General features: G+C 37.2%; 1 protein-coding gene across 1 annotated transcript; it reads right to left on the bottom strand.

Annotated features, from left to right (window-relative positions):
- Positions 1 to 23,394: 23,394 nt before the first annotated feature.
- LOC106879933 (uncharacterized) lies at positions 23,395 to 66,945 on the bottom strand. Its single transcript, XM_089358420.1, has 9 exons — positions 66,927 to 66,945; positions 42,693 to 42,801; positions 39,946 to 40,546; positions 36,521 to 36,645; positions 34,626 to 34,902; positions 31,676 to 32,225; positions 28,869 to 29,074; positions 27,070 to 27,233; positions 23,395 to 23,758 (listed from the first exon to the last, which is right to left on the bottom strand). The coding sequence occupies exons 2-9, from the start codon at positions 42,789 to 42,791 to the stop codon at positions 23,678 to 23,680; spliced, it is 2,103 nt and encodes a 700-aa protein (XP_089214546.1). The 5' UTR covers positions 42,792 to 42,801; positions 66,927 to 66,945; the 3' UTR covers positions 23,395 to 23,677.
- Positions 66,946 to 72,089: the final 5,144 nt, after the last annotated feature.

The raw sequence follows: 72,089 nt of genomic DNA, 5'->3' as shown, positions 1-72,089 counted from the left end.
TAGTGCCTTGTAAAAAAAAGACTTAGATTTTATTACAACATTTAATGCTGATATTTACAAAGAGGCTCGATTTTTAACTTCAATGTTGTTGAGTAATGAGAAAATTCAACAGCTGCTGATGAATAAGCCGAGAAAGATGCGAGATCGTAAATTTCGACAATAAAAGAAAACGATATTTGCCGCAATATTTTTTTCGTGTGAAATTAAACCGGAAAATGTTTTCGTGCATTTTTCTGCATTATAAGGTTTACATGCAATATAAATCCCCCACCCACAATTCTTCATTAATTTAATTATGATGTTGCTCATGGACTAAGCTGGAAAATTTCACTTTTAATCGGATAATGTGACGGCCTTCTCCCGATAGCAGTGGTTGGTGCTAATGTCTGAAGCAATTCTTACTTTGTAAACAGCTCACGTGACAAAAAGCGTCGAAACATCTGTTTTGGAAGACAAACAGGAGAAATTTTAAATATTTACTGGAAATTCTTGCAGTTTTTTTGAGGAATTTTTTCTTGAATCATGTCAGATAAGTTCTTTCTACAGTGGCACCAAAATAAATGTCAACCATCTTGAAATGGGTGGGATGATCGTTAAGACTAATTCTACTGAAATCATTAGGTTTCAGAGTTCTTCGCTTGATGAAATTACCAAGAATCCCTTTAGTAAGAAAATTCCTTAACTGAGGAATTTAAACGTTTCTGCTTGAAATTCCAGCTTGGGCTGAGTAATGCCTGATACGCGTGCTCTAATGGTTAGGATATTCGACTTACAATCATAATGTCGAGGATTCAATACCCGAACCGAGTGGCGTGTTACGCGTTGTGTTCTTCATTCAGTCTCCTCTCCTAAAAAATAAGCACCAGTCGAGTATGGGTACATCTCTCTCTCTCTCTCTCCAGCTATCACAACCTGGATGTGTAGCTGGGACAAAACAAAATGAAGGGAGCCGAATGGGTGTCTCTTTCTGCTAGCGATTACACAGGTACCTTAAAAGAATGTGAATATTTTCTATTGCACTCGCCTCGCGATGAACTTTCGGAATAGCTATCAATACCCCCATGGAGAAGGGAAAGTGCAAGGAATGGAGTGGTTGTTTTTTTCTGTGAAAGAAATTTTTGTCCGAAAAATATAATTTTAAGCATTTTTGCCCCGCAATTCTGTGCCCTTTATGCTTTACATCCGTCTCACGAATCAGATGTAATAGTACAAATTTACAAAAAAAAAAAGAAAGAAAAATAGCAAAAGTATGGTACACTGTGTTACCAATGTTAAGTAGAATGCAAGTGAAGAAAGTAAAATACAATTTTGTACTCACATTTTTCGTAATGTCTCTCTCTGCAGTTCTCGAAGCAATAGAAATATCGTCTTGGAAGGCAGCAGATGTAGAGGGCAGCGAAAGCGTCTGCAGGTCATCGTTCTAAAATTATTTTCACCGTTTGCTCATGGGAAGGTCATTTTATGGAGCTAATACAGAGAATTTTGCTTTGTTGAAGATTGGTATTTGTACATTTTTGAAATTCTTTGTATTAATTCAAGCATTTAGAACTATTGCCTAAGTATGTAGAAATGTATCTGGTTAACCCTTGTTAATAACATGGTACTTCAGTGCAGGCGGAGAAGAACACAAATGCAATAAATGACAAACAAGACTGTGTGAAGATTTGAAGACTTTTCTGCTACAAGAGATATTGAATTCTTGCTTTGATTTCAATCATAGAATTAACATTATCACTGGCAAATATTAAAAGGTTTTTAATGTGATTCCATTATTGTTTTTTAAAACGGTCTCTATACAATTGTAAATTCCAAACTCAGTTTCTTTAACAACTAAAAGATGGCAGATATTTTCTCCACTGTTATTTTTAATATTGGTTTCAAATTTTGGCACAAGGCCAGCAACTTCGGGGGACGGGAGAAGTCGCTTACAACGACTCCAGTAATCAACTAGTATTTATTTTATCGGCGCCGAAACGATGAAAGGCAAAGTCGACCTCAGCGGAATTTGAACTCGGAACGTAAAAACGGACGTAATATTGTTACGCATTTTGCCCAGCATGCTAACGATTCTGCCAGCTCGCTGCCTTATCATTGTTTTAAATAATATTATCGTAATATCTAGATCCAAGAAAAAAAGTTGTCTGGGAGTAGAAATATATGTTATCTCAACAATAGATGGTTCTTGATTTAAGCACAAGGCTAGCAACTTTTTGGGAAGCGAAGAGAACTCAATGTCATCGATCCCAGTACTTGACAGGTACTTTATTTTATCGGTTCTGGATGTTACTTGTGTAAGGGAACTAAAATTGCTCGAATCAGGAACTGAAACCAGCTTGCTAAATTAAGCCAGGTCACTGGATCAGTAAATTAAATAAATCCCAGTTTATTTACATGTCTTACTGACTCCAGTGAAGTAAAAGGCACTGTCCACCTGGGAGTATATAAAACTCAGGACACAAGATCGTTCCTCAAATATTATTTGAATAAAATACTGTCATTTTACATAAGATAAAAAAAAGGATATCAGATTTGTTGAGAATTTTTCCTTTTCTCAAGGACATCAGCAGCGTAAGTGAAGTGACTTAGTTTAACTGGGATTCGAAACCACTTCACAGATTCGGTGAACTGAAAACTTCATAGTCCGTAACTCAGTTATTCAGTCCATTAGGTGTGACAGAATGATATCTTCCTGTTGTTTCTCAGTATGTGGAGATGAAGATGTGTTTATACCTCTCTCTCTCTCTCTATCTATCTATCTCTCTATTTCTCTCTCTCTCTCTCTCTCTCTCTCTCTCTCTCTCTCTCTCTCTCTCTCTCTCTCTTTCAAGCTACACCCCACCATCCCTCAAATCTCTACATAACTATCAAATGCCTGTGTGTTTTACGGACTCCCTAATGAAAATTTATTTAAAACCTCTACCCCTCGGGCTCTCTCTCTACCCTTCTCAAGTTATGGTATCTAAGTCTACACAGCGCCCGTTTTTTAACATTTACGTACAAATACCCATATTTTAAGGATTCCCTAATGAAAATTTGTCTCATACCTCTCTCCCTCGGTCTCTCGCCTCCCTTTCAAGCTATGGCATCTGTCTATCAACAGCGCCCAGCCCCACTTCGTACATACACAGAATTCCCCGTGTGTTATGAAGGTCTTACTAATGAACTATCGTCTGACACCTCTGCTCCATTGACAGGCTAATCTGATCAGTCCATCTGTCTAATAAAATATTTATTCCTTCTCAACTCCCGGAAGACTCAACTCCAGCAATGGGGCCTACACCTGCCCTTTTTCTACATCTATCAACAGGAGAAAGTATGTGCGTATGTACGTGACATATGAACACATATGTGTATGTGCACATACATATATCTTTCCGTATTTTGGGGTGTCAATCAAATGTGTGTGCATATACCAACACACACACGTGTGTATTTATTTCTCCCCCATCTTTCTTTGTGTGTGTGTGTGTGTGTGTGTCTGCACGCATTATGTGTGACTATGTGTTGTCAGATATTAATAACAATTTCATTGACAGTGACTTCGAAGTTTCTCTCACCTCCACAATTGTACATCGTCAGACACTATGAATCGTAATCAAACGGCTGTACATATACATATATACGTGTGTGTGTGTATTTATACGCGCACGCACACGCATTTATTATTATTATTATTATTATTATTATTATTATTATCGGTTTACCAGCTGATAACTGGAAACGGGCGAGTCTGAGTACTGGAAATCGAAGCCTTTCAGTGATAATGCATTAAGGAATACTCTACAGTTGTATTCAGTCCTGAAATTGATCACTTCTGGTAAATCAACAGATACACACACACACATGTTCAAGCACATACAGGCGGATATGTATGTATGTATGTATGTATGTATGTATGAATGTATGTATGTATGTATGTATGTATGAATGTATGTATAAGTGTTATATTAGTGACGTGCAGGGCCGCAGGGAAATTTTTTACAAGGCGTGAGGAGGTTATTTTCCGACCCTGTTCCTGAGAAAAGGCGTAGGGATCTTCCACTGTCAGAAATTTGCAGGATGCCTTATGTCTCCTGGCGTCTTTTTGGATCTCCTAACCCTTGGGTCGATGAACCAGCTGATCCCGTCGACATCTCATAGACCCTGGTGAGATGTATATACACTTATGATTGTGTGTGTGTGTGTGTGTGTGTGCGCGTGTGTGTGTGTGCGTGTGTGTGTGTGTGTGTAAGAAAGAGAGAGATTGAGAAATGTGTCAGTATGTTTGTGTGTGTGTGTGTCAGTACATTCAAAAGTATGTGGATCTGTGTGTGTGTGTGTGTATGTGTCGTCATTGCTTTTACAGTATGTATAAATACACACACATATCTAAATGTATGTATGCATCAGCTATTGTGGGTGTATATACATATATATATATATATATATACCCACAATTTATATATACATGCATATTTACATACATATATATATATATATAGATGTATATCCATATGTATATAAATATGTGTGTATATATATAAATATATACATGTATGTATATATAAATATATGTATGTTTACATATATAAATATATATATAAACACATGAATATATATGTCTGTGTGTGTGTGTGTGTGTGTGTGTGTGTGTGTGTGTGTATGTATGTATTATACATATATAATGTATACATACACATATATACATATAAATATACGTATATATAAATATATGTATGTATACATATATAAATATATATATAAACACATAAATATATATATATATATAAATATATATGTCTGTGTGTGTGTGTGTGTGTGTGTGTGTGTGTATGTATGTATTATACATATATAATGTATACATACACATATATACATATAAATATACGTATATATAAATATATGTATGTATGCATATATAAATATATATATAAACACGAATATATATATATATATATATAAATATATATGTCTGTGTGTGTGTGTGTGTGTGTGTGTGTGTGTGTGTGTATGTATTATACATATATAATGTATACATACACATATATACATATAAATATACGTATATATATTCATATATACTCATATAAGCAAATATGTACACACACATATACATGTAAGAACCCCATAAACCTTATATAAATAAATATATATATATATATATGTGTGTGTGTATACACACACATATAATCAGTGTATGGTCAATGTCCTACGCACACAAGTTACATCAATCGAACAGACTCAATCAAGTCAATCAGTCGGTCACCTTCCATTCCTATATAAATATATACAGCCCCTTTTCTTCTCCACACCCTGTTGCAGCTAGCTGCAGTGCATTGTGCGATGCATTAGTCACACTCTCTGATGCATCATTGCTGTCTGTTTAAGCCTCAGCTACACCGATCACTCGTGCCTGCTTCCTGCTTTTTCATTTGCTTTTAGTATTTTTAACCAAAGCCCTAAATACCGTTATTGTTGTTGTTGTTGCTGCAGCTGCTGCTGCTGCTGATGTTATCCAGCCCCTTTCCCCCATATGCTGTATCTAAGCATTACATTGTTATTCAATGTTCTATTCCCTTTCTTTCTGTTTTTTTTTTATTTCTATTTCTTAAGAAGGTAGGGTTATGATTAGAGGATATTTAGCTGCTATTTCTAGCAGGCCGCATGGCCAGGTACGACTTGCAGCAGGAAGTAGTAGAGGCATATAGTGGAGGTGGTAGTGTTGGTGGTGGTGGTTGTGTTGGTGGTGGTGTTGATTATGGTTGTGGTGGGGATTGTGTTGGTGGTTGTGGTTGTGGTGGTGGCAATGGTAGTGGTGGTGGTGACGGTGTACCAGTTGATTATTGGGTCCATTTGGTTGTGTTGTTGTTGTTGTTGTTGATGGTGGTGGTAGTGGTGGTGGTGGTGGTGGTGGTGGTGGTGGCTGGTGTAATCATGGTGATGGTCATAGCGGTAGTGAGAGCGGTACATCAGACAATAGAACTGGGATGGGATGTTGATGGTGGTGGTGATGGCGGTGGTGGGTGGTGTTGGCAGAAGCGTAGGCGGTAGTAGTGGTGATAGTGGTAGCACTGGTTGTTGTTGTTGTTGCTGGTGATGGTGGTGGTGGTGGTGGTAGTGGTGGTTTTGGTGGTAGTTACTGTTGTTGGTGGTGGTGGTAGTGATGGTGGTAGTGGTGGCGGTGGTAGTGGTTACTGTTGTTGTTGGTGGTGGTGGTGGTAGTTACTGCTGTTGTTGTTGTTGTTGGTGGTGGTGGTGGTAGTTGTTGTTCGTGGTGGTGATGGTCGTGGTCGTGGTGATGATGGTGGTAGTGGTGGTAGTTACTGTTGTTGTTGTTGTTGTTGGTGGTGGTGGTGGTATTTAACTGTGATAGTACTATTGATGTTAACGGTGAACGCTTGCCGTAGTAACAATGGTGGGTTTTGTTGTTGGTGATTAGTCAAGGTCAGCCCCCGTTCTAGCAAACCCAGTGAAGCGTTTAAAGACCAGAACATTGATGAAGTGAATGGCTCAGTTGATGTTAGTACTTTCTACAGGTATCCAGCTGCAACAGCAATCTGTCGAAGCAGGGATAGAGAAAAGAGATGACGACCCCGCCTACAACAACCATTCGAACTAATGACGCTAAAAAAAAAAGACAACGGCAGCTACCAGATATACTATGAGAGTCATGGAGCAGTTGCGCAGGTACAGGTGAAATTCGAAGGAGTGTTTTGTAAGAACAGCTTTTTTCGACATCATCGAGCGGGAAACATCACAGCACTTTCAAAACATATTTCCAAATCTTGCTATTAATACACACACACACACACACACACACACAAATATCTATGTATGTCTGCGCGCACACATCATGCTCACACGCATACGCATTATATCACACGTGTGCAGACAACTAATCGAAGTATCACTTGCTCGAATCAGCAGTTAATCGAATTATATCAAATATTAAAATAATTTTATTTTAAAACGGTTATACTGTCGCGTTTTATTATTTTTTAAAAAACATTTATTACATTATAAAAAAATACGGAATTGTTGTGTATGTGCGTGTTGCCCATAAAATGAGATTCTGACAACTATAAAGGGACATTCGAATAGCCTCCAGGTTTTAAATAAAGAATGACACGTATAAGATTTTGATTATGTACATACACACACACACACAGACATACACACAGGGCGACCACCCTGTGGTCTGGATACATGGATACGGGGGGGAAATGGTTGAAAACCACTGGACAAAAAGTTCTTCAAGGCGGTACCCCATCATGGCCGCAGTCACATGACTGAAGCAAGTAAAGGTAATATATATATAACATTTCAGTCATTTGACTGCGGCCATGCTGGAGCACTGCCTTGAAGAATTCTTAGGGATCTTTTTTAAAACGGGGGCCACATTTTTCATTTATGTTTTACGTAGTGTTTTTGGTACCGAAAGACTTTCAAACTTCGTATACTTATCTATTTTGTGTTATAGAACAGAAAAATATTTTTGTATTCGAATTTATTTCATGTAAAAAATTGTCATATTTCGATAATTTCAACCAATCACTGACAAGTATTCAGTTGTTTACATTTACTCCTTGGCTGATTAAGCGATGTAAAGCGTATTTAATCTCCATACCTTCGTTTTATTTGCTTTTTTCATTTTAAATTTGCTTTAACCCTAACCCTAACCCTAAGGTTAGGGTTCGGGTTAGAGTTAGGGTTAGGGTTAGGGTTAATTGTTTCAGAATCGTTTGTTTATGTAGTCGGCACTTAATGTATATCGGCTGAATGGACGTCAGTGATTGGTTGAAATTACAGAAATACGACAACTTTAACATGGAATAATTTATGGATTTCTTTTTTTTTTTAAGAAGACTAAGAGAAAAAGATGTTTTATATGACACATTCTACCAGTGTTCCAAGTTTCAAAGTGTTTCGTTAATGAAAAATATGGCCCCCGTTTTAAAAAAGATCCATTCTTAGTTGACTGAATCGACCCTAGTGCTTTTTTAAAGCTTGATACTTATTCTATCGGCTTCTTTTGCCGAACCTCTAAGTCATGGGGACTTAAATATACCAGCACCAGCTGTCAAGCGGTGGTGGAGACAAACACAAAGACGCACACACGCACGTTGATATATACGACGGGCTTCTTTCAGTTTCCGTCTACCAAATCCAATCACAAGGCCTTGGTCAACCCAAGGATTTAGCAGAAGACACTTGCCCAAGGTGCCGACAGAACCCGGAACCATATAGTTGGGAAGCAAACTGCATACCATACAGCCACGCCTGCACCTATGTATATTCAGAACCACTATAAGCTTTTTCACAACACTTTCCCGTGTTTCAATATTTGCTAAACTGAGTTGATTCGAGCAGCTGTTTGCGATAAATTCTATGTCAGTCGGAATTTTTCGATAGCAAACCACACACACACACACCCACACACAAACACACACACACACACACACCCACACACAAACACACACACACACACACAAAGACAAACAGACAGATAGAGTTGTGTGTGTGTATGTGTGTGTGTGTGTGTGTGTGTGTGTGTACCAGCATGGGGTGATCAAAATCCCGCATATTCATATTCTATTTTAGGAGATCAATGAAATAAATACCAGACGAAGTACTGGTCGATATTATTGACTGACAATCCCTGAAAGCAGTACTCCAGCTTGGCCGCAGGCCAATAACAAAGACAACTAATAAAATAAATTACATACACATACATCCATCCATCCATACATACATATATATATATATATATATATACACGCACACAAAGAGAAAGAAAGAAAGTGTGTGTGTGTGTGTGATATTTGTGGTGATGGTGAGTTACTGGTCAAGGTAGATATTGACAATGTCGGTAAATATTGATTCCCAGTGAGTAAGAATATTACAAGTGTCCAGTCATGTCTTTTATTCCATCATCGCAAATATAACAAACACAAAAAAAGAAACAGATACAGGATATAATTCGTTTGGTCTAATTCCTGTTGACAAGATAGTTGTGGTGGTGGTGGTGGTGTTGACGCTTGGCATTTATCCCCAAGTCAGCCGCTCGGCGATGATGACTAAGCTTGTAGGTGGCGGGGTGGGGGGGCATTCCGTTATCATTACTGAAAGTGTTAATGTTAATGTAGTTGAGGTATGGTCAACCTTTTACCAGAAGCGGGCCGCATGAGACATGGTTCATCATCAGGCGGACCGCGTCACTAATAAAATTGAAGGTAATTTTTGTAAGACGGTTGACTGAATTAAGAGCAATTTGCCAGGTACATCTTTCTTTCTTTTCACGCGTCTCTCAGTGTGCGCGCGCGGCTTGTGTATATGGGTATGAATGTATGTGTGTACATACATATATATATAAATATGCATGTATACTTTTATGTATACACACACACACATATGGTCTGACGAAGCTGACCAAGCTGAAACTTCAAAGTCACTATCTTATAAAAGTCTAATAAATACGTATTCTACAAAAAAAGTATTGAGTAATCCTTTAGTTTAATGTTAAAATGTTTTCATACATAATTTGACATAAAAGACAAACAATCGAGTGCACGCATACAATCTTACATTGATAGTTACATACTTGTAACTATTGTAGCAAGTCATATAAGGCAGCAATATGACGTAATTGTCGTTTGCCCGAACAAGCATAATTGTTGGTATCCCATTGGTTAAAATTACTGCCCATATACGAATTCTAAACTTTCGTCTTAAGAAATGTTTCACGAAATACGGTTCTTAGAATTCAGATATGAGCAGTTATAAAAACCCTGATTTTTGGGAAATTACTCAGTGTTCGTAGGATTGTTACTAAACTCCACGACACTCAATCATTGAGATATTGGCTATTTTTTATGTCATGTCTATGATGAAAATCCAACAAGACTTATTTGAATTGTTGTGAACTCTAGTAGTTAGTATGAAAGATTAGCTAGTGTGAATTTTAAGTCGCAATTCTCTACGACAAAATGACTTTACTTTCCAATTGTACTATAAATGCTAAATGTACATAAATAAAATAATGTAGTAATTATTTTCTCTTTCTTCACGTTCTTCAACTTGTTAATGAAATTTATTCCTGCAATTCTGAAACTGTGTATTTTTTATAGCGGTTAAAAGAACACGAATTTGTTTCTCAACATACATACACGCATAAAATGTCCGTTAGCGTTTCCGAGTATATATTGCTCGCTATGGCGTTTATGTAGCTGGAGTCAGGATTTACGTATAATGATAACACTTATAAGTAAGTTATAAGTGACTGGTTTATCAATATATATTCCTACTTCAAAAGTAAAATATATTTATTATCTAATTCCAAATAGGAAACATATAAAAGTAGTGTTACACAAACGGTAACAAAACGCGGCTATAAGCAGTAACCAAACCGGTTATAGAAAATGGTGACCGGCTATAAAACTATCATCAAATATTTTGTCATTTGGAGAACCAAATTTTTGCAAAATTTTTGCCGTACCAGCCGTCTGCTTTTAGCTTAACTACATAATTAAAGTGAGTTTCCACGGATTTGAACTTTCAACATTTTGGTTTAAAGTTAAATCCCTTTGCTATTAGCAAGTAGAATTAATATTACCATATTTAATGACGTTGACCAGAGCCAGTTACGCTGTATCCTTGAACTTTATGAAAGCCCCAGCTGACATTTTTCCAATCAATCATTTTTTAAGGCAGATTTGACAGACGTTGACAAGCAAAAGAGAAAGTTTCAATTTTCGCCACCACCACCACCACCGTCGTCGTCGTCGTCGTCGTTTTAACGTCTGCTTTTCCAAGCTTGCTCAAGTTAGACGTGCTTAAGTTGGGACAAAGTTTTCCAAGGCCTGAACTTTTTCCTGACGTCGATTCTTATCTGTTTCCAAGCAAAGTAATAAGTTCCCTCAGTTTATCAAGCAAGAAACAGTCCAGACATAATTATGTGAAGAACTGGAAACAAACGATACCGTCTATATCAGAGGTTCTCATCAACCGGGGTCTGTATGACCCTTGGGGTCCACGTAAGGTTTTGCTGTTAAAATTTATCTGCAATAAATTGGTCATACTTCTACTACACACAAAATATCTTAATGTTATATACAATTCCTGTTAATGTTTAATTATAAAAAATATCATAAGATTTTTAATACAGCGAATGGCTACAAGGGTCCATTGGAGTAAAATAGGAACCAAAGACGTCCATGGGTCAAAAAGAACTGGTTGAGAACCAGTGGTCTATACGAACAATGAGGCTTTTGTCTACAATCAGCGAGCACAGATGAAGTTGAGATGAAATACGCACGCACACGCACACACACACACACACACACACACATATATATATATATATATATATATATATATATATATATATATATATATAGATATAGATATATACGACTGGCTTCTTTCAGTTTCCGTCTACCAAATCCACTCACAAGGCTTTGGTCGGCCCGAAGCTATAGTAGAAGACTTTTAGCCAAGTTGCCACGCAGTGGGACCGAACCCGGAACCATGTGGTAGGTAATCAAGCTACTTACCACACATCCACTCCTGCGCTATAAAACAATTTAACATTAAACTGAAGGATTACTCAATACTTTTAAGGGTAGATGTGTGTGTGTGTGTGTGTAAGAAATATTTTGCAGTATATCTGTGTGGTTCAGACGTTTGCGTCGGAACCACGTGGTTAGGAGTTCGGTCCCTCCTCGTAGATGATGTTGGCTGGTGTACAGTACCTTTCTAGTAAAATAGTGGACAAAAACTGAGAGGCCTCTCGCTAGAGAGGCCTTTAGCCAACAGGTTTTGGGATCTGATGATACGCCATAAAGCTAAGCCCTTTATAGATATTAAGCCTAAGATAATCCCATAAACCGGCCTTATTTAACTTTAATATGTATGTATGTATAGAGTGTTTGAAGTGATGTACAGATATTGTATATTAAGAAAAAGGAGGCTGTTGTATTTCCCTCGGGAGACTCGCAGAGATAGCACAACGAGTTGTACAATTTAATTATTACATTTATTATTCAATTACATACAAAGAACGCACTCACCCAAAGTTCGTTATGAATAAACAAGAATCATGTCCGCCATATATCTATCAATGACATTTTACTACGACAGTCACACAAGACAACAACAACAATGATACAATGAACTCAGACGAACCACAGTGACACACGGAACGTCAGACGAATAACATATCCAACAGTCCATATAACAGAGGCAGTCAGAATTTTGGATAATCGTTTATTAGCGCTTTCGTCCTTTCAAGGGGACTCTTCAGAATTCCCATGAACGGGTATGGACTCGTACGAAGTTTGAATTGTTTCCAAAGGAATTTTTGTCCATTCTTCAGCTAAAACAGTCTCCAGTTCTTGTAGTGATGATTGTGTTGGATACCGACTTCTTACTTGTTTTTCTAAAATGCACCATAAATGTTCAATAATATAGAGATGTGGGGACTGTGGTGGCCAGATAAGATGTTCAACTTCACTTAATCAACGCCATGATTAATCGCTGACCAAACGCCATTCAATTTTTTTTCTCCGTGTTTTTCTCCTTGTTTTCTCCGTATTCTTTCTGTTGAAGAGCGTAGCTCGAAACGTTAAAGACTTTCTGTATTCCCGAACGTCAAATTAATACATCCTTTTGTTGTTTACACCACCTGTCCTCGTCTGTTGTTTTTTTCGTACATTCTCCCATATATATATATATATATATATATATATAGCAAGACCAATTTTATAATTGGATGTTTAGACTTAAGTACTCGGAAACCGGCCCCACGTATAAGTCTCTATTGATTGATCATGCAATCAGTCATATGACACTGAAATACTTTGTCGAGTCAGGCATTTAGATGGGTCTAGTTTTATGCGGAATACGAAGTGCGTATCCAATCGCGTTGCGCAATAGACCACTGGATGTTGCAAACGGAAAATGTTGGTTTGAACCAGTTTTTTTTTAATAAATAGCAGGAAGTTTTCCATTTTCACCAGTGATATGAGAGAGAACATAGAGAGGGGAAAGTTTGTTTTTGAAGTATATGTGTCCAAGTTCGACCGAGATAGAAAAGCTAATAATGAATGATTTGCTACAGTTCACATTTTCTTCGTGGTGTATTAACCTGGTTCGTTGTGTAATTTTATTTAGCTGAAGAATAAAGCGTCGCAGTTAATCGAAAGCGCGTGTTTTCTTTCTTTTTTTTCTTTTCTTTTGTTTTTCTTTTGGTATTATTTCCATCGTCTTATATGCGACTCATGAGAAGCAGGAATTTGTATTAAAAGGGCCAGAGCTTCTTGCTTTCCAGCTAAATATAGATAGATAGATGGCGGACAATGGAATTGACGACATTTCTTTATTTAAAATCACATTTGTTTCGAGACGTTTTTATGTCTTTAGTATATTGGTGAGATGTTGTGTTATCCGCGTTACCATTATCATGCATCCAAGTTGTAAAATGCGTAGACGAGCTATTCTACAAGATTTTTATCCCGAATCTTACTTAACTAAACAGTTAAGTAACACACACACACACACACACACACAAACACACACAGTTTATATTTTTATTGAAACCGAGAATTTGTCACGCCACAGCGGGAGACTTGCTGCGAAGTATGCTCACGTATATTTCCTTCGTATCGTGTATCAGAAGTAAACTCCTTCCCTCTATTCTAATCACATTATATACTCAATGTGATAAACCCAAATATTTCATCATTTATAAGAACAGTCGTAACAGTTCTAGACTTAGGTGGAAGACTAATTAAAAACCAATAAATGTTAGTCTGTTACTTTACCATCGAGGCTGAGGAAGTGATACTCTGTACCAAAGTGTTGGTTGCTTTTTCTATAAATAGTGTGTGTGTGTGTGTGTGTGTGTGTGTGTGTGTGTGTGTGTGTAGGCGTGTGGCTTAGTGGTTTGAGTTTGACTTGCAGCAGCGCGTTGTGTATATGTGCAAGGTACTCTGTTTCACATTGCTTCAGTGCACTCAACTGGCAAAAATGAGTTGCACCTGTTTTTCAAAGGGCCAGCCGTGTCACATTCTGTGTCATGCTGAACCTCCCTGAGAACTACGTTAAGGATACGGCGTGTCTTAATTTCACGAGCAGGCTGTTCCTTTGATTGGATTAACTGGTACCCTTGTCGTCGTAACCGACGGAGTGCCAGTGTATGTTTGTGCGTGTGTTTCAGTGTTCTATAGTAATGTCTTGGCTTTAGGTATGTTTTGTGTGTGTGTGTGTGTGTGTGTGTGTGTGCGTGATTCCTCTGCTCGTTGCGTTATTTTCTGGGCCTTAATTTTCCAACACTGGCGACATATTTGTTTTTAACATGTTAATATAATAAGAAACATTTTTTTCTGTTTTGAGACTTCTAGAGTCCAGAAATGCCAGAAATTATTCCATGCAAAAGAGCTTCTGTATAGCAGTGTGATCGTCGCATTGACCTTGACTGAGAAAGATGAGCAGAAAATCTGCATCAAATTATGCCAAAAGCTTGGCGATACCTGCTTAGAGGCTTACACAAAGTTTTCAAAAGTTTTCATCGTTCTCGACACAATCAAGGAGACCAGTGTCTTTTTGGCGATCTTTTTGGTTTGACGGGCAACCCTTTTTTGTTAACGAAACACTTTCAAACTTGGGATACTGGTAGAATGTGTCATACAAAAATTTTTTTTCTTTTAGCCTTCTTAACAAAAATTAGTTCTTAATAAGTTATTTCATGTTGAAGTTGTCGTATTTGTGTAATTTCAACCAATCACTGACGTCTATTCAGCTGAATACAGTTACTGCCGTAAGAATATAAACAACATATTCTAACGGACCTGAGTTTCTGGGTAGTGACCCGTCATCAGCATGTGACAATCACCGGTTGTCGATGTGAAGTGGTTCCCAATGCAAATATATCTATATATCCTTTTTCCAGTGACAAAAAGTCACTGATATAAAACAGGCAACAGCCACACTATCGAATATTGTTGTACATCACTGGACACAATGTGCTTCCACACATTGTTGTAGCTTTCAAATGATGTCTACTGGTTAAGAGGGGCAGGCCAACATTCCCCTTGAATGGAATGCCAGTCTGTCACAAGGTTACACACTTACAGCTAAGTGGACTGGAGCAAAGTGAAATGAAGTGTTTTGCTCAAGAACACAATACTCAGTCAGTCTGGGAATTGAAACCACAATCTTGCCATCATGAGTGCAATACTCTAACCATTAGGCCCCACACATGCATACATACACATAGTATGTATATTTATATATATATATATGTGTGTACAATGATATATATATATATATATATATATATATATATATATATAAAAGATAATAAGAGTGAAAAAACTACAGAAAGCTTGTGTTACATGGTTAAAGTATATATTTAAATTATGTCAGAAAAATGTTAGAAAAATGTTATAAAATCTTTATAACATTTATATATATATATATATACACATATGAGACAGGTTTCTTTCAGGAGGAGGGGGAAGAGGGAAGAGGAAAGCAGATGTATTTAGAGAATTTTAGCAGCTGTTGTACTCCTGTGCTGCCAGCCAGTTCCACAAGAAGAAAGTGACGTTTGTTACTGAATAATATGAATAATAATAATGGTTCCTTTGTTCATTGAAAATGATATAGGTATAGGGGAAAGAAGCATGGAGGCTACACAGAGAGAGGGAAAGAGGGAGAGGGGTGCTGTGTTTAGATAGACTGATTCTTACAAGTATCGAAGAAATAACAAAGTACAACAAGACAAAAATAATAACAGACTAACTTTCTGACAATTCTATAAAAAAAATTTGGAAGATAACATTCCAAAATATCATATCACAATTGTAGATTATTTAAAGACTAGCAGAACTGTGTCATAAAAAAACAATTCCAACTATTTTTGATCGTATTCTTTAGAAAGAATTTTTTAATATTTCTTTCTAGTTATGAAATTTCAGTTTTCTCAAATCATATTCTTGGTTTGGAATGTTTGATTCAGTGTTTTCCTTGCATCAATTTTTAGAAGAATTGTCAAAGTTATAGGGAAAAAATAATATTAAATTCAATGATTTTTACTTGTAAAATATTTATTTTCTAACAATAATGTTTCTTAACGTATAAGTTCAGCAAAATTCAAAAGTTTTGTTGTTGTCGTCATCATCATCATCATCATCATCATCATCATCACCACCACCACCACCACCACCACCACCACCACCACTACCAAAAACCATAATTTTACATAATTTCCTGTTCCTTTGTCATTTATTCAATTTCTTGCAAGTACTTCGTGACTGTGTCAGTGCAGGGGTCACTTAGAAGCACCCAGTCCACACTGTTAAGTGGTTGGTGTTCAAAAGGGCATCCAGCTGTAAAAACCTTGTCAAAACTGACCTCACCTATGCTTGTGCCACATAAAAAGCACTAAGTCTACTGAATGGTTGCTATTAGGAAGGGCAGCCAGCTGTAAAAATCCTGCTAAAACAGTCACAGAAGTCTGGTGCAAGCTTCTGCCTGGCTGGTTCTTGTGAAACCATCCCACCCATGCTAGCATGGAAAGCAGACATTAAACGACAATGATGATGGTGATGATAATGATGATGTAATTGGAGAATAGAGTGGAGTGAACGATGTGATTGTAGAATACTAGAAGCACAAGTTCTAGTGGACTGGACATGTCACAGGGTTCACAGACAACAGACGGATCTGTGCAGTTGCTGAATGGTATCCAAGGGACAGAAAAGGCCACTTGGAAGGCTTCCACAATGATGTGAAGACAATTTAGTTCAGCACTTTTGGTCAAGATGGAAAAGAATGACACAATCAAGACAGCACAGTGTGACCAGTGGCATGTGACAGTATCCAATGGTCGCATTGATAATGTGATTATATATCCAACTTGATGGACTTCTATCTATGGATTCTTAATGATGCTGAGCATGTTGTAGATACTTCAGAGGGACAGGCCTGCAAACCAAGGAAAGTCTGAGTTTTGTTTCCAGGCAAAGTACCATAACAATGAACATGTTTCAGTCTATTAGACCTCACCAGTATAACTCTACTCACAACAGTTTGTTTACAGTAACAAAAATTTTCACAGATTAGAGGAGAGTTATAAATCATTTTTGACCAGTATAGGCGGAGGTATGACCGTTTGGTTCACAAGTTGGCTTTGCAACCACATGGTTACAGGTTCAAACTCCAGTGGCAGCACTTTGGGCAAGTATCTTCTGCTATAATCCCAAACCAACCAATGCCTTGTGGGTGCATCAGCTTGACAGAAACCAGGTAGATCCTTATAGGATGTATATTGTACACTCACTCACTCACACACACACACACACACACACACACACACACACACACACACACACACACACACATATTTGCATGTATGTAAATATGTATGTATGTGTCTGTTTCAGTCTTTCTTTTATGCTGCTTGACAATCAGTATTGACTTACTTACACCACCATGTTTGACCAAAAGGACCTGATACAATAAGTAAAAAAAAAAAGTAACTACTGGACTGATCTTTTCAAAACAGTCCTCCAGCATGGCCACAGTCCAATGACTGAAACCAGGAAAAGAGTAAAAGAATAAAGATTATAATCTGCATAATCAAAAATGTAATCAACCCATCGAAATATTCAAAATTAGCTAATGAATTTAAAGGATAGAATATAGTGACTGCCATACATGTGCACACACATGGATGCATGCACACATGCATGCACACACACTCTCTCTCTCTCTCACACACACACACACACAAAATTCTTAATAAATTGAAATTTCCTTCTGAGATGGGGAAAAAAAACCTGGCAGCAATTGTTCATAGTTCTCTCAAAGAGAAGTGAAGATTAATTTCAAGAATTTAGGAATTTAATTTACATGTTTTACTGGAAGGAGGGGAAAAAAAATTGATTCTTTGCAGACAATCAACAGCTATGGATATGTTTTGGTCTATTAGATTTCATTAGCACAGTAAATCCTCCTCATCATCATCATCGCCACCAACTATCTCACAATGTCAAAACAACATACACACACACACACACACACACACACACAATCACACACACACACTCACTCACTCACTAACTCACTCATTCACTAACTCACTCACTCATTCACACTCACACACACACACACATAGACACACACACACACACTCACTCACATACACACACACACTCATTCACTCACACACACATTCACTCACTCACACACACACACATACAAAGTGCCATGCCATTGGACTAAACCCTCAACCACGTAGTTGGGGAGCAAACTTCTTAACCATACAGCCATGCCCACCCCTATTAAGTAATATCTAGTCAAACCTGGTTCATTCAGTTGACAAAGAATTTTACACAGAGATGTATGTGTGGCTGTATGCTTAAGAAGTTTGCCTCCCAACCACATGGTTTCAGGTTCAGTCATCTGGTGGAAGTGTTATCTACTATAGCCCCAGGCTGACTAAGGCCTCATGAATGGATTTGGTAGACAGAAACTAAAAGAAGCATGTCATGTGTGTGTGTGTGTGTGTGTGCGCTGCATGATAGCTGTAAATGAGTGTTACTGTTATACAAGCAGTGTCATTCATTTCCAATATTCTGTGACATGACTGGTCATGGGGAAATATTACCATGCTTGGAAACAGGAGAGGGTTGGTGACATCCAGCCATAGAAAATCTGCCTCAATAAAGCCTGGAAAAGTAGACATTAGAATGATGATGATGATGATGATGATGATGGTGGTGGTGGTGGTGGTGATGATGATGATGATGATGATGACGATGACGATGGTAATGATGATGATCCTATATTGGATGTGATTATCCCTGGATCTACTGTCTAGCATTGGATCTGGCTAATTACATCTCTGGATTGGCATAGTAATTAGCTAGTAATGAATGTTATGGGCTCAGGATCGACTGACTGATATTAAAAGAGAGATTGGATATCAAAGTTCCTGATAGAACAACCTGAAATAACGACAGGGTGGTCATGTCTGGAATGTTTGATCATAAGTTTGGTGATTCAGCGGCAGGAACAAGATTCTGCTGTCAGTAATGGTTGACTGGAGTTACTTAAGAATAGCACCATTGTTATGTCACTAACAAAAGTAACAACAACAACAACAGCACCAACAAAACGAACACCACCTCTGCTGTAACACCATCACCAACATCACCACCACCACAACTAATACCACCGAACATCACCATCAATACCACACTATCACCACCACCAACACCAACAACACCATCACCACCACTACAAATAACACCAACATTATCAACACTACAACCACCACCACCACCACCACCACCAACACCATACAACAACAACAACAAAAGAAGCTGATTACCATAAAAGCAGCTTTTGAAACATATTCTTGTCTATCTTCGCTGTACTGCTACCTCACTATCACACAATACCAACACTATAGAACCACTACCACCACACTACACTACACCACAATCATCAATCATTACTCACCACCATACCACAAAACCGCCACCACTACCACATCATTATTAAACCACAAATACTGCAGCTACCACCACCACTACCACATGTCACTACCACATGATTATTACCCATCAGGCCCACCACCAATACTGTTATTGTCAGTGCTTACACGATTACACTACTACCATCGCCACAACATCCCTACCCCCATTCACTATTGTACAATCAACACTATTGCCTTAACTCTACTACATCTGATACCCAAACCACCAACACCACTGTTAGTACTACCACCTGCACTACCATCACAGCAACACCACTATACCAAGGCTACTACCACCAATACCACCACACTACCACCACCACCATCATCACAAATACCACCATCATCATCACCACCACTACTGCTATCTCCAACACTACCATCATCATTGCTATTAAGAGCACCAGCAGCATCAACACCATCACTACTAGATCACTACCACCACCGCCACCATCACCACTATTACCACCACCGCTGCATTTCAAATACCACCCCACCCCCACCACTACCAACAACACAATGAAATAAACAATAAAACAAAAGAACATCAGACCAACAATATATTACCCAGAATCCTTTGAGTTAATTTAGTTTTAATCTGTGCCATCAGGAATTGAAAGCCAGTGACTCACACACAATGTGTGTGTATGTGTGTGTGTGTGTGGCCATGTATATCTGTGCAAGCATGCATGTCTACATGTTTTGTGTCTATCTATCTATCTATCTATCCATGTGTGTGTGTGTATATGTATATGTATATATATATATATATATATATATATATATATCTGCATCTATGTATGTACATCCATGCATATGTGTGTGTGTGTATGTGTGTGTATCTGCATGCATTTTTCGATGTTGTTTAACCCCAGCCCAGCTCAGGTAGAGTTGACCCATGATCAAAAGTATTTTATACATGACCAACATGTTTTATTTATCTATGCCTTTCTTTCTTCAGCTTATATCCAAGACTATAGTGGCTAATGTGTGCTATTTCTAGCAGGTCGAGTCATGACATGGACACGCTCTCTCTCTCTCTCTCTCTCTCTTATCAGTTTGTGTGAGTGTGTTTGTGTGTGTATCTGTCTGTGTATATGTTATGACGTATGTACATTATGTAAATATGTGTGAGTGAAAGTAAGTTTGTGTGTATCTTTCTGTGTATGTGTTTCTCAGAATGTAAAGTGACTAGTGTGTGTGTGTGTGTGTGTGTGTGTGTGTGTGTGTGTGCGTGTGTGTGTGTGTGCATGCGTTTATTCATTTATAAATCTGTATCTGCATATATATACTAGGTTTAGATACATGGATCAGTGTTTTCACAATTATATATCATCATCATCTTCATCATCATCGTCATCTTCATCATCACCATCATCATTACCATCATTGTCAACATCATCACAGTTGTTGTCGTCGTTATCATCATCATCATCATCATCAACATTGTTATCGTTGTCATCATCATCATCATCATCACCATCATCATTGCCATCATCATATTACTGTCGAGTTCTCATTGCTTGCATGAGTCGGGTGGATTTTGTAAACAGCTTGATAGCCTTCCTGTTGTTAACCCTCACCTGATTCCAAGCTGATTTCAAGCAAGGTGATATTTTTCCCCTTGGCCACATGATGATAATTATATACATACATACATACATATATATATATATATATATATATATATATATATATATATGCGAGTAAAAATAAATACAAAAAAGGTGGTTTTTTTGTATGATTGTGTATAGAGGAATATATTATTTTGTTTAAAAGAGTTCCAACATTGTCTGTTTTTTATGTTTTATTTATATTCCTGCAGAACTAATGTGGGGTATAGAATATGGAATATACAATATATAATATAATATAAAATAAAATAAAATAAAAATGGATGGCACCATGAAAGAAAGTATTGAATGTAGATGAAATATTGAGTGTTCAATATAAAGGATCAAATATATAAATATAAATATATAAAGGCGACTCGAGTTTCAGGGCTATTTCCCTTCGTCATGGCCGGTATGACAGACTTTAACAGTCTGTTAAAGTCTGTCATACCGGCCATGACAAAGGGAAATAGCCCTGAAACTCGAGTCGCCTTTATATATTTATATTTATATATTTGATCCTTTATATTGAACACTCAATATTTCATCTACATTCAATACTTTCTTTCATGGTGCCATCCATTTTTATTTTATTTTATATTATATTATATATTGTATATTATATTATATATTGTATATTCCATATTCTATACCCCACATTGGTTCTGCAGGAATATAAATAAAACATAAAAAACAGACAGTGTTGGAACTCTTTTAAACAAAATAATATATATATATATATATATATATATATATATATATATATATATATATATATATATATATATATGCATGTATGTATGTATGTATGTATGTAGGTATGTATGTATGCATGTATGAATATACATGTATGTGTGTGTGTGTGAATATATATATATATATATATATATATATAATATTTGAAGAAAAGAAGGGTAAAGATACCACTTGCTAAAAATCCAAGCAAAAACTTCAAAAAACCACCAATTCTACAATAGATACATACATGAGCAATGTAATGAATATTTTTAAAAACAGGCCTACCTTCAGGATGGAATTTGAAGGCAGTTAATACATATCCCAATATCAATTGATTTCATGCTGTGCTTGAGAAACATGCTTTGCAATCCTCAGTTGGAAATAATATTTGACATCTATTTCTAAAATATTCATTACATCAAATTGATCGTGTGTGTACTTATCGTAGAATTGGTGGTTTTTTGAAGCTTTCGCTTTGATTTTTAGCAAGCGGTATCTTTACCCTTCTTTTCTTCAAATATTTTATATTATACCTGTTTAGGTAGAAGTCTTGCTAGCCACCTCATTATTACTGTTTTTAACAGGAGTAATACTTCACACATTTACTTATTTATTGTTTACAACAGTTTTTCTCTTTAAATGGAGCGGAACATTTAAAGTTAGAAATGCACACAAGTTGACACAATGAATATTTTAGAAATAGATGTCTATAGTGGCTAATGTGTGCTATTCTGATTCTTTCATCCAAGAAATTTGGAATTGTGTAAACGTATGAATTTTAAACATATACACACACACACAGAAAATCTGCCTTTTATAGATAAGATATTCTCCTCTCAGATTCACATACTTATTGCAGTGGTCCTTCAGTTTTTCTAAGCCTTGTAAAAGAACTCAGAATGTTGAGCCTACAACCAGGCCTTTCACAATACCCTTAAAGCCAGGACCTTTCAGCACCCTCTCATGTGTGTGAGTGTGTGTGTGTAGGTGTGGCTGTGTGGTCAACAAGCTTGCTTCCATATCATGTTGTCTTGGATCCAGTCACACTTGCAGCACCTTGAGTAAGTTTCTTTTTCTATAGCCCTGGGCCGACAAAAGCCTTGTAAGTGGGTTTGTATCATCTGGCACTTCTTTACCCAACAGTTATCCTTTATCACAACATAAATACCAGCAGTCTTCTCTTATGGTTGGTTCTTGTAATACCCGTTTTCTTTTTAGCTCAGTTTTGCTGTATCCTTCTCAGATTGTCAGTTCTTTGGAACAAGACCAACTTTCTAGCAAAAATCTCCCTTTTTTTTCAATTTTCAACTTTTAGATGTTGAAGCTGAGCTTCAAACATATTGATCTCTCATGATTCTTAGAGAGATGGCAAAGGCCATGGCTATGGTTCCTTCTACTTCTAAGCCATTACAAAAGTTATTAAACAGTTTCCCTCTCACTTGCCAACATGAAGAACCAAAGTAATCTTTACTGCAATGAACTCAATCGTTTTTTTTTTAATTAAAAAAAAATCGAAGAAAATTTTGAAAAATGACAAGGGGAATTTTTTTTCTTTATTATTAAAAAAATAAACAAAACTGAATGAAATGAGATGAAAGGAATGTAATTTCTTAAATTTTTCTTTCCTTCTTTTCTTTTATTCTTTTTCATTCACAACCATGTCGTGTCTTTGAAATAAAAATCCTGAGAACAACAATGATAACAGCAACAGTAACTGCAAAGAGGACAGAGGCTGAGCCAAAGTGGACACTGGTGATAGTGGACGGATAAACTGCGTACTGACCAGTAACATGGACATACTTAATCACTGAAGCTGTGCTTCTAATTCAACCAGTTTCAAGGCTTTTTTCAAAGTTAGCTTTGGTTTCCGATGTTTTCTGATGTACTGGAGGGAGAAGAAGAGAAAGATTAGAAATATTACAAAAATCTATGATAATGGTGATATAACGATTAGTAGCTTCAAGAGTTTTAATGAAGAGGGACATAACTGACATAACAGTTATTTATTCAAACCAACGAGGGAACCTCTACACATTAAGTGAAACTGCAGGAGGTAGAAAACCTGGAAAGTTTTTCAGAACAAGAGTCCACTTAATCAGCTGAAAAAAGGGATAAAGACCCTTCACAAGTCATATAGACTCACAGGACTAGTTATCTGGTTTATATGGCACATAAGTGACCGAGATCACAAAATTCTCCCCCAAAAGGGATGCCAGTCCATCACAAGATCATTCCTTTTTGTCAACTGAGTGGACTGAAGCAACATAAAATGAAGTACTTTATTCAAGAACACAACACATCGCTTGGTCCAGGAATTGAAACCACAATCTTATGATCATGAGTCCAACATCCCAACCAATAAACCATGCACTTCCACTTAATCAGAGCTGGTGTGGAACTAAGTAACTACAAACTATTAACTTTCTTTTAACATATTCTATTGAAATAGACTGACTAAGCTTCAATTAATTTGGAAAATAAAGAATTTAGTAAAATGATTTTATTGTTTTTAACTCTTTTGATACCATCCCGCCTTAGACTGTGCCTGGTTCTGATACAAATTTCTTGTTTTAAAATGATTTACAATCTAACTTTCCATCAAAATTTTCATGTTAATTTATGTTCCAAACACCTTCAAAAGTTAATCAAACCAAAGGCAGTGTATGTCAACAGAAATATGGTGGGAAAAGGATTAAGCTAGTGTTTGAAACAAAAATGAACTTGAAATTTTGATGGAAAGTTTGAAGTGAGATCAGTTTTTAAAACAGTGAAATTTTATGATAGGACCAGGAACAGTTTCAGACAGGTTGATATCAAAATGGTTAAGTTATATTATTAAACCTGAAATGATGAAAACTGAAATCTCTTTTGGTGGAAGTTTAACTGAGAACATAAAGTAACACAAGCAAAACTAAATATCTGATCTGGCATTCTGTCATTTCTGCTACCTTGTTACTGTTGACTTTATTACGATTTGAATACAAAACATCAAGTGCCACAACTAAATATTCCTTTCTACTATATGCAGAAGACCCGAAATTTTGAGGAAGGGAGCTAGTCAATTACATTGCTCAAATGGTACTTATTTTATTGACCCCGAAAGGATGAAAGGCAAAGTCAGCCTCAGCAGAATTTGAACTCAGAATGTAAAGACAGACGAAATGCCACAAAGCATTTTGCCTGGCATGCCAATGGTTCTGCCAGCTTTCCACTGCACTCTAGGAATGGTTGGTGTTAGGAAGGGCATCCAGCTGTAGAAACATTGCCAAATCAGATTGGAACCTGGTGCAGCCACTGGCTCTCCAGACCTTAGTCAAACCACCCAACCCATGCCAGCATAGAAAACGGACGTTAAATGATGACGAGGATGGTTAAACGATGATGATGATTCCTGACCTTTATAAGTTTAAGCTAAATATTAACATTATTAACTTCACTCAACTCCAACTGACTTAATTCGTTATTCGAAGAGGATCTGAAAATCTGTAGACACTGCACTCTCCTACAACCTCAGATTACAAACAACACTTAATTAGACACATAAACACACACCCACACACACAAACAAACATACAGATATACAGATATGTGGACACATGCACACACACATACACATAGATATATACATACAGGTATGGACACAGATACACAAACAGAAACATGAAGGTACAAACACTCACACATACATCTGCACACACACACACACAGATATACACATACAGACATGGAGACATGCACACACACACACAGAAGTGCTTAAGAAGTCCCCTTCACAATCACATGATCGTCTTTGGCAAGTGTCTTTAACCTTGGCCACAGACTGATAAAAACTTTGCAAGTGAGATCAGTGCACAAGAAACTGTACTAGGTCATCGGATAGGGTGTACTTTGTTTTCAAATCACAGAATTTCCCAATTTTACACCAGCAGCAGCACCAACACCACCACCACCACCATCAGGCCATTGGGTGCATTTTAGTGGAATCCACTGTGTTACAGCTATTTGAATCAAGTCATCATTATCATCATTTAATGTCAGTTTTTCATGCTGGCATGGGTTGGACGGTTTAACAGGAGCTAGCAAGCCAGGGAGCACAATCAGACTCCAATTGTCTGTTTTAGTATGGTCTCTATGGCCGTATGCCCTTCCTAACACCAACCACTTTACAAAGTGTACTGGTGCTTTTTAGATGGCACCAACACCAGTGCTTTTTACCCCTCCAGTCTCCATAGGACCTAGCAAAAGGTCATAGATGATACCCTTCTTCCTTTCACTAAGCCACCACCACCACCACCACCATCACAGTCCCATACTTGTCATCATTAATGTTGCCCCTATCATCATCATCATCATCATCATTCAACATCCACTTGTCATGTTGATATGGTTTCGATGGTTAAACAGGACCCCAAACATCTGAAGGAGTGCACTAAGTCTCAATCCTGGTATAGGTTCTACAGCTGGATACCCTTCTTAGGAGGCGCAATGGCCCAGTGGTTAGGGCAGCAGACTCGCAGTCATAGGATTGCGGTTTTGATTCCCAGACCAGGCGTTGTGAAGGTTTATTGAGCAAAAACACCTAAAGCTCCACGATGCTCCGGCAGGGGAGATGGTGGCGAACCCTGCTGTATTCTTTCACCACAACTTTCTCTCACTCTTACTTCCTGTTTCTGTTGTGCCTGTAATTCAAAGGGTCAGCCTTGTCACACTGTGTCACACTGAATATCCCTGAGAACTACGTTAAGGGTACACGTGTCTGTGGAATGCTCAACCACTTGCATGTTAATTTCACGAGCAGGCTGTTCCGTTGATCGGATCAACTCGAACCCTCAACATTGTAAGCGACGGAGTGCCAACAACAAACCCTTCTTGATGCCAATCACTATACAGAATGAACTGGATGCAATTCTTTGCATATCACAGCACTAATAAAGACACTGTGCAGCTTTCAAACTAAATGGCCCCCTTGTTGGAGAGAAACTACAGTAAAGAGAGAGAAGTGGTTTTATGCTAGGAGATGTGGGGTAAAAGTATGAAAGGAGGGACCAGAACAGAACAAGTTTCTTGCTGTAGAGAAGCAACATGGCTACTCAAATTATATATACTCATTAATAAAAAACAGAAAAACATGCATGCACATGCCAGCACACATATACATGCAATATTTCTTGAATAATTCCTAAGTTATTCAGTCACCTCTTTGGTGTCTTTCAGCGTGGTGTATACATAGGATGGTTGAATACTGTCTGTGAGAGTATGGTAAAGGTATTTCTGTGATTCACAGAACTGCTGTGTAAATTCTACTTGCTGCCTCATCATATCCTGGACAACTTGTAAGTTGGGGTTGTAGACATTCTGGTCTGAAAACAAAGGCAATAAAAGAAAGAATTTACCCATTACATGACCATAGAATTAACAAGAAATTGGGGTTTTTATTTATTTATGACTAAATTAACAACATTTACAGGATAAGTCATGAAGTGCCAACACTCGCCTGCTTCCAAGTAATGTAATATTTCCCCATGGCCAGACATGGAGAAATATTACTAATTGTATAAGGCTGACAGTGGTTTACAACTATTGAGAGCTGTTAAGACAAAAGGACACAAATACACACACACACACACATACATATATATCAGGAGCAAATATTCAGGATTGAATATTTATATAGATACTAATATTGCTATTGTTATCAAAGGCAATATAAATAGTTGATAATAACAGCAACATTAATATAGCTTTACGCTATATAGGTATGTGAGGGAATTTTTTCAATCCATTTTGGCCGAGTACTGTTGATTTTGTTATTATTTTCAGCGTCACTTTGATGATTTAAACGAAGGTTTTAGCTCTCATTTCTAGCAGGTAGACATATGTGTGCATCCTTATGATTGATTTAATTTTAATTCTATAGCTATATAATGCTATTTTAGGCCAGCAACCACCTACATTAATGTTGGCGTTATTATCAACTATCTATATACAAGTCTACTCCTACCCTGCCTTTTTTTATAGACAGTTACTTATATCCAACTGACTACTACTAATGTCTTATTTCCTCCCTGGAGTAAAAGGGACACCTATGATAATATTTATGACCATACCTAGCCATGAGCTGTCAACTCACTCTTGTCCTTTATTCAGAGTAGAAACAGTTTTCTAGTTTCAGATTTAGTAGTTGATAAAGTGATAAATGAATTAGAAATGAATTACAACCCTTACAACCCTATGACCCCACTATGCTCCATTCAATTCTTAGAAGTTGTAGTCTATTCTTAGCTACATCTTCTTACTTTGTTAAAATACTTAAGAAAAATTATTCAATTAAATTTGTTCAATTAAATGGATCCCCTTGAAACAGTCGTACTGCATCACTACTTGATATCTTGCTTATTTTGACTTTATTCACCTTACTTTGAGCTGTGCAGATAATACCGGAGTGCCAGAAAGTCCCTGCCTTTGGGGAAAAGAAAATACAGGAGGATCAGTTAATTACAATTATATTCAACATATTCGCATCTCAGATTCACACACTTATTGCAGCCGTCCTTCAGTTTTTCTAAACCCTGTAAAAGAACTCAAAAGTTTGGGCCTCCAACCAGATCTTTTGGAATACCCTTAAAGCCAGGAACTTTTTAGCACTCCCTCATATATATGAGTTAGTGGACAAATGAAAGAAAGAGACACTCAACATATTTAGTAGGGGTTACATATATCGTTATTTAAAATAATATATGTGTGTGTGTGTGTGTGTGTAATGGGCTTATCCCACAAGATAGTTCATCAGCTACTTAGCACTGCCAGCATTGTTATAATACTAATGCCAATCCTGTCTCAAATCAGTACTTTTTAATATGTAACATCTTTTACATTAAAATTTTCTCAGTTAATACATAATTTGAAATATGTTCCAAAATAAAATATCTGGAACTAGCCAAAAGAAAATATCAGGAAACAATCAAAGAGTTAAAAGCAACAGAAGCATTTCTTACTTATGACAGAATGGAGTCCACAAGGATAATAGCCTGTCTTGGGAGGTGAAATTTTGGTTCTGCCACCCTCATGTAAAGGTCGACCTTTCCAGTCTTGGTTCTTGTAAAGACATTCTAAACAAGGCTTGAAATCTGATTCTTGGGTTTGTGTCTCAACACTGCTCACCTTTTTACATGTTTTGTGTTTTTTCTTTGAAACCTTCGACCTGTAATGGTTAACAAAATTACTAAATAACATTTTGAAATATTAACAAAAACGCAAAAAAATTTTCAAATCTTTCTCAATCTATTTAGCCTGTCAACCTTTTCTTTGTAAAAGTTATATGTATACATGCACAACAGTCTTCTTTCAGTTTCCCTCTACCAAATCCACTAAGAAGGCTTCCGTTAGCTTAGGGCTATAGTAGAAGACACTTATCCAAATGTTCCATGCAGTGGGAATGAACCAGAGACCATCCAATTGGGAAGCGAATTTTTTAACTACAGTCAGTTTTTGAGAGAGAGAGAGAGAGAGAGAGAAAGGGAGAGAGAGAGAGAGAGAGAGAAAGAGAGAGAGAGAGATAGAGAGAGAAAGAGAGAGAGAGAGAATCTGTGTTTGTGTTCCACACGTTAATCAGGTATAAATTCTTTATAAGTCTACCTATGTAAGGGGAGTGAACTTCCCAAAAAGGGACGTAACTCGAGGAATTCAGCCATTGAATAGACATCAGTAAAACGAGTAGCGAAGTACTGGGTACATTTCAATTGACGAAAAGCCTTGAAAATATTACTCCAGCATGGTCACAGTCCAATGATTGAATCCAGTAACGGAATAACAATTCAGACAGTGTGTTTAGTGGAGAGATCTTAGTATCACCGTTCGTTTATATCATTTAACGTCTGTTTTCCTTGCAATTATAGTTCGGACGGAAGACGATTTCGAGGGAGGATTTTTAACCAACCCCCGCTAGTTTTTCAAGAAAAGTATTTGAATTTTGGTCACTGACTTGGGAAAATTCGAGAAAGCAGAGATAGAGAATGATTTTGTTAACATTTCCTGTCAACAAACTTCGGTTGCAGTCGAAGCATAAACGATGACGTCACTGCTTGTTGGGGACGGCAAACAACGACGTTGCCTTCCTCGTTCATAACTCAGTCTATGTTAGAAAATACGCACACATACATGTGACGGGTATTTTTTGTTTTTTTTTCGATTTTCATCTACCAAATTCCTTGACAAAACATTGGTCAGCCCAGTGCTATATAAGAAGGTCACTGAGTGAAAAGAGATCTTAGTCTTGCAAACTGCCTGGGGGTTTCACTTGTGCTGAAGCCATGTAAAAAGCACTTACCACTCTTTGTAAAGTGGTTGGCATAAGGAAGGGCATCCAATCATAGAAACTAGGATAAAGCAGACACTGGAGCGTTATCCACTTCTTGGACCTGTGAGATCCTGTCAGACTGCCCAATCCATGTGAGCATGAAAGATCAACATTAAAATATGGTGATGAGGGAGACTTGCCCAAGATGCCACAAATAGGACTGAACCCAAATCTACGTGGTTAAGAAGCTAATGCCTTAACCACACAGCTATGTCTGCACCTGTCTATTTAAATACAGTCTGTTGTTTAGAGTTGAGTATAGTGTGTTCATTCATGTAAGAGACTTAGGAACAGCTTACTAGTGCAAGTACAGTCAGTTGAAAACTCCACATACTGAATGCCAGAAGGTTTCAGGGATCATCAGAAGAGAATGCACACCATTTGCAGAACACCACCCTCACCACTTCCACTAACATCGCTTGCCGATGTTGGATAGTAATTGATAGCTGCCACTGTCTCAGTTTGGGTCCTAATAAAACCCCTACATCCAACTTCTACAGAATATCACTCTCCTGTGAGAATCTGAGTATTCTTGTCCCACCTTGCAAAATTTATTTTGGAAGAACAAGAAATGTCCAATAGCAATAACAACTTAACAATAATAAGAGACAAATTGACAGAGTCATTAGAGCGTTAGGAAAGGCATTCAGCAGTAGAAACTCTGCCAGATCAGACTGGAGCATGGTGCAGCCATCTGTTTCGCCAGTCCCCAGTCAAATCGTCCAACCCATGCTAGCATGGAAAGCGGACGTTAAACGATGATGATGATGATGATGATTAGAGCATCAGACAAACTGCATTGTGCTATTTTTTCCAACACTCTGCCTTCTGTGTTTGGATCCCAGTGAAGCCAGCTTTGCCTTTCCCCTTCTGGGGTGGTGAATAGGCAGAATTGTAAGAATGTCAGACAAGATGCCTTGTAGTATTTGTGCCAGTTCTTTGCATTCTGGTGTTCAATTCTAGTGTTGCCTCTCTGAGTAGCATTACTTAACTTGGATGGTCACCTGCCCAAATATTCAATCTGTTATAGGTTCAAACAGGCCAGATTTAACCTCTCACACCTACACTACAATGTCATTCTAAAAATAAACAATCATAGCATTGAAATCTTGAAGCTACAAGATAATATATGATTAAATCAAAACAATATCAATTAAAAAGAACTACATTTGACAGAGTCATCTGAATGCTAAAGGGTTGATACTATCACCTGGCTGAGTGTCTTTAACAGAATCTACTTTATTGCAAGCATTCAGGACAGGGTCCTTGTTTGAAGACCTCCCTTCTTTTCTCCATCCCACTAGTCACAGAGACCCTGTAAAGGATCTTAGGCATTGCCTTCTCTCCTAACAAAAAATAAAAATAGCAACAACAACAACAGTAATAACAACATCAATAACCACACACTGCTATTGACCAAAGAGATAAAAATCTGATAGCTCATACTCTGTTACAAAAATAGTGGAGGTACTGGTCCCTTTGTCGATTGTTTTAGAAGCAGAAAGAGTATGGAAGTCCTCAGTGTACTCTACAGTTTCAGATTTAGAATTACTCAGAGTAGTAAAGTCTTCAGAATAGGTTTCCAACACTGCTACAGAAGGTGTTCGCTTCCTGCTTAATGGTACATCGGACACAATAGAATCTTCAGGCACTGATTCTGCAATGGACTCCTCTAGATGTGATGCAGTCTTGACAATGGATGCACCTTCAAAACTTACAGTCTGATGATTACTTAAAGCTGAATGGTTCCTTGGTAGAAGTTCTTCGATGCTATGAACTCCAAATGAGGAGAAAATATTGGCTGCATTTCCTCTCTCAGGAATATCTTCACTGACTGATATATCTGATTCTTTCTTGGTTATTAACAGGTTTTTCTTTGGTGTCTTCGATGTCAGTTGTACATTTTGTTCCTTTGTTTCAGTTTCACTTTCTTCTTTCTCTGAGGAAACGACTACAGCACTAGCAAGTTCCAAATCATCAATGTTGAAAATGTTCACTGAAAATATATAGAAATAACAGAGAATTAAGGAAACATGGTGATCAGATTTACATGAACATATATGTGTGTGTGTGTGTGTATGTGCATGCGTATCTGTGTATGTATTTATGCCTGTATGTACGCATGAATGTGTGTGTCTATGTATATGTTTGTATGTGTGTGTGTCTGTATGTATGTGTGTACATTCTCTCTGTGTGTGTGTCTGTATGCAAGGGCAGATGAGTGGACAAACAGACAAATGGATGAACAGGCTGATGGAATGACATGGATCCAAACGACTGGCAGCAAGTGACAGGGAATGCCCAACAACAGGAGAGTGCACTCATTGACAGGAAATAGCAGAATAAAGACACTTGGGGAAAAAAAGAAGGAAAGGGAAGTAAAAAACAAAAAAGGGAAACTGTACAAGTGTAAGGTAAAGGGACGATCTGAGTGAGAGGAAAGGTAAAGGTTAAAACAGGAATTACTGTAACAGGAGTGGGAGGAGTAGTAGACAGAAGAGTATTTATTTCAGCCCATTAATGCCATGGTTCCAAGATTGAATATGAAATATTGTTCCTCAAACCTCCCTGGGTGTGTGAAACCATGGTGTTGAGAAATACTGGCAGAAAGGCAATGGAGTGACCTGTGTTGAAATAATTGATGGTGGCAGGTTGATCTGACATATTGGAGTAGAACACAATGAAGATGTATGTGAAAGTGATTGGTAAAATGACGGCCTAATTTGGTGTCACAGTTAAGGAGCACCATAAAATTTGCAAAGAAAGCATTCAACTGAAAATGGAATGTGTGAACAAGACATGATCTGCTAACCTTTCTAGGAAGGCAGTGACTTCAAATAGAAACTGGCCCACAACCATAATAATGTGTTCAACCCATGCCAGCATGGTAAAATGGACATAAACTGACGATGATGATGAGGCTGGTGACAACAACAATGACGGTGGTGGTGGTCATTTACACAGCCTCCTCTCTTATAAATATTTGTCTTGACAAATATGAGCTAAGATTTTCAAGTAAAGAAAAAGAACAGGTAATACACACTTTTCTGATACAATTTTTAAATGAAACTTAAAATATGCTGGACTTTTCTCAAGTTCGATATGTAGCAATTATCGTTGTTGTTATCTAAATTCCAATGAGCTTTAATTTCCTTGAGAGAAATTGACCCCACCCCCACCCCGCCTAAGAAGAGTACTAATAAATTAGAAACAGAAAAATTTAAGGCATATATACATACAGAAACACATCTATATAAATATATTCATACCTAAATAAATACACACACACACACAATTTTTATTGTAGGGATTTGGAGGTTAAAATTCAAATTTAACCAAAAAAAAAAACTTTATAAAGTAACAAACAGTTATCTCCCCTGTTCTGAGCAAAATTTATACATTAAAAAAATTAGCTAAGGGAAGTAACTCAATTTGCCGTATGACGAATATTTATCACTCGAGTAAGTTATGATGTACCAAATGACCTAAGCAAAAAATTAATTGAATTAAAATTTAATTCTTGGAGAAAAAAAAACTAGTTGCAAATATTAACTCTCAAAGAAAAGGGAGCTGTTTCTGGAAATTAATTATGTTCACAGAAAATTAAATTTTCATCCTGGGGGGTGGGGGTAGGGTGGAATTTGATTCTTGTTAGCAGGTAAGGGAAACAGCTATATACTTGTTCCCGCCTTATTAGATCTCAACAGCAAAGCACAACAGAACAGCTTAATCAATTGGTATAGATATTTGAAAGTAGATAAAGTGTTATAATCATTTTTGACAAGTAGTGATTTCCATTCCTATGATTACAAAAAAATTAGCTAAGGAAGATAACTCAAGTTGACCAATGGCATGAATGTAGATATATAGATAGTGATGTTTTGAATGTTTTTCTACCTTTTCCAGTCAAAAACAAATTTCAGCTGATTGGGGATTTTTTGCATATGTCATATCAAATAGTACAGTCATAGATAGATGCCTGTGATCATAAGTTGCCTGAATCAGGGCCAACTTAGTGCCCAAACAACACCAACACAAAATACATACACACCACATTAATTAGTTGTAAATGTTACAGCAATGAGTCTTCCAGTTAATCTGATTGACAGAACAGCCTGCTGAAATTAATGTGCAAGTGGCAGAGTACTCCACAGACATAATTCTTAAGGAAACTCAGCATGAAATAGAATGTAACAAGGCCAGTCTTTTTGAATTACAAGCACAGCTCATGAGTGGACTAGAAAAATAAGAAATTGCTCAAAGACAAAACATGCTGCCAAGTATTGAACTCATGACCTTTTGCTTGTGTACCAAATACCCAACCACTAAGACACATGCCTTCACATCACACACACATACACATGCACACATATTGCCATAGGATAAATTTACTAACTTCTCGAAAGATCTTCGCTCAAGTCCACCTCGTCCTCTTGTTCATTGCTTTCAGAGAGAACTTCTTCTACATCTGCTTCATCTTCTTCTTCTGGTATTGTCTCTGCAGTTAAAGACTCTGCAACCGTCTTATCTTCAATGGAAGACTTGACACCAGGTGAGGGTGTACGTGAGGTGGAAATCTTACGAGATGGTGAAGGACTCCGCACACGTAAAAAGGAGATATGTGGCTTGTGTGGCAAAGATTTATTTTTGGATGGAAAATCTTTATTCTGCTTCTAGTGGAGAAAAGAAAATTTAAAGTATTATTTTTTACTACTATTATTATTATTATTTCATACACGCACAACAGATGAAACTATTGGAAAAGAAAACTTCCTTGTATAGGGCTGTAACAAGTAACCTTAGATGCTAAGAACCTTCCTAACTATCCTAGCTGTCTCTAATAATACTGTTTTCTGGAGCTGCACTAAACTAGGTTTTATGCCTATTTCCTCTATCTATCTATTCAATTCTTTAAGGATAGTTCCTAATCCACCTGTCACTACAGGGATACATTTCACATACACTTCCCATAGCCTTTGTAACTCAATGGCTAGGTCCAGGTACTTAACTGGGAATCATCGTCGTCATTATTATTTTTATTAATATTATTCAGGTGGCAAGCTGGCTGAATCATTAATATGCCAGACAAAATGCTCAGCAGCATTTCTTCTAGCTTTATGTTCTGAGTTCAAATTCTGCTAAGATCAGCTTTGCCTTTCATTTTTTTGTGGTTGATGAAATAAATAGCAATCAAGCACTGGGGTTGATGTAATCAACTTACCTTCCCCTAAAATTGCTGGCCTTGTGCCAAAATTTTAGAGCAATATTATTATTATTGTTATTAATGATGGATTCTCTCGTAAAAGATAACGTATGAGTGTTCAGCTTTTGCTAAATGACCTGCGCAAATGATTTTGTTTATAATGATCAAATGCATGTGGTGTACATTAGCTCACTCCCTCCATCAAATTGACATTGCCTGTACAGGTGCATGGTGTACTACGCATCAGGAGTCGAAATGATCACAAAGTAACACACAATGAAGTGTTTTGCTCAAGAACACAACACACTGCCCAGTCTAGGAATTGAAACCACAGTCTCATGATTATGTGTGCAACACCCTAACTACTAGGCTATGCATCCTCATTAATAATAATAATAATAATAATAATAATAATAATAATGATGATGATAATTGGGAGCTCTGTGGAAATCACAGCCTACAAAGCCTTGGTGTGAGCAAAGCTCAGAAATCACCATCATCATCATCATCATCATCATCGTTTAACGTCCGCTTTCCAAAGTTTCAAAATTCTGTGTAACGCAATGACTCAGTGTGATCATCTGACCAGACATTGTTGTGGTGAATAAAAATGAAAGAACATGCATGATAATCAACATAGCATGCCCCAGTGACAACAGGATCAAAGAGAAAGAAGGAAAAAAAACTGAACAACTACAACAATTTGAAATGGGAAATACGAAGGTTGTGGTCAATGAGCAGAGTAGACATGATACCAATAGTAATTGGCACACTTGGAAGTATCAGCACTCAACTACCAACATGGCTCAAAAAGATTGGTACAAGCGTGAAGGTAGAACACCTGCAAAAATCAGCATGGCTTGGAACTGCAAGAATTCTTTGCAAGGTTCTTGAAGCATGACCAGTAAACAAGTGATACCTTAGTCTACTTACTGTGGACAGCTGACACTTTCCATCATACTCAACAAAAGCTGAGAGTTTTCATCAAATAATAATAATAATAATGTTTATAAGGCAAAGAGAAACTAGAAATATACTCTGCAAGACAGAGAAGAGAGATTTAAGATCTATCTCACAGATTAACTTACAAGTTCCTTTGGGACATCTTCATGAGTCACTTCACTTGGAGATTCAAGTCTACCAATAAACTCTGCCAGACTTTCATCACCTGACGTCACACCAGAGTAACTATGTGAGACTTCTTTGACACTTTCTGGAATACAACATGACAACATGAAAGAATGGTGGAAATCTAATGCTTGCCAAATAAGACAAGGCCAGAAATCATTAGAATTAGTCATGATCTCATATATATATATATATATATATATATATATATATATATATATATATATATATACATATATATATATGTGTGTATATATATATATATATATATATATATATATATATATATATATATATATATATATATATATATATATATATATATATATACATATATATATATGTATATATATATGTATATATATATGTATATATACTTCTTGTGCGGGTGGCACATGAGATGCACCATTTTGAGCGTGGCCGTTGCCAGTACCGCCTGACTGGCTCCTGTAGGATTTTCGAGCGAGATCGTTGCCAGTGCCCCTGGACTGGCTTGTGCGGGTGGCACATAAAAGACACCATTTCGAGCGTGGCCGTTTTCGTGCGGGTGACACGTAAAAGCACCCACTACACTCTCTGAGTGGTTGGCGTTAGGAAGGGCATCCAGCTGTAGAGACTCTGCCAAATCAGACTGGAGCCTGGTGTTGCCATCCGGTTTCACCAGTCCTCAGTCAAATCGTCCAACCCATGCTAGCATGGAAGGCGGACGTTAAACGATGATGATGATGATGATGATTGGTGTAGCAGCATCATAGTCAACTGCTACAAAGGTAAAGGGGACGCTTTAGATACAAATAATTACAGAGGCATCAAGCTGTTAGATCAGGTTATGAAAGTTACAGAGAGGGTCATAGCCCAACTAATTAGGGAGCGAATCAATTTAGATGAGATGCAGTTTGGGTTCGTGCCAGGTAAAAGCACTACTGATGCCTTATTTCTAGTGAGACAGTTGCAAGAGAAATACCTAGCTAAGGATAAACCTCTGTACCTGGCTTTCGTTGACATGGAGAAAGCCTTTGACAGGGTCCCCCGATCCCTTATCTGGTGGTCAATGAGGAAACTTGGGATAGAAGAATGGTTAGTGAGAGCTGTGCGAGCCATGTACAGAGATGCTGCCAGTAAGGTGAGGGTTGGAAATGAGTACAGCAATGAATTCCGGGTAGAGGTAGGGGTCCACCAAGGTTCCGTCCTCAGCCCCCTATTATTTACCATAGTCCTCCAGGCAATCACAGAGGAGTTCAAGACAGGTTGCCCCTGGGAGCTCCTCTATGCTGATGACCTTGCCCTAATTGCGGAGTCACTATCAGAACTAGAGGAGAAGTTTCAGGTGTGGAAGCAATGTCTAGAATTGAAGGGCCTTAGAGTCAACCTAGCTAAAACCAAAATCCTAATAAGTAGGAAGATAGATAAAACACAAACCCCTTCAGGTAGATGGCCCTGCTCAGTATGTAGAAAAGGAGTAGGTAGTAACTCTATAAGATGTACCCGGTGCAAGCTATGGACACATAAGAGGTGCAGCAACATCAAAGGCAGGTTAACTAGCAAGTTAGTTTTTGTTTGTGGCAGATGTTCAGGTGCAATAAAGACTGCAAACAAACAGGAAACAACTTCTATCTCATTCCAGGGTGAAAAACTAGAGGTAGTCGATAGCTTCCGCTATCTGGGCGACCAAGTTAGTAGTGGGGGTGGGTGCGCTGAAAGTGTAGCTGCTAGAATAAGAATAGCCTGGGCAAAGTTTAGAGAGCTCTTACCCCTGCTGGCGACAAAGGGACTCTCACTCAGAGTAAAAGGCAGACTGTATGACGCATGCGTACGAACAACCATGCTACATGGCAGTGAAACATGGGCTGTAACTGCTGAGGACATACGTAAGCTCGCAAGGAATGAAGCCAGTATGCTCCGTTGGATGTGTAATGTCAATGTGAATACCCGTCAGAGTGTAAGTATCTTGAGAGAAAAGCTGAACATTAGAAGCATCAGTTGTGGCGTGCAAGAGAGACGATTGCGCTGGTATGGACATGTGGTGAGAATGGAGGAGGATAGCTGCGTGAAAAAGTGCCACACCCTAACAGTTGAGGGAACCCGTGGAAGAGGTAGGCCCAGGAAGACCTGGGCTGAGGTGGTGAGGCAAGACCTTCGTACATTGGGCCTCACCGAGGCGATGACTACGGACCGAGACCTTTGGAAATGGGCTGTGCGTGAGAAGACCCGGCAAGCCAAGTAAGATCGTTGCCAGTGCCCCTGGACTGGTTCTTGTGCGGGTGGCACATGAGATGCACCATTTTGAGCGTGGCCGTTGCCAGTACCGCCTGACTGGCTCCTGTAGGATTTTCGAGCGAGATCGTTGCCAGTGCCCCTGGACTGGCTTGTGCGGGTGGCACATAAAAGACACCATTTCGAGCGTGGCCGTTTTCGTGCGGGTGACACGTAAAAGCACCCACTACACTCTCTGAGTGGTTGGCATTAGGAAGGGCATCCAGCTGTAGAAACTCTGCCAAATCAGACTGGAGCCTGGTGTTGCCATCCGGTTTCACCAGTCCTCAGTCAAATCGTCCAACCCATGCTAGCATGGAAAGCGGACGTTAAACGATGATGATGATGATGATGATACTTGAGGGAAGATTATTCTCTCGCTTGGAATGAACAATGAAACAAGAGTTTGTGCAGCTTATTGTAGACAGTGCTGAGGTGCACTAAAACTCATCAGAAAAGATTAAAAAGGGGGACAGAAATCAGACATATAAGTCAAGTAAAGAAAGACAGCAGTGATGACTGCATCATTCGAGTTGCCTAAAGATTCCTCTGTAGTGACAATGATAACAGTTTCAGAAGAAATGGTAAACAAACAAAACACATATCATCATCGTTTTAACATCTACTTTTCCATGCCTGCATGGGTGAAACAGAATTTTTTGAGGCAGATTTTCAACAGCTAGATGCTCTTCTTGTCACCAACCTTTATCTATTTCCAAATAAGGTAATATTTCCTCTATCAAACAACAAACAGCCAGACGAAGTTACAAGCGATTACAAGTTAGCAAATATGTGTAAGACAAGAAAGTACAAAATAGCTCACACAAACACATGTATGCATACTCATACACACACACACACACACGCATGCACACACACACACACACACACAGAGAGGCTTCTTTCAGTTTCTGTCTACCAATTTCACTCACAAAGTATTAGTTTACCATCAGCTATAGTACAGAACATTAGCCAAAACCATCCATACAATGAACTGAACCGCTAACAACATAGTTCCAAAGCAAACATCTTAACCACAAAGCCATCCATGCTTGCAATTATAAATATAAGAAAAATAAATCCAACAAAACACTTGATATCAATCATTTCAAAGTGAATCAATTCAACTAACCTGTTTTTAATTCAGATTTTTTTTCTGATTCTTTGTCTGTAACAGCTGATAGAACACCACTGTATGATTCTTTGGATAACTGTGGCTTTAGAAAACGTCGACCACTTTTGCCAATATTGTCATCTGATGTAGATCTGTCAAGATCATGACTGTAGTTCTTTCTGTCATTCTGTAATTTCCCAGAGCTACTTTCATTATCATTTTTATGTAACTTCACTCCAGAGGATCTACCAATATCAGAAGATTTTTTTCCAAATTTGGCAAACAGTTTAGAAGCTCTCTCCAATGCACTTGAAGTCTGTGCTGAGCTTTTTTCTTTTTGAAATGAAGGTGTGAGGTTACCAATTTCTGAATCAAAAGATTTCGAATTTAACAGCTCATCAGTTTGACTCCGTTTCATAATGGATAGATTAGGTGATGGTTTTATAAATGAATTGTTTCGAAAATTTAAGTCCTTTTTAAAAAATTTCTCCTGAACATCCTGCTTACTTGAGTCAGAGATATCAATGCTTGTCTCTTCACTGGAGAAAGAAATATCACTGATGTCTTTGAATGTTACAGTACCACCTTTGGTTTGTTTCTTCAGGGAATTTAAATAGTTCTAAAATGTAAGAATAAAAATATAATGAATCAATGAATTGCAATTGTATTCTATAATAAAAACATAAACAAAATACATTGTCACAAAGTTTAAGGTGTACATCATCAACATTTAATGTCCGTTTTCCATGCTGGCATGGATTGGACAGTTTGACAGGAGCTGACCAGCTGAAGGGCTGTTCAGGTTCCGTATTTGTTTTGGCATGGTTCCTATGGCTGGATGCCAACCACTTTACAGAGTGTACTGGGTGCTTTTATGCAGCACCAGCATGGGTGTTTTTATGTTTGTAGATCATTTCTCACCTCTTCATCCCACATCTTCCTGGGTCTATCTCCTTCCAAATGTTCCATCTATAATTAGAGATTGGCACCCCTTGATGCAACTGTCTTCCTTCATAAACATTACATAGCCATTTCAATGCAGTCTTCTCTCTTGCACACTACTTCTGATGTTATGTATAAGCTTAAACTCTGTCGTATATGCACACTGACATTACCCATCCAGTGAAGCATACTGGGTTCATTTCTTTCAAGTCTTCATATATTCTCAGTAGTTACAGCCCATGTTTCACTGCCATGTAGCATAACTGCTTGTATACAGGCATCATACAATCTGCCTTTTATTCTGCAGGAGAGGCCCTTCATGGCTAACAGAGGTAGTAGCTCTATGAATTTTACCCAGCTCATACTTATTCTAGCAACTATGCTTTCAGAACAACCACTTGGTCACCCAAGTAATGGAAGCTGTCTACTATTTCTAGGGATCCTACCTGACATAGGAAGGAGTCTATTTTTCATATGTTCCTGGTGTTTAATGTACCTGTACATCTGCCACACTTAAAAACTACTTTCTCTTAGTCGTCCAGTGATACCACTGCACCTTTTGTGTCCATAGCTTGCACTGGGTACACCTTATGGAGTTTCTCCCAACACCTTTTCTACATATTGAGCAGGGCCATCTCCCTGAAGGTATCTGCAATTTGTCTGTTTTCCTACATATCAATACTTTGGTTTTTTTTTCTTTGTTAACTTGAAGGCCCTTTGATCCCAGACCTTGCTTCTATACCTGAAATTTCTTCTCTAGTTCTGGTAGTTGAAATTTCTCCTCTAGTTATGATAGTATAATTACAGTGAAATTTAATAATTATTATTTCTACAGAATCTGTGAAAATTTCTTGGGTTTTGTAAATGAATATAACCACAAGAAAGCAACTTAATCAGTTAAAACCATTCTTTCCAAAAATATAATCCTTTTAACAAACAAGGACCCTAGTTAAATAGGACCAATATTTTCAACCTTTTTGTCATATTTTGATTAAATTACACTGCCATTATTTCAATTAATTTTTTTGATAATTAAGAGTTTAGTAAAACAATTTTGTCTTTATTAACACATAAAACACAACGTCAGGCACAGGTCGACAAGCCATGATTGTGGCCCAAATAGATGCATTTAATTTATGGACATTTGTTGGGGTGTGATTTCACTCAAATACTCTGATACCCACCACAATACAAGAGACCTAATAGTTCAACTAATGACTTTTCAGATTATGTAAAACTTGCCACCATTATATACTAAGATATTTTAACTATTTTTTGTTTTTTATGTGTGCATGGTAGTCTCATTTTCATAAAATATGCTCAGTAGTCCATGCTATGTAAGTGCAAGTGCCAGTGCTTTATGGGTTAATCTAGTATTTGGAATGTGAATTAATGAAATTTTGATGGAAAGTTTTAAGTTAGATCACTTTAAAACACGGTATGTGTAACATAGAACTAGGGGTGGTCTCAGGTGTATTAGTATCAAAATGGTTAAATCCCACCCTACCATCACTGGATGATATCGTCAAGAATTTACTGTTATTAAATAAAAAATGATGGATGGTCATGGCTGAGATGCTTTTGCCCATAAGGTCTACTTAACCCTTTTGATAACATACTTCTGTTGAAATACATTACCTTTGTTTCAATTAATTTTGAAAATAATGAAGAATTTAGTAAAATAACTTTGTCATTACTAATCCTGTAATTGAAACATAAACTAACATGAAATTTCAATGGAAGATTTTAATTCAAATCACTTTAAAGCAAGAACCAGAGGATAGTCATGGGTGGATTGGTATCAAAAGAGTTAAAGCAAATACCTGCAGATCATCATTGCTCTTGGTAGACTTTCTGTTTTCATTGAGTTGTTGTGAAACTCTACTGAGTAAGGCATCAGTAGAACTGATATTGTGGTGCATGGTGAGTGATCTGGAAATATAGCAATAGGACATTTTTAATGTAATGGCGCACAAACATGCACACCTATAATATATGTGACAAATATATATTAAAACTATATCATGTAGTACACACACACACACACAAATGTGTGGTTTTTATATATATTTATACAAAAAGACTTTCAAACATTACTGGCAAAGTATTCAATACATGTAGAATATAAAATTTGCCAATTTTTTTCTTTATAAAAGTAAGTTTCGATTGAGGGAGTGCTATCTTTACTTCAACAAATGAATTTTGAAATTGTGAGTGGATCTGGAGACAATCACAGATGATGGAATATATAGTTGTAAGCTGATGTGAAGGTTACTATATCTTATAGAAGAGAGATACCTAAGAACTAAAATGATGATTACTTCAATTAGTGCAAATTTAAACAGAGGAACTCAACAAATGAAACCAAACTTTAATCATTCAGTAACATCACTCATTTATGGCTGTCTCCCAGTTTTGAAAGCATGAAAAGCTATGAGCACTGGTTAATGAAAGGAGGTAAAATGATATGATTAACAATAAAAAGAATACTGAGATTTTTTTAAACTCTTGTTTTAAATTCCTATAATTTATGTTGAAAACTCGGTAAGAATCATCTAACCAATTGTAGCCATGAAGCAATAGATATAAAACAAAAACAACAAAAAAAATCTTGTATAAAGTTGTTGTTTAGACCTGAGTCAGCTCTGATCCAGCAAATCCAGGGCTGTGGAGTCGAAACAAAAAACTTCGACTCCTTCTCCTCCTCCACCATTGGCACCTCCGACTCCAACTCCTCTTTATGTAATTAAGTAATTATGATCTCATAAAGCATATGCATACACTTGTACTTTGAGTAGGCCTATATGTTATAACTGGTTTATATTAAAGAATAAAGATACTGTGAGTTGGTAATACTATACTGACTCCAACTTCGACTCCCCCTTAACTGTTTCCGACTCCGCAGCCCTAAACAGATCTATGATGAAAAATGTGTATGTTCCATAAGACACTACTCCATGTTTTTCTTAACATTCATAGTGCATGTTGGATTACATTATCCAATATATCCTTCCATAATTTAAGAAGGTAATGTGTGGTTTGAGAGAAATTTAACTATTGTTTCTATCTGGTTGGATGTTACATAGAATCTTCCTTGTTTGCTTCTTATTTAGGAAGTTAATATGTAAGTTATTTTGGTTAGTGAATTTATACTTTTGCCTCTAAGCTGAGATTAATGGAAATTGCAGTGTGCATGGATTATAAACTGAATAATGAGGTTAATACTATGATATGGCAATGGTACATTAATACAATACAGTGATCCATCAAATGTAGAGGAGTGGAGTATGTATGAGAACAAAAATGACACAGCCATGTGGTTTCTACATTGAAGACCACAACACAATCACCTTGTGTATGTAGAAGACTCTGGTAGATTAATACAGTTTAAAAAAATGATTATACAGAGGACATAAGTACATTAAAATGGAGGAGTATGGCTTAGTGGTTAGGGTATTCAGCTCACAATCTTAAGGTTACAAGTTTGATTCCTGGTGATGCAGTGTGTCCTTGAGCAAGACACTTTATTTCACATTGTTTCAGTCCACTCAGCTAGCAAAAGTGAGTTGTACCTATAATTCAAAGGGGCCTACTTTGTCACTTTCTGTATCACAGTGAATCCCCCACAGAACTACATTAAAGATATGTATCAGTGGAGTGCTCAGCCACTTGTGCGTTCATTTGATGAGCAGGCTGTTCTGTTGATTGCATCAACAGGAACACTCATAGGTGAAACTGACAGAAAGCCAGGTCATCATCATCATCATCATCGTTTAACGTCCGCTTTCCATGCTAGCATGGGTTGGACGATTTGACTGAGGACTGGTGAAACCGGATGGCTACACCAGGCTCCAATCTGATTTGGCAGTTTCTACAGCTGGATGCCCTTCCTAACGCCAACCACTCTGAGAGTGTAGGGGGTGCTTTTACGTGTCACCCGCACGAAGGCCAGTCAGGCGGTCAAGGTCAAGTATATTAAAACAGTGTGACTTGGTCACCCATAATACAGGGTGACAGGTTTAACATCACAACCTATGTATAAAGAGAGAAAAAGAAAATCTTATATAAAGTTGCTGTTTAGACTTTTGATCAAAGATACTTTAGAAGTGATTTTCCCACCTTTTTTTTTTTTTTTTTCAATCATGGACATATCTGTGATTATTGTCGCTTGTCCTAATATCAAAACCCGGACATTTGATACCTTTACCATGTCTCACTCTGTTGCAAACATTTTAACAAGATCCAAAGTCTAAAAATAATCTTCTTCCTTCTTACTAATCTGAAGATCCTTCAAATGGTGGTGGACACTTATCTCCCTTATCTGATTAATCAAATCATGAAATCATAGAGAGTTTGTGTAGATTAACATGTGAAGACATATGGTCAAGTGGTTATGGTGTTTGGGCTGATAATCATAACAACATGGGTTCAATTCCTGTACTGAGCAGTACACCGTCCTTGAACAAGGCACTTTTGTTTCATGTTGCTTCAGTATATTCAGCTGAAATGAATACCAGCTGAAGTGCTAAAGCAGCTCTCTCTCTTTCTCACTTCACATCCTGGATGTGCTGCTGGGTTAAAGGTTAGGAAAGTCAAGAGGGTGTCTTATGTCTACTTATGAAAACACAGACACTTAAAACCATTAGCAAAAGCATAATACAGGTTACTTAAGTCATACTTGCTTGTGAGTCTTGATTGTGGCTTGGCTTTTATAAAGTAACATAATATATGACACAATGAACTGACAAATATAGACTTGCTAAACACAATTACAGAACACATGAAGATAGTTCACATTAAAGGTTCTGAAACACTGTATTGCAGTGGGTATCTAGGTATACAACAATCTTTAAATTTATAAATATAAAGCTTGAGTATCTGGAAAATGTCTGAGTGTCTTATACTCAGTATCATTAATAAGACAAGATAATCAATAGTTTTCAATATATTTTTGTTACCTGCTATTTTCACCTTAAAGTCAATCTATTGCTCATTGGCCTTTCCCAGTACCCCATTACACATCCACACTAATTTGTCATGCTATGTTACCTACTGCTGTTGTTGTTGTCACACCATATCACCTGCTGCTGCTGACACTACTTATCTCAGCCAATCACAGTTACACACAAACAAATTCATGATAGCTTGACCATAACATATTGGCACAACACGCTGATCGTTAACATTGTATGTAAGGTTAAGACAATAACTTTGTTCTCATTCAATGACATTATCTTATGTGCTTTCATTAACTTCTCGCATTGCTCAAAGGTTTTTCATACATTTATCTTACTATTTTCCATATTTTAACTGTAAAACATAGTTATTGATTTGTGCTTTCCAAAATGTACCAGATTTTTTGATTGGTCCCTAGTGCACCACAAAGTTAAAAACGATTGAGAAAAAACTGATCTACACAAGCAGCCACACTCAACACAACATTCTTCTTCAGCATATAAATAAGAGAGGTTTGTGAAGACCAGACATAGATCTTTAGATAAATTAGAAAGCCTTTACAGAAAATGGATAAAATAACTGAAACTGTTTGAGGATGTGACAGACTAATTAAGTTTAAACACATCATCAGCAACATGATAGCAACAGTGATCTCTGAATATGCAAGACTGGCAGATGAGAAAAAGCACTGTTTTTATGAGGCCCTCTTCCAGATAATCTTGATAACACATGACAATGACTTTGTTATTATAGCTGGTGACTTTCACAGACATGTTGAGAAACACCATGATGGAAACTTTGATGTACATGGAGGTTATGAAGATAATAGAAGAAATGAAGAAGGGTTAAAGCTCTTAGAGTTCTATTTGGAACATCAATTTCAGGAAACCAAAACCAGTCACCTAATATCTTAATAGTTGGTTGTAAATTCAGTAAAGACAAAGGTTTAAGTTAAAAGAAAGAAGAATCTTGTTTCTGCTGTTATCCAGGAAATGGCCATGTTCGATATGTAGAAAAGTTTGTGAAGGCCAGACACAGATCTTTAGATGAATAAGAAATCTTTCACAAAAAGGACAAATATAATACACTTCTTTGGCCCTCAAAATCCTGGTTACATATACAAAATCTGTTCATACCTGCACTTAAAGTCAACACACACACACACACACACTCAAGCACTTTACTCTATACCAAGGGATAGTCATTTTTTTTTTTATGATTCCGAATTCCAAAGGATTACCACATTCACCAGACTGCTGAAATCCTCATCAGTACCAGTGTGACTTCAAAAGATGTTAATAGTTTGGTGTTGCTCTAAATATGGATAACTAACAACAAAACAGAAAAGAAATTCATAAAGATTTTGGTCATATTTATGCAATGAAAAATCTAAACCTAGATAGGAACCTCCTGCTCTATTCAGACTATCATTACTTTATCTATTACACTTATACTTTTCAAATCAATAATTAGATCTTAATATATAATATGTATACTACATACTGCAATTATTTGTCACTATAAACCTTTCAAAAGGTCTTAAACTTGAGAGTACACAAACAGCTGTTGATAATGAAATAGATAAGTAAATAAGATAAATACATACATAAATAAATAAATAAATTTGTATACACGTGTACGTATATTACACGTGTATATATGCAAGTATATGTGTGTGTGTATATATATATATATATATATATACACACACTTACACACACATATATATATATACATACACACACACACACATATATATATATATATATACAAACATTTTAGCATTAGGAAGGACTTTGACATTAGGAAGGGCATCCAGCTGTAGAAACTCTGCCAGATCAGATTGGAGCCTGGTGCAGCCTTCTGGCTTGCCAGTCCTCAGTCAAATCATCCAACCCATGCTAGCATGGAAAGCGGACGTTAAACGATGATGATGAAACATATATATACACACACACACATATATATATATACACATACACATATATATATACACACACATATATGAATGTGTGTGTGTGTGTGTATTGTTTGTAGACATGCATGAATGCTTACAGATAGTATTTCAAAATCAATCCTGCCCAAATTACTGTTTACAGAATTTTCTTTCATTATTTTTAGAAAAAGCATCTAGAATAGAGACAGCAAAAGAAATATCAAACATATAACCTGGTAGCTATGCTTGATGTGAGTGCAATTTGACTGACTGAAACAGTGGAAAAGCCAGCCATGTACAAGCACATCACCACTATCACCACCCTCCTTCTCCTCTTCTTCATCATCATCATTTTAACTTCCACTTTTACATGCTTGTATGGCTCAGATGGAATTCATTGCAGCAGATTTTCTATAGCCAGTGTTGTGGTGAAATCCTGATACCCCTGTGGGATAGCAAGTCAACTGTCCTAAACTGTATAAAGGTTCATGTGCACTGTCAGTGAAGGACAGTGAGGTGTGTGCAGGTGTTTTGTGAAGACAGTTGTAGAAGTCATTGAGAAGAGATATTGTTAGTTTTTGATTAATATTTGTATTATTTTAAGTCCATGTTATAAAGTGGCAAATACAGTTAGTTCAAAGAAGGACATAACAGTGTCAATGAGATACAACAGCCAGATGTCCCCCTCTGACATCAACACTCACCTGTTTCCAAACAAGGTAATATTTCCTCATGGCTGGATGAGTTTCCATGGAAGAGTAGAAACATATGGCACTGTTTGTATGACATTGATGCTTGCTTATAGCTATCAGATGTTTTGAAGACAAGTAGACACAAACACACACACACACACACAGACATCCATCCATGCATACACACACACACGATGAGCAAGTCAAAATATTGAAGTCACTATCAACCATTTCTTTGGATAAAACGTACTCTACTAAACAGTATTGAGTAATCTTTCACTTTAATGTTTAATCGTTTTTATACATATAATATGACATAAAACAAACATTTATACATGTATATATGTTATATATATATATATATATATATAATACAAAGAATATATATACATGTATACACACATATATGTACATACTTACATCTACATGTGTATATACATGCATATCAGGGTACAGGACGTTAGAACAATAAACTACAGACAACGGAACGAACACATAGGAAAACGGAAAGCCCCTTGGAATATCCCTTCATCAGCTGTCTCTATTCTATCTAGACGTTTCGAAGACCAGACTATATATATACACACACACACACTGTTACAACAGGTTTCTTTCAGTTTCAATCTACCAAAGCCACTCCCAAGGCTTTTATTGACCTGGAGTTATAGTAGAAGACACTTTCTCATTCAGTCTCACTGCATGCAGTGGGAGTGAACCTGAAACCAGGTGGCTGGGAAGCAAACTTCTGAACCACAGAGCCCTGGCCACACCCATCACAGATACAAGTATTTCTGGGTGGGTAACGGAACTGGATTGGTAGAATAAGTATATTGTTCGAAAAGAAAGGGATAGATAAAATTATTGAGATAGAGTATGTGACAGGTTCATTAAGTTTAAACTTATCTTAGATAACATGGTAACTATGGTTTGCACTGAATAAGCAGTCCAATGAGGATTGACAGATGAGAAAATGCAGTTTTTATGAGGTCCTCGGACAGACAACCTTGATAATGCATGACAGTGACTTTGTTATCACAGCTGGTGGGTTTAATGGATATGTTGAGAATCACCATGATGGATACCCTGAAGTTCATAGAGGCTACAAAACAAGTGGAAGGAATGAAGAGGGATCAATGTTTTGGGAATTCTATGATGTAAATGAATTAACCCTATGCCACACCAACTTCAGGGAACCAACCAACCTCACATGTAAACCAAGTAGTCGGTGATAAATCTAGCAAAGCTATACCATTTAGGAAGTGGTTATGCTCAATATATTGAAAAGGAGTGGGTAAGATGTATCCATTGTAAACTATGGATATATACAAGAGATGCAGTGGGGATCACAGGCAGGCCGACAGAGAAAAAGGACCTGGTCCGTAATAGAAGCATTGGAGTACATAAATAAATAAATTCTTAGAAAGCTCCCTAAAAGTAATTGATAGCTTCAGTTATATAGGCAATAGAGATGGGTGGTCAAAGTATGAATGGTTCAGAAAAGGTTCAGGGAGTTGTTTTCAACATAGAAATCCTCCCTTCATATGAAGGACAGATTGTATAACTTTTGTATATGATATACAAGTTTGTATTGCAGTGAAAACACAGAGGATTTGACGTAGAGGATATGTGAGAGTTGTAAAGAAATGAAGCAAGCCTGTTCTACTGGATGTGTAATGTTAGTGTACATGAATGATGGAGCATAAAAGGACTGAGAGGAAAAGTGAGTATAAAGGAATCACAAATAGTGAGCAAGAGAGAAGGATGGAGTGTTCCTAGACGAGAAGGTGGATCTCAAGAGGTGAAATCTCATGGAGTTAACAAAGGGCAGTAACAAATGTGGAGATATTGTGCTGGATAATGACCATCCAATCTATGTTTACATACGTGTGTGTGTATACATGTACCAGTGTCCCAAGTTTGAAAGTGTTTCGTTAAGAAAACAAGTGGTGTCCGCCAAATCAGAAAGATCCCCCACACACACACATAAACAACTGTGTGTAAATCCCTTTAGAACTTGACAATTGACGAAAACGAGTCCCTAAAGCAATCGACTGTTTGCGTCCGACCAACTAGAAATAATAATCAAATCTTCCAATCTTATAACCCATTAAAAAGGATTATAAACAAGCTGTGCCAAAATTCAAGAAGTGGTGGTTAAGGCTGGAATTACTTTGACTATAAATAAGTCCGTTTGGTCAAGGATGACTTGGCCTTAACAAATAATGAAGCTGATTAGTATCAGTTAAGTTGTTAGTCATAAACGCAAGCAATAAGCTTTACTTTATATTTACAGAAAATTCGCAAATAATAATAAACTTACATTTAGTTCTTCTGTTGTATTGTATGATTTGTATTTTTAGTTGTTATTGTTTTTAATTGCGAATAGAATTGATGTTCTAAATAGTTTAAATACTAGTGAAGTCTGGAAACTTTTAGACCATAGCGTGGGTAACAACCGTTAACGATTTGAAGATTTGAGCTACTTTGGTTATTTCTTTTTTAATTTAGAAGTTACTGAACAAACGGGTTCGCAAGGTTAATAGCTGTGGTATAAATAATTTAGAAATATTTAGAAATAACGATCATTCTTTCAGATTTCTTTTTAAGTGAACGTTAGAATTGTTTTGTTTACCAATCACTGAAATATGGCCATTTGTATGTTTCTTTTTTTCAAAACATCGAAGAAAAATTGCTAAGTCAAGATTGAGAGATGAATTTTAAGTTTTAAAATTTAGATATATTTGAAATAAATAAGTGGACAATGAATTGTGTAGTAGATAGATAAATATATAGGCATATAAAAATGAAATAGACGAATTAAATTTACGAAATGTTTTTCGAAGTAACGAAATTGGACTGTCTGCGCCAAAGGTGGATAAAATTTTACAACCGTACATAATTAAGAATGCACCGTTTAATGTGCATCTTAGTTACTGTTGGTGTTGAGTCAGAGTTTCGACGATACGTTCTCAACAAATTGACACTCTTATCTCGCAATTCTGTTTCAATTTTCGCGTCACCAATTTGTAAACTCTGATACGTTAATATTCAAAATTTACTTTGAAATTCTAAAAAGTAATTTGTTTTCTTCTGCAATGGCGGATGCAATCTAAGTTAGGTACATAATTAAGAATACACCGATCAAATTTAATTTTAATTTATAACTGGGATTGATTTCTCGGCGGAATTCTACTCTACGAGCGGAACAAAATCCTGAAATACCGCGATCTGTCGGCCAACTACATTTTTCATCCTGTGGCGTTCGAGACGTTTGGTGGGGTCGGACCACTAACTGCGAGATTCCTGTCTTCACTGGCAACTCGCCTTGTAGAGGTAACTGATGAGGCTCTTGAGGGCGCTTGGCCGTTCCAGCGCATCAACCTCGCCATCACTCGCGGCAACGCTGCAAACGTGCTGGCGTGCCTCAATAGCCATTAGAGAGGTTTCCCAGCGCCCCCAACTTTTCAACCCAAGGTGATGAATTGTTTTGTTTTGTGTTTTTTTTCTTTATAATTTTTTCAATTTTGTTCTCCGTTTTGTCCAGTTTTCTAATTCAATTTTGTAAAACGGTAAACACTGTGAAGGCAATAAAAAAGATTCTGAAAGTCCGCCGATCAGCGATTACACCCGTCTCCTGAGACAAGTGTAATGGTAAAAGTTTACCGTATTTTTTCCCCTAGTTTTTACATTTTGCCACTCAATTTCGTGTCCAATTATTTCCCCGTGAGATTATAATAGCTATTCCGAACCTCTGCAATAATAATAATAATAATAATAATCTTTCCACTATAGGTGCACGGCCTAAAATTTTAAGGTAAGCGGTGTAGTCGATTACATCGACTCCAGTTTTCAACTGATACTTATTTTGTGCAAAGTCGACCTCAACGTAATTTGAACTCAGAACATAAGGACGAACGAAACGCTGCTAAGCATTTTGGGCGGAGGTAAAGAATACGCACACCACCCGTTTTCGGTGTTACCCTAAACACTGGGTGTGCGTATTCTTTACCTTCGCCAAAACAAGGATATAAGCAGTAAGATAAAAGTAAACACTTGTTGGAATTCCGATGAGTATCTGCTCATTAGAGCGATGGAATCACATGGACATTACGGAGGTAAGAAATACGCACACCACCCGTTTTCGGCGTAACCCTAACCCTTAATATACAAAACTCTTGTTTTGTATATTAAGATAAGGCGGTGAGCTGGCAGAATCGTTAGCATGCTGGGCAAAATGCTTAGCGGCATTTCTCTGTCTGTACGTTCTGATTTCAAATTCCGTCGAGGTTGACTTTGCCTTTCATCCTCTCGGTGTCGATAAATTAAGTACCAGTTGAGTACTGGGGTCGATGTAATCGACTATCCACCTACCCCAAATTTCAGACTTTGTGCCTATAGCAGAAAGGATTATTTATAAGAAATAAGGTAGGAAAACAATAAGCTTTTACTAATTGTATAACATACTATAGAGTTTCGTTTTTGTAGGAAAAAAAAGAAATGGAACTAATATGTAAGGCGGAGACGGACTATATGTAATCTGAACCCCCCCCCCCTTATTTTTTTTTTTTTTGTACGGAATCCCACGTTTTAGGCTATGGAGATTCCGATTCTGAAAAAAAATGTCCTCATGACCAAAATCACAACATTCTCTCTGAACGGGACACCAGTCTGTGTCCAGGTTAGTCATTTTCACCTGAATGAACTGGAGAAACGTTAAATGAAGTGTTTTGCGGGAATCGAAACCATGATGTTGTAGTCGTGAGTCTAACACCGTTATCACTAGGTCACGTGTCTTCACATAGTGGTGTGGTACCAGATTAAATACTTTCCAGTATTTACTTCCTTGTCTACATGTCCTGTGCTCAAATTCACCTGCCACTGAATTAGGCTTTTCATGTTTCTGGGTCGGTAAAGTGAGTACCAGTAAAATACTAGGATTGATTTAGTCAATAGGTTCACCCCTACAAAGGGGGCAGATATACACTAGTGTAGCTAGAATGTGTGCCGCCCCCTGACCCCACAAAAAACACATATTCTTTTCTACTCTAAGCACAAGGCCCGAAATTTTGAGGGAGGGGCTAGTCGATTAGATTGACCCCAGTATGCAGCTGGTACTTAATTTATCGACCCCGAAAGGATGAAAGCAATGTCGACATCGGCGGAATTTGAACTCAGAACGTAAAGACAGACGAAATACTGCTAAGCATTTCGCCTGACGTGCTAACGTTTCTGCCAGCTCGCCGCCTTAACACAAAAAACACATTGACTACAGCAGACCCAAAAATGCTGCCCCTACTGCCCCTCCCCCAGATACGCTAGTGCATATGTACTATTTGTAAAAATCAATGTTACCAAATTAAAAGGTGGCGAGCTGGCAGAATCGTTAGTGTTGGGAAAACCCTTTGCAATATCCATATTGGTTCTTTTCGTTCAAATCTTACTAAGGTCAACTTTGTTTCATTTTTTTTTTGTTTTTTTCGAGGTTGATAAAATGAAGTACCAGCCAAGTGCTGTAGCCAGTAGAATAGACTAACCTTTCTTTTTAAGAATTGCTGGCCTTGTGACTAAATTAGAAACAAACAAAAATTTTAATAATATTAAATAATAAATTGGCGCAGGAGTGACTGTGTGGTAAGAAGCTTGCTTCCCAACCACGTGGTTCCGGGTTCAGTCCCACTACGTGGCACCTTGGGCAAATGTCTTTTGCTACAGCTTCAGGCCGACCAAAGTGGATTTGGTCGGCGGAAACTGAAAGAAGCTCATCTATATATATATATATGTATGTCTGTTACCCCCATCACCACTTGACAACCGGTGCTGGTGTGTTTACGTCCCCGTAACTTAGCGATTCTGCAAAAGAGACTGATGGAATAAGTGGCAGGCTTAAAAAGTAAGTACTGGGGTTGATTCATTCGACTAAAGACTCTCCAAGGCGGTACCCCAGCATGGTCACAGTCTCATGACTGAAACAAGTAAAAGATAAAAGATACGAATCAAAAAGTAGGGTCTAAATTGTGTGTCCCTAAAACTACGTAGCTTTGTACCAATGCTAGAAACCCTTTGTTATCAGGAAACTTAAATGAAGCATGAGTGAAAACCTGAAAATTAATGAAGGTAAATCGATATTATAGAATTCTGAATATAAGTCAAAATAACAATTAAACCTGAATATATTAAGTTTGGAAGATAAAGTAAACGCAAATCGATCTCGTTAATAATTATGAATATTCTAAGTTTGAAGATAAATGAAGTCAGTGGAAATGTGTTGCCTCTCATCCTCTTGGAGTTGGTAAAATAAAGTACTAGTAAAGCAGAATCGCTAGCACGCCGGGCGACACATTTAGCGGTATCTCGTCTGCCGCTATTTTCTGAGTACAAATTCCGCCGAGGTTGACTTTGCCTTTCATTCTTTTGAGGTCGATAAATTTAGTACCAGTGAAACACTGGGATCGATGTAATTGACCAGTCCCCTTCCCCCAAATTTCAGGCCTTGTGCTTTCAGTAGAAAGGATTATTATTATAATTATTACAGTGGCAAGCAAGCAGAATCGTTACATGCCTAGCGGCATTGCTTCCGCCAAATAACATTCTGAGTTCAAATTCCACCAAGGTCGACTTTGTTTTTCATCTTTTCGGGGTTGATAAAATAAGTGCCAGCTGAACACAGGAGTCGATGTAAGCAACTTACTACCTTCCCCGAAATTGCTGATTCGGTTGCCAGGTAACCTATTCCCAAAGATGGCCTTCTTCAGTGAGATTGAGACTGGAAGCAAGCCTCAGAGAGGCGGAGACATCGTCATCATTCCCTGTGGCTGTTGTTCGGGGTCACTTTCAGTGCCCCCCAGTGCCACAGGATCTGCCTATCTCGAATTGGTCCTGTCAACCACGTCCGCTCTCAAGAAAAACAGTGTACGGGAGGACGAATGTCATGGATCGACGCTGTCATCACCTTCGATGGGCTCTCATAAGCAGTAAGCAATGTTAGCCATCATATAATGCAGGGGTAGGGGATGAGGGGCATGTGCCCCCCCCCCCAAGAAAAGAAATGCGCCCTTCTAAATAATGTTATTATGCCTTTTCTCCTGAAATTGTATTCCTTTCTGACCTTGTGCCCTCCCTTCGAAAAATTCCTGGGACCGGCCCTGTAATGAGTATCTTTGGAAGGGTTCGTTTGTCACAACGGGTAATATCAGGAAATATGGCAAACAATAATTATAATTGAAATTTTATAGAATTTCTTGGTAATAAGAGTAATATTAATTTTCAAAAGAAATTATTTATTACCTTAAAATTAAACATATAGATATGTTATTTTTCTAAATCTTAGCATAATAGCAATCTACTCCATTAAAGACTTATCTCTGTAGAATTTTATTAAAATTTGTGTATATTTTAGGGATCTAGTTTTTTTTTTTTTCATTTGCAAAATATGCATATTTTAAAAGGAAGTAAAAAATCTGAAAATCGGCTATAATAATGTAGCCTTCCAGTGTCATTGCTTTGAAGGTATGATGTTGTGCAGAAAAAAATTGGAGAAAAAAGTTACGGAGGTTTAAAAATCGAAAAAACGGTATTTTTAGCCAAAGGCGAGACAGCAATTTTCTGCGTTTAGCGGAGCGGTGTCAACTTTAAGGTTGTACCCTGTGAAATTTATAGTTTAGTGTCTAACCTGTTCATTGTAGGTTCTAAATAAACAGAAATACCCTTTATAATTAAAAAAAAATCGTTATATTAATATATTTGTCTGCATGTGTTTACTTTATGCGCGCTTCAGTATTATGTATACCTGCCATGTATTTATGTACATCTTTAATATATAAGTGCATGTGTGTGTGTGAAAAGGGGGCGTCTGTCTCTAAAACTCCAAAGTTGAGTAACGTTTTCATGTTTGGATTTGTAAATTATAAGAATAACACTGGTCAACAAAGAATTTGTTCCAAGGAAAAGAATATCTGTATCTTATATGTTTTTTGCATGCAGAATTCAAAAATAATGTCATATTATCTGTATCACCCACAGTTTCTCTGTTCCACGATATCCCTCTCAGTTCCTGTTACGTGTGCTAAATTTCAGTTAAATTGGTGAAATGTGAAGCTAACGGTTCAAGAAATACTCCTAATTAAAAATTTTATGAATAGAATTAACCTAGTGAAATCCAGCTATCTGAGTCAATGAGTCCCAAAAAAATGTAAAAATACTAAGTGTGAAAAAATCAACAGACAACAGTGAACCACGACGCAGCGTGCGATTGTCATGGTAACAAGCTGCTAATGCCACGCAGTCTGTTGATAAGCTAAAATTACCCAAATTTCCCAACTTCAATCAGATTCTTTAATTTACGAGATAAAGTAATTGGTTGGTCATAATTAAAATTCAGAGTTGCATCGATACACTAAAACTAAAAGCAATCTGAGCAAAATTAAAGGGGACTAATTTTGCGAATGAGAAAGACCAGATCCTTTTTCAGGAAGTTATAAGGCACTTTATCCTACAATTCTTGTGTTAAATCTCTGTCGCTCTCTTTCACCCTCTCTCTCCACTTCTCTCTATTCAATGAAAACCATGACCGTAGAAATAAACAAGCCAACATTTATATCGGTCATTATGATACCTGTTTCCCTAGAAGTTTTTTTTTTTTCTCTTTGTCAAATAAATAATTTCGTGAATAATCTCGGGTTAAGCGAAGATTTTGAGCCTGTATTTGTAAGAGAAAGGATGAGCATGAGGAAGAGAAAGATTAAAAATGAAAGCGGGAAGGATATTAAATGGAGTAACGAGAGGGAAAGAGAGGGATGAAAATCAGAGTCGTGAGAAAATTATGAATAAAAAGATAGGAAATTCTTCTGATATTTTCTCATGAAAAAGTAATTGAGAGAAACATTGACAAAAAAGAAAAAGGAAATCAGAGAGAGAGAGAGAGAGAAAGAAATGAGGTGAAGGGAAGAAAATATTGAACTAAGAAAAAATGTATATGAAAGAGGAAAGGTTAGAGGAGAAAAGTGAATGAAGGGGAATGTTTTGCAAGGAAATGTAAGGTAAAGAAAGAAAAAAAAGAGAACTGATAAAGAAGTGGCAGTAAGAGTCAAAGAAATGGAGTGTATGAAAGAGAATGAGTGTAAGTGAGGGAAAGAGAGAGAGAGAGACGTAAAGAGTATGACTCTGTGTGTGTGTGTGTGTGTAAGAATAAGAGAGCGAGAGAGTAAAAGAGAAACGTAAAACGTATGACAGAATGAGAGTGAGAAAGAAGAATATAAGAAGAATAAAAATGATAGAGAAAGACGGAAATCTGTTGCGAGAAAAATACGAAGCAAGAGGACGGGCAAAATGTGAAAGATTATTGGAAAAGGGGAAATGTGAAAAACAGATTGAAGAGAAACACGAATAGGAGGAGGGGTGGCGAGAATAAAGCATAGAAGTATGTGAAGAAGAAATGGAAATAGCTGAGATAAAAAAAGGGAAGAGACGAAAAAAGTTTGAGAGAAGAATAAGGTGTAATAAGAGAAATGAAGGTATAGAAATTATGAGATTGAGAGAGTAAGAGAAAATGATTGTTGAGAGAGCTGAAGTAGGATGAAAAGTAAGAAGAGTAAAAAGAGGGAGGTGAGAGTGAGATGTACTATCTGATAAAAACAGAATTGGAGAGATGCGAGAAAGAGAAAAGAAAGATTAAAACCATAAGATAATGTTGAAATGGCTGCGGAGTGTGGAGAGAGAGAGAGAGAGAGAGTATAAGCGAGATGGAAAGATAAATAAGTCAGGGACTGAAAGACAAGTCTTGTCCTCTATTGTAATTCCATTCACGACGATGTTTTAGGTCGCCTTACTGCTTTTATATTGACCCTAGAAGGATGACAGGCAAAGCTGACTTTGGTGAGATTTGAACCCAGAACGTAAAGTATTTTGTTCGACAACCCCATAAAGTGAGAGTAAAGGGGTTGAAAGAAAGAGACTAAGTAAGGTGAAGGATTGAGAGCAACATGCGTCTAACAATAGGTACAAAAGGAGGGAGTGGTGAACAAATCGACCCGAGTGCTTGGCTGGTGCTTAATTTTATCGAACTTGGAAGGATGAATGGCAAAGTTGACTTCGGTGGGATTTGATCTCAGAATGTAAAGAACCGTAACTAAACTTTGAAATTATTTTGTTCGACATGTGAGAGTAAAGGGAAGAAAGAAAGGTTGAAATGAAGAGACTGGATACAATAGACCGTCGATAGAAATACTGTAAATCCTCGAGTATAATCCGCATTTTTTTCCCAAAATTTAAAGGTCAAAATCCCTAGTGCGAACTATATACGAAGTTAAAAATGAAAAATATTTTCTAAGCAATGTCCGAGTCTCTATTTGCTATCCGGCAATGTTTATTCAGACGCATTTTGTGATGTCGGGCTTGTAACTAATAGTGATAAATATGTAAAGGCAATTTATTTAATATTTATTTTTCATTGATGGTATTACTGTTATTTCTTTATTTTCTGCAAAGTGCACAAAAAAGCTACACGTTTGCATTATGTTATATATACAATAATAATAAAGGACGTTACCGTATATATGTTTACAAACCAAGGACGTTATATAGACCTCCTTGACTCAAGTTAGAGAACGGGTGTGTATTATACACAAGGTTTAGGTTTTTCAGAGGTACAGCCCCCTAAAAATCCCCTGCGTATTATACTCAAGGGCGGACTATACTCGAGGATTTACGGTATGGTTCTATAGGTACAAGGCCAGAAATGTGATTGGGGCGGATAAATGAGTAAATCAACCTCTATATTTAGCTGGTATTTTACTTTATCGGCCACGGAAAGATGAATGGCGAAGTTTGACCTCTGCGGGATTCGAACTCAAAATGTACTGAGCCAGAACACAAATACTTAAAGATGTTTTGTCCAATGCTCTAACGAACCTACCAATCCACCGCAAACGTTGTAATATGAGAAAGACTTATTAGATGTGAGTGAACGTGATTTAAATTTGTGCATAGATAGGATGTTGGCGGTGTTGGAGAAAAAGAAGTTGTAAGTCAGAGAAGGCTTAAGAGAGAAAGACGGAGAGGGAGGAGGAAATAGATTCACCAATGATATATCGCCACTTGCTAGTCACTGGCTTTTGTAAAACTTAAAGCTGGTCGCCTTGTAACAATAGTCAGCCGATGCTTTTCATTGATATTCATGATTGATAAATAAACCCCTCAGTCCATGTGTTACTTTCTCATAACAAATGATTGTCTAAGAAACGATAGGCTAAAATAAACATCGGATGTTCATTTTGTTTCGACATGTAAGCAAACGCTTCAGCAACTTATATTCGGCTTGCAGTAACACGTTCATAAGCCTTGTATCTTATCGGTTCCTGTCATCATGGTACGACTCGACCGTCTTCACGTTTTTCTTTATTTATTTACTTTTAGTCAACCATATCTAACCCAGTGTTTTATTTCAATCTGATACCTATTTTATAGATTTCAATTTATCGAACTGCTTATTTACATGAAAAAAAAAAAAGATTCAACATAACAGCTGGCGGATTGGCAGAATCGCTTGAGCACTGGATAAAATATTCCGCAGTAGGCTTATGATACCGTTTCGGCGCTGCTTATTTGGCGGCGCTGATTCGAAGCTAACTTATTTGACATCGGACGTTTTAATGTTTCTCTTGCTCTCTTCCTCTTTTTTTATGTTTCTGAGCATATTTTTCTTTATGTGTAGAAGAGGAAAAGTGTTTATATGTCAATCAATAAATTGCAATCTCGCCCCCCCCCCTTCTGTCTGTTTGTATATATTTCTGCACTTGTGTGTGTATTTGCATCCAATGCCAAAAAGTACTGTCGCCCAATCAGGCTGAATGCCCACTCAGCTGCGCCAAAGCACCCCATTTCGTCCATAGTATTTGGCTCTCTGCACACTGAAATCAACCTTACCTTTCATCACTAGCGTAGCTAGAGTGTGTGCCGCCCCAGATCCTAGAAAAAATACATACTGACTACAGCAAACCAAAAGTGCCGCCCGGGACGGACCACCCCAACCACCCCCACCCTAGCTACGCTAGTGCCTTTCATCCTTCAGGGTTCGACATAAAAAAACTAATCCAAAGCGGTGAATTAGCGGAACTTCAAAACCGTCCAACTGGATTCACTTAGGTATTTGTTCCAGGTCTTTACGTTCCGAGTTCAAATCTTACCATAGCCTGCTTAGATGGTACACTTAAACTCTTCGCCCAGTTTAACACCATCACCTGACACTTCAAGTTCCTTCAGAGCAGTGGTTCCCAAAGTGGGCAGTATTGTCCCCCTGGGTGGGGGTGGGGGTTAAGTTCCAAGGGGGCGTTGAAGAAAAGTGGGGCGATAATGGGGTAGCGATTGATGTAAAAACAACAAAATAATGGGTTCATTAGGTTAAGTTTTGTCAAATAAAGTTGCTTTCAATTTACTTCAGAAAGGGGTCTATGTTAGTGATGGTTAGTTGAGGTGGGGGCGCTAGGAATATGGCCTGGGCGTCAAGGGGGCGGCAGCCTGAAAAAGTCTGGAAACCACTGCTTTAGAGGAATCCACTTCGTTAAAAACACTTGGGCCTGGCTTCCCGTTTGAAGATACTTTCCTCTCTCTCTCCTGGTTTCGGAAACCCTGTAACTGATCATGCGCACTTGTCTTCCTTCCTAAACTAAAAATAAATAAATAAAAAGATATGCGACCGGCTTCTGTACATCTTTTCATACTCCACTATTAAGTTGGGTCACCAGTTTTAGCGGAAGAGGTTTTATATATATATAAATATGTCTGAAGCATGATGGCTTCTGATAAGTCTTTATAAAGATTAGATATTTGTTATACTTAACTTCTACGTGAAGTATAAAATACATCAAGGAAAATCAACCAACACAAAAGAAATTTAAAGAACTTTACCACTCAACTCATAAGCAGTTTGATAACACAGAGTAGGATTTAATGAGCATCGTTTCAGAGCAAAAGATGAGATAGTGCTATCATTTGTTTTTTAAAGATCTTGGCCAGTTTGGTGAGAAAAAATCGCTTGCTCTCTTATCTAGATGATATCGCTAAGGAATTCGGAATATGAAGTACAAGACTTCGGTGGTGTCGTAATGAAATGGGATCGTGAGCTCGGTGTTGACTCAAGTCGCTAAACGATGATGATGATGATGGTGGTAGTGGAGGTGATAGTAGTAACAATGACATCGGTGGGAGTGATGATGATGATGATGATGATGATGGTGGTGGTGGTGGTGGTGGTGATGATGATGATGCTAGTTTACCCATAGCTGGGACCTTTACAGGTGCTACCACTCCGGGCCAGAGTAGACCTGGGAACAATAGTGGCTGAAACCAGGGCCCCTGGGTCCCACTATCGCAAGTAGTTTAATCATACCCAGATAGTTATGGTATATTTTTCTTGATAATTCGATATTTTATACTTTTAATGTTTTTCTTTTCTTTTTTTTTTCATAGCCATATTTAATCAAATTTTTTTTTCTATTCTTGGGCATTCCTAAAGAATAGACTCGGAAATTTCCAGTGCGTCAAAAATCGTGATTCCTTTTGATTTATATATTTTAAGCCTCGTAGATTACGATTTTGCAAAAAAAAAAAAAAAAGCGGGGGCGGGACTTCCTCCACTTTTCCGGCATTTTATTTACGAAGTTTTTCTTTTCTTTCTTTTTTTAATGTCAGATTTATGTTTAGCATATATTTAAGAATTACGATCTCTGATGTTTGAAACGTAAATCTGAAAAAAAATTTTCAAAATAAAGCCAGGTGTGTGTGAAAGAGAGTCTGCTTTATTTATTTATTTGCAGAATCATAATCAATGATGCTTAAAACATACATACCAATCAGCGGTGTTGCAAAGACAAATAATTTTCTATTTTCTAAGAGTTGGAAGGGCTATGATATTTCTCAGTTTGTAGGATGCCTACACCTAGATTAACCTTTCATACTCAGAAATAACCATTAAGAGATGATTAGCACCTTCCGAGTTTCAGCCAGTGACTTGTGACGTCACATTAATGAAGAAAGTGAAGTGAAGACCCGAAATGTGGATTTGGTTTTCCGGTAGCTTATTTCGTAAGCATCAACAATGAACCTTTGCGTTGATGGGTGGTACATTTAACTTACAAATGTCTTCATCATATTTTAGTGTTTATTTAACACCAGGCTGAGCTGACCATCATCTGTTACATTTTACCTTACTTTTTTTTTCCTTGTTTTCAAACAGACAATGTAAAATTTGAAGATTTGAGGGCGTTTGTTAGAATGACAAGAGGCCATGTAGAGAGTCTGCTCACTGGAGAGTAAAGGTAGAGCCTGGATGATATTAAACACGTTTTTTTCAGTAATTGTGACACAAGACAATCGCAAGATCAAGTCTTCGGTGACGCGACAATTTTAATAACACTAGACACCACGGTACATGAATACATACATACATACATACATAAAAAAGGATGAACTGTCCTTCCCGAGCTATAGACTCTTAAAGCTAGTTTCCCGGATTCTATGACGTTTATATATTACCCCTAGACGGGACGCGAAATTTTTTTCCCACGAGAGTTCCGGACCTCAGTAATGAACTCATTTGCATACAGCCAATCAGAGCTCGCCTTGACCTTGTTGTCAAGTTAACAAACACTCTACCAAGTAAACGCAAGACGAAGAACGATGTTGTAAGTCGACCGATTGCCGAGTTATGCCTGATTTTAGGAGACAAGTAATTAGATAGATTTGCATCTATACCTCTCATCGGATTTTGTTAGGGCCCCGTATGGTAAAGATGTGGATGGGAAAATGTGGGTAGAGGGTGATGTGCTAGCAACCCTCTCCCCTTACTGTTTTACAAAGTAAACAACAACACAAATAACTACGCAGAGGTAGCCATGGTTGGAACAAGAAAAAGAACAAGCATTCTTAAAAGAGAAAAGAAGCATGGTCATTCCTTAACCAAGTGACCTTATCTTATCGACCATCACTTGTTATGCGCTCATAAATTAGTTTGGTAGTTGAGCTCTGATTGGCTGTATGCAAATGTCTTCATAACTGGGGTCCGGAACTCACGTGGGGAAAAAATTTCGCGGACGGGACACCGGTTCGTCGCAAGATTATTCATGTTTGCCAGCTGAGAGGACTGGAGCAATGTGAAATGAATTGTCTGCTTCTGAATTAACATATAGTGGTTGAGTACTCCACAGACGCGTATCTTTAATGTACCCTTCAGTTACAATAAGAGTCAAACAGTGTGTGACAAAGCTGTACCTGCTGAATTACAGGTACAATCCACCTTACGGGCTTCTTTTACACTTTCCATCTGCCCATTTATTTCACTCATGAGATATGATACGATCCAAAGCTACAGAAAATGACATCTTGCCCAAGTGCCAGGCGCTAAGATGGAACCGGGATCTTGTGGTTGCAAAGCGAAATTCTGAGTACGCCTACATACATATATTCATTCATGCGCGCACATGCACACAACCATAAAACCGCATTCCCACCTGGCACCTAACATCCTCACTCGTTTTATTTTTCTCTTTCCTTCAACCACTTTTGCACGTTCATTCTCCTTTATATTCGTCGGTAATTTTCTTCGGATGAAGGACAAACATCCGAAAAGTCAAGTCTATCCCTGTCTTTTAGGTGCTAAACTAATGCTTAAAACCTGTTCCTCCACTGTTAGCCTTCTTTCTTATGTTCAGTGTCTTCGTATGTATGTATGTATGCGTGCATACATGCATGTATGCATAGTATGTTTTTGTATGTATGTTTTACCTCCACAGAGACAACATTGAAAAGAATGAGATCCAGAAGAACCCATTGTCACGGTGGCATGTCTATTGTCTGCAGATGCATCTTAAGTTTTTAGGGCGAGTCGGAAAATACCAAGATATTTCACAGATTTCACTTTATTTTTAAATACACCGTAGTGGTGCGTGTGTATTAATTTACGGTAAAATTGAAAATATGTTGTGTATTGTAGAAGTATAACCGATTAGTGCATATAATTTTTAGCAACTAAATCTTATATAGACCCCCCTCCCCATAAGGGTCAAATGGATCCGATTGAGGACCAATGCCCTAGCATCTTAAAAAGACACTTCCGATCATATTGAGAGACTGAATAAAAGGTGGTGGTCATGGCTGGGATGTTTGAACATGGATTTACTTAATCAGGTGGTACTAAACAGATCGTGTTAATGCTTATCGGTGGTTGGGGGAACCTATATATGGTTGCTTAAGGTGCTAAAAACAGCAGCCGTGTGTCTTGAACCTACACTAATGCCGTTAAAAAACTGTGGAACACATTGGGTAATGTTGTTTCAGGATGCATTATAGTAATAAAAGGCGGTATGGTAATGACCGGAACGTTTTTGACCATGTCTGCCCGAGCCCTAAGATAGCCACATAGCCCTAAAATCACAGTAAATGCCTTTTAAAAAGTGTGTGAGATAGGATAATGCCTTAAATAGGCGCTATGGTCATGACTGGATTGCCCATGACAATGTCTGCTCCAGCACTAGATAAAAATAGCAGTCATATATCCCTTAAATCATACTGTTAGTGCCTTTTAAAAAAGCGGAACATTATAAAATTGTCTTAGATACTATATTAATGAAAGGCGGCATATAGTCATGAATGGAGCACCTTTGATTATATATCTGTTCGTTTAACTTATGATCCTAACTTTAAATGACAATAATGTGATAGTAACACATGGAGCAGTAAAAAAATATTTAGGCCAACGTATATTGTTAATTAAAATCACATTCAATTTACTGATCGGAATGAGAGAAATGAGTGATACTTGTGCGACGTGTTGGTATGCATTCAGTAAAACCAACTAATAAAACGTGTGTGTGCGTTCGTGTATGTATGTGTATATATATATATATATATATATATATATATATATATATATATATATATATATACGGATCCATATATATCCCTAGATCCAGTCACAGCTGTGAACTTGGAACCTAACTGACGTGCAACTATAGCACTTACTCAGCGTACCTATTCGTTTAGATCACAAGTGAACTAAACCCCTCATATCCTATATATATATATATGTATATATATATATATACATACATACATACATACATACATACATACATACATACATATAGACAGATAGATAGATACACACACATACGTAAGTGTGTGAGAGTATGCATGTACGTATGTATGGATAGATAGATGTACAAAGGAGAGAGAGTATCTAGGAAGACATTATCCAGTGTACTTCCTTACTTAAGACGATCGAACATTTGGCTGCTATTTCTAGCAATTGTAGTGACTATATAAAAACTCCGTTGTGTGGTTGTGCCATCATGAATGTTGTTTAACCTCAAGCCGATATATGCTGAGGCATTCCAGCCATGACTATCCAGTCTTCTCAAATACAGTGTACCCTTTACTACATTATTTATCTAATACCGTCTCTCTTTTAAGCCAGTAGGGTACAGTTTGACGGAGATTTGGCTATTATTAATTTGGAAATGTATGCATGAGTATATAAATTTATATAATATACAATCATACATGAATCTAAGAGCTGGAATAGGATCACCATAAAATTTGTGAAGCTCCCATTAATATTTTCAAAAAGAAAAAGTTGAATAATTTAATTTATTCGTTTTGTTCTTGAGAATTAGTTGTTAAAAAAAAAAAGTTTGTCTAGCACAAACTTTTACCCACCGATCAACAAACTCTGGTTTAATGTTTCCTTTCGCTGTAATATCTACTTACATCAAGTATACAAGCTTACCCCCCGAGTCTACTGGATCATGAAGTCGGAAGTTGACTAGGTCACAGAGGGTTTTTTTTTTTTTCTTTGACGATCGAGAGTGCAAGGACTCACCCCTGAACAGGATGCTGGTCCTTCGTAGTGTTAACTCCCAGCTGTCACTGATACTCATTCTTAATTCGAGTGGGGTTGAGTGGAGCAAAATGAGTGGAATATAGTCGCTTTCTGAAGATGGAGACTTCATCGCCCGTTTCGAGAATCGAAACTACGATCTAACAATCTTAAGTTCAACACCCCTAACTCAGTCATATACACATGTGTGCGCACAGCCATATATATGTACGTATATAGACAGATAGATAGATATGTGTGTATAGATATAACTAACCCCACCACCTTTTTTTAATTTAATAATTTAAAGTACTTATACTTTAAATTCAGCATTATAATAAATTTCCATACATTCACTGAAAGCTCCTTGAACTGCAAACCCCAAAGTCCATCTACGCCTTAATTCGTGTCTGATTAAACCCAAAATCAACAGAACTGAGCTAATGTTGGACTGTGTGACGGACCCTCCTCGATCACAAATATTTTCTTCTCCACTTTGGCAACTTTATACAGCGTAATTTACTTAATTCTGTGATCAAAATAAATGAATTAAATCAAAAACTGACTTAAATTGGAAAATAAAAATAATATAAACGTACTCACATACATGTATATAATATTTATATATATTGAATTCCTTCGTCAGGAATGGGGATTTTCGAAGGGATAGTGGATTTCATACAACCTAATGTGACATTCCAAAACGTATTTGTATTATTTTCGATATACTGTACCTTCCCATAAATTCGGCATACACTACACACTCATTCACAGGTATATATGTATGTATATAAATATATTGATTTACAGTGGGATATTCCCTTTAGCGATCTCTGATTACAGTGATTTGAGTACAACTGGAGAATATATCTTTGCCTTAAACTTTTGCCAAGCTGAACTTTTTTAAAATAACCAGGAATTCAGATCCATCCCAATATAGGATAGCTACACTCTCTGCTACTTGCTCAATCTAATTAAGTGAGTATCTTCGAGTCGTAAAGAAACCCCTGATTAATCCTGATCAGGCAACCCCCATTGGGTCCTAAATATGCTCTATCTCCATCAAGCAGAGGGCCATACAGTACATTGTCAGGCACGCAGTTGTTGATTGCTGGGCATTTCGGATTCTTTCTTTTGATCAGTTTCTTTCTTGTATGCCTGTAGATTCTCACTGATTTTAACTTCTGGCTGAGGTGTTTATTCTTTTAGGCCTTTAAGTCTTCCTTTCATTATATTCCGATGTATTCCTGTATCAAATTACGATCTGGCATTTTCTGCTTACGTGTGACCATTTCCCTCTAGCCTTTTTAAAAACACATCCAAATTCTAAATCTAATCACATAGTTACATGTAATATTTACGTCTAACCAGTGAGTAGTACAGTATATCCTTCTTCCTTGTTTCACAAAATTTATCAATGTTGTCCTAAGAAGAAACCTGTTTTCATCACTTTATGTGTTTCTTTTTCCTCCGGACGTTGCTCATAGCTATATAATGACTCAGAGAAAATATGAACACCTTTTCCCAAGTTCCTAACATATTCTACTCACTTTGCGCTAACAAGAAGCCTTCCACTGCAATTTACTCGTTCTTTATCCTGTTTTGATGTTTTGATCAGTAAAATAATATGGAAGAAAGGTTAGAGAGAAGTTGTGACATGTAGACATTATAAGATTGCTGTTCCGCCAGGGTTTTGGAATCGGATTTTAGCCTCGAAAACATTCGCTAATTACACGAGTACTTGGAATTTACACATACAAATACGCGCGCGCACGCGCACGAGCGCAGATGTTTGGATTAATTTATGAATAATCACAGACACATACATATACACACATACGTGTATAAATATGTATATAAATATATACAAAGTATGTATGCATGCAGATATGTATACAGGAATACATATTAGTGTATAAGCATGTATGAGTGTGTACGTGTGTGTGTACATGAGTGTGGATGCTTATATATATATATATATATATATATATATATATATATATATATATATATATATATATATATATATATATATATATATATATATATAATGGATTACATTCGGTACATGTTGAAGATCTGATATCAAAATCGATATGTTTATGAATAAAACACTTTCCCCCCGTTTGATAAAATTCAACAATGGATATTGCTTGTCCAAGGTAATAACATCAGCAACACATTAGTATTTCTATTAATGTATAAATGGTGGGGGATACCGAGTGTATTTGTGTATAAATATATGTGTCTGTACGTGTATATATAAGTTACGTGCATTAAATAAATCGCCGGTGGTGGATTGCAACGAAATAATGGAAAGTGAAGTGATATAGCATAGCTGAAGGACGTCAAGGTAGTGTTTATACATACATATATACATAAGTACGTACGTGTATATATATATATATATATATATATATATATATATATATATATATATATATATATGTATATATGTATGTATATATATATATATATGTATGTATATATATATATATATATATATATATATGTATATATGTATGTATATATATATATATATGTATGTATATATATATATATATATATATATATATATATATATATAAATACATACATATTACATACACACACATATATACATACATGTGAGAGTATGAGTATGTACATGCGTGTCTACGTATGAGTGTTTGTGTCTGCATATATATATATATATATATATGTGTGTACACACACACACACACATAATGTATGCATATCTGTGTGTGTGCGCGCGCGCGAGTAATAACACATACACACGACATGAATGTAAGTGTTTCCACGTCGTCGCTAGTGATTGGTGGAGCGGCTTCCAAACCCCAATTTCATAAAACTCACCACGTAACACGAACATTTCTTGTCCTCGGGAAGGTGATTAAACAGTTGGCTAACCTACTCAGCCAATGTAAACTATGGTTGACCATAAGTACAATAATTGCATAATCAGCTTAGCCCCCTCGCGAACTACTTGTACAAGAAAATAAAATAGTTTAAAATAAACGCAAAGATAAATGAATAGTAAATAAAGGAATGCCGGCGGCCTAGATTCATTCCATTGTGCCTATGTTTGTATGACTTTCTCAATAAATTCTGAGAAAAAAAGAAGAATTATACATTTTAACCGTATAATTATTAAAAAATTTCACTTTTACATAATAAACAACTAGCTTTATAGTTTGTGTAGGGAAATCTGCTAGGAAAGCAAGTAGTGCTAACATATTTAATATGCCAATATATTTAATGTAGTGAAACAACATTATTTAAATTTACATCCCTAATGAGGAAGAAAAAGGAATCTTATTTGTTTAATGATTAAATCTGGTCTAGAAAAAATAAATTTAAGGGAGACAATCACAAAAGTTAAATTAATCAAAAGTAGAATATGAACATACAGGCACAGGAGTGGCTATGTGGTAAGTAGCTTGCTTACCAATCACATGGTTCCGGGTTCAGTCCTTCTGCGTAGCACTTTGGGCAAGTGTGTGTGAGTGTGTATATGTTTGTTTGTCTGTGTTTATCCCACCCCCATCGCTTGACATGATGCTGGTGTGTTTACGTCCCCGTAACTTAGCGGTTCGGCAAAAGTGACCAATAGAATAAGTACTAGGCTTACAATGAAAAAGTCCTGGGATCAATTTGTTCGACTAAAGGTGGTGCTCCAGCATAGCCGCAGTCAAATGACTGAAACATTTAGGTTTCCCCCCCCCCCATACTTGAAATAACTGAGGGATATAAAGAAGTAGAGTGAATAAATAATAATAGATGTGACAACTTTATGGAATATTTGAAATGGCACTTAGGTTCAGTAAAGGTGTAGAAGAACTAGGGACAAACTCCTACTACCCTGTGAATAATTGCCTATTGCACGTATAAATTGATCACTTCTACTGAAAAAACTTCTCACCCACCACAAGTCCTTGTTACAATATTATAATCACTAAACCTCACCAGTCTCAAGGGGCCAGCAAAAGCCATGGACACAGCTCCTTCCTTTAGTGCAGAATAAATAAAAATCCAGGGAAGCTCAAAGTAAATGAGATACTAAATAACTAAACTTTATCATTGGTCAAGGAATGAATTTTGGCCAACAAATACTTCTAGTTAAAAGTGCAGAATTGGAAGCCCACGCATTAATCTTTGTTAAATTTTATTCCTGTTATCAGATCATAATCTTGAAACAATCTGCATGAGGCCATCTTTGGTTCTATGATACAAACTTCCTGTTTTAAAATGTTCTAAATTAAAACCTTCCATAAAAATTTCATGTCAATTTATGTTCCAATTAATAAAGGAAGAAGTTATTTTACTAAATACTTCATTATTTTCAAAATCAATTGAAACAAAGGCAGTGAATTTCAACAGGTTAAGCAGATCTTACATTCAGAAGCATCCCAGCCATGACCATCCAGTCATTTTTTTATTACTGTAAATCCCAGACTATATCATCCAATGGTGGTAGGGTGTGATTTAACCCTTTTGATACCAACTCACTTGAGATTGCTCCTGTTTCTACGATACAAATTCCCTGTTTTAAAGTGATCTAAATTAAAACCATCCATAAAAATTTCATGTTAATTTATGCTTCAAACCTCAGTTTAATAATGACTAATTTCTTCATTAATTTCAAAAATAATTGAAAAAAAACAGTGTATTCCAACAGAAATATGGTAAAAGGAGAGCTAAATCACTTGCTACTATCCTTGAAAATATAAAAACACATACATATCCAGGGTAATGTAGTCCTAGATACATTATACATTAATCAAAGACAAGATGATCATGGCTGAAACACTTTTGATCAAAGATTTGTATGGTTAAGTCTAACCTTGGGCTACACAACAACAACGACAAATGTCACTTCAGATTGATATTAATGATTGATTTAATATAACAGAAACCAACTCTTAAGTCAACCTTCTCTTGATGTTTCTACATGTGGAATGTTTAGGTGTTTCAAAAGCAACAGTGGTTAAAGTGAATGAAATGGGTTTAGATATGATGCAATGCCAATTTGCAGACACACCTTACTAGAGAATACCCACTGTCGCATGTTATATGGTACTAAACTCCCAGCTCCACTTCTAATAAAGTGGATTTTTATTCTTGATTGTGTAATTAACTCATTAATTATTAAATACAACTGTACAGTGCTTGACTCGGATATTGTAATAGCTGGCACTTGTGGAAGTGATTTGGTGAAGGCCAAGAGGAAATGGGTCAAAATAAGATGAGGAGAAAGAAAAGTGATTTACTCATCTATAGGGAGAAATAACTTCCCACAGAGAGGGTAAAAATAGAATCATTACAGACTGGAATATTTACTGATGTATGAATGTGTATATATGTCTGTATATGTGTTATCTACACACACACACACATACATATATATACACATCGTGAAAAAGTGCCACTCCCTAACAGTTGAAGGAACCCGTGGAAGAGGTAGGCCCAGGAAGACCTGGGCTGAGGTGGTGAGGCAAGACCTTCGAACATTGGGCCTCACCGAGGCGATGACTACTGACCGAGACCTTTGGAAATGTGCTGTGCGTGAGAAGACCCGGCAAGCCAAGTGAGATCGTTGTCAGGGCCCCTGGACTGGCTCTTGTGTGGGTGGCACATAAGATGTACCATCCTGAGCGTGACCGTTGCCAGTACCGCCTGACTGGCCTTGTAGGGTTTTCGAGCGAGATCGTTGCCAGTGCCCCTGGACTGGCTCTTGTGCGGGTGGCACATAAAAGACACCATTTCGAGC

The sequence above is a fragment of the Octopus bimaculoides genome, chromosome 10, assembly GCF_046866305.1.
Source record: "Octopus bimaculoides isolate indiv1 chromosome 10, ASM4686630v1, whole genome shotgun sequence".
Taxonomy (NCBI): domain Eukaryota; kingdom Metazoa; phylum Mollusca; class Cephalopoda; order Octopoda; family Octopodidae; genus Octopus; species Octopus bimaculoides.
The sequence above is the reverse complement of the archived record's forward strand: the minus strand, read 5'-3'. Positions and strand labels throughout refer to the sequence as shown.

Excerpts from the sequence above, each read along its gene's own strand:
- LOC106879933 (XM_089358420.1), bottom strand. The coding sequence starts at position 42,791 with ATGCACCACAATATCAGTTCTACTGATGCCTTACTCAGTAGAGTTTCA. Across the intron at positions 40,547-42,692 it reads AGAGCAATGATGATCTGCAG|AACTATTTAAATTCCCTGAA; the intron begins GTATTTGCTTTA and ends CTTACATTTTAG. Across the intron at positions 32,226-34,625 it reads GAGCGAAGATCTTTCGAGAA|TGAACATTTTCAACATTGAT; the intron begins GTTAGTAAATTT and ends ATATATTTTCAG.